The 72,089-nt window shown below is 41.3% G+C and overlaps 2 protein-coding genes, 2 long non-coding RNA genes and 1 other non-coding gene across 11 annotated transcripts; 3 read left to right on the top strand and 2 right to left on the bottom strand.

Annotated features, from left to right (window-relative positions):
* Positions 1-12,929: 12,929 nt before the first annotated feature.
* Positions 12,930-13,036, top strand: LOC131238151 (small nucleolar RNA R71). The gene has a single exon (XR_009167562.1). It is a non-coding gene; the product is annotated as a small nucleolar RNA R71 (small nucleolar RNA).
* A 10,250-nt stretch (positions 13,037-23,286) lies between these two features.
* On the top strand, positions 23,287-25,273 carry LOC131225902 (uncharacterized). 2 transcript variants are annotated; one of them, XR_009161611.1, is made up of 4 exons: positions 23,287-23,509; positions 23,631-23,671; positions 23,745-23,835; positions 25,011-25,273. It is a non-coding gene; the product is annotated as an uncharacterized LOC131225902 (long non-coding RNA). The 2 variants fall into 2 exon arrangements; XR_009161608.1 differs by lacking the exon at positions 25,011-25,273 and having other exon boundaries at positions 23,292-23,509; positions 23,745-24,010.
* A 10,148-nt stretch (positions 25,274-35,421) lies between these two features.
* On the bottom strand, positions 35,422-37,016 carry LOC131232263 (uncharacterized). Its single transcript, XR_009164831.1, has 2 exons — positions 36,885-37,016; positions 35,422-36,836 (listed from the first exon to the last, which is right to left on the bottom strand). It is a non-coding gene; the product is annotated as an uncharacterized LOC131232263 (long non-coding RNA).
* On the top strand, positions 35,678-52,921 carry LOC131232256 (stress enhanced protein 2, chloroplastic). The gene is made up of 2 exons (XM_058228489.1): positions 35,678-36,256; positions 52,389-52,921. Exons 1-2 carry the CDS (start codon positions 35,693-35,695, stop codon positions 52,656-52,658), a joined length of 834 nt encoding a protein of 277 aa, XP_058084472.1. The 5' UTR covers positions 35,678-35,692; the 3' UTR covers positions 52,659-52,921.
* A 1,113-nt stretch (positions 52,922-54,034) lies between these two features.
* Positions 54,035-65,012, bottom strand: LOC131232230 (uncharacterized). 6 transcript variants are annotated; one of them, XR_009164819.1, is made up of 11 exons: positions 64,778-65,008; positions 60,778-60,873; positions 60,521-60,599; positions 59,640-59,704; positions 58,452-58,528; positions 58,191-58,279; positions 57,075-57,204; positions 54,972-55,062; positions 54,703-54,768; positions 54,387-54,583; positions 54,035-54,356 (listed from the first exon to the last, which is right to left on the bottom strand). XR_009164819.1 is itself a non-coding variant. In XM_058228439.1 (10 exons), exons 1-10 carry the CDS (start codon positions 64,928-64,930, stop codon positions 54,464-54,466), a joined length of 966 nt encoding a protein of 321 aa, XP_058084422.1. In that variant the 5' UTR covers positions 64,931-65,007; the 3' UTR covers positions 54,035-54,463. The 6 variants fall into 6 exon arrangements, 5 of the variants coding, with proteins under 5 accessions (XP_058084422.1, XP_058084458.1, XP_058084434.1 ...); XM_058228439.1 differs by having other exon boundaries at positions 54,035-54,583; positions 64,778-65,007; XM_058228475.1 differs by having other exon boundaries at positions 54,035-54,583; positions 60,729-60,873; positions 64,778-64,917.
* Between the last annotated feature and the right edge of the window lie 7,077 nt (positions 65,013-72,089).

Here is a 72,089-nt window from a genome sequence, read left to right as displayed (position 1 = left end):
TGACCTGATCAACATATGTTTTATCCACACCGTCTATCCATTTTTAGGAAAGTTAGGGTAAAAAATAAAAAATATATTTTATACTACCCCCCCGCCTATCAGTCCAGGTTTATTCGGTGCGGTTCCGGTATTCGGGTCGAGTCGGCTCGGACAGAGGTTTATCCGGACCCAACCCGAAAAAAATCAGATCTGGAAAGGCCCGATCTTGGCTGTCGGTTTTGTTTGGAACGGGCCAGATCGGGTTGGATCCACCGGATCGGGTCACAAATGCACACCTCTACTTCTAGGATACGACGAGCCTGACGTGGGTCTGCGTTGCGTTCAGCAAACATAAAGGCCCATTAATGGAACTCTGTTACACAGTCTGACAGAAATACAAAAAAAGAAAAAAAATTCCAGAATGAAAGAAGAGAAGAAGAATATTTGGAACTTAGACCACTGTACTGGTCTGTCTCTACTAATCTTCAGCAGCTACTGGTTTAAATGAATGTTTTAGACCACACTTCTGGTCTAATTCTCAAGCAATAGTTCAGACGAACCTTACTATACTACTGGAATTACTGCTACATATGAGAAGAGTGGCTTAGGTTTAGTTCGTATGAGTTTGTTGGAGTGGGTTGAGAGATGGTTTGGAAACCCATCCAGGCCCTCCTTTTATAAGCTATGATGGCTGGGGGTTATGGTCCAGTGAATTAAATCCCATGACCGTTTTCTAGCTGTTGGAGAAAACTAACAGTTTTCTGACTATTGTGCATGGCCATTAATTTGCTGCATATTGACTGTTGTGAGACAACAGTTAGCCATTTTCTAGCCGTTGGGATAGCCATGCAGCAGTTTCTGCATAACTCCTGCAATCAAGTCCATAACTGTTACACATTTGTGCAACAACTATATTTCTAGCCTCTATATATTCAGAGGAACTCTCATAGCGACCCTCTACGACACTAGCGCCTTTACAGCCACACTGCCTTACATGCCCACGCTCTCGCACCGAGCCCGAGACCGAGCCTGAGCCTGAGACCAAGTCCGAGTCCGAGCCCGTGCCTGAGCCCGAGCTTGAGCGCGTGCACACGGGTGTTCCAGTGCGTAAGTTCCATTCTCATTTGTACCATGTGGGTAAGTATTATAATACTCTACCACTCTCATATAAAGTACTTTTTCTTCTTCTCTTTTTTCAATGTGGGACTATTCCCAAAAAGCCCATAAAACATTGTATTTCCAAATAACTTTATATATATTATATATTATTTAAAATATATTTTAATAAAATCAATATTTTTGCAACAACAAAGTGTCTAATGTTCTGCGAAAGGAGCCTAGATGAAGATGGATGAATGGATTAGATCTCACGTGCTTGTGCATGGGTAGATTGTGGGTAGCTCAACATGCATGAGTCTAATTTAAGTTTATATCTGAAATACATCGCGTCCATCGTACAATCGTACTGTTACTTAGTGATCCAAGCCATTGACATGACATAAAAATATCAATAATGGGAAAATCCAAAAACATCAGTCAGTGGCCAGAAAATGTTGTGTCCTCCAATATCCTTCATTTTCTATCTATTCTTGTTCTGATATCTTTAGTGGATTACAGTGGTAATGTCCACACATGTAGAGACACCAATTGAGACTAACTGCACCATGCAATTGCAGGGCATATTTGATGACCTTTTTCTTCACTCTAAAATCATAATCCCTATAAAGGTTCCAGTGGTACAGGGCAGATGTGGGACCCCCGTGGTGTATGTAACACATAAAAAACTTACCATTAGATTGCATATCATTAGCAAACACTCACAGCCTGAAAATCAATACGATCCAACACTCTGGTGAGCCACAACTCAGGGAGGAAGGTGGGAGGGGATGCCACCCTTAATTCTCAATAGGTCTCAAATGAGTTGTAGAATAGCTAGATATTTGTCCTAACCCTTTATCCATAGCAGACTAAGGGTTTGGATGGCTTGAATTTTGTGGAAACAACATTTATAGGCCCTCCAGACGAATCAAGGGTGGGCGTTCTCTCAACTTGTTTAATGTTTTGTGGCCCACCCAAGTTTTCATTTGGGCCTATGTTTGGGCCATGGATGTAAGGGTGAAGCATCCGATGGAAGGATTGAATGCTGTGAATATTACCTGTACTTTCTTGTGTTGAAAACAGATGTTTTAAATCTGGTTTCACAGCGTTGCTCGACCAGTCGAGGGGTTGGCTTGACTAGTTGAGGATCCCCTCGACCAGTCGAAGCCCGCTTGACTCGAAGTTCAGCAACGGTGTTTCTGAAAATCCTGAGGTCTTAGACCAGTCGAGAGACATGCTCGACCAGTCGAAGGTACCCTTCGACCAGTCGAAGCCCGGGCTTGACCAGTCAAAGGTTATGCAGATGCTGCATGGATTCTGCGCGAACTGCGTAAATTTGAGACGGTTTCAGAGATGTGCATAAGTGGAGTTTCCTAAACTATAAATAGGGGTCCTTAGGTAATGCTAATTAAGGCTTTCTAAAGTGATTCCAAGGGTTTTTAAAGGGGTTTTAGGGTTTCTAAAGGGTGTAGCAAGGGTGAGATTCGAGGTTGTTCAAATCGGGTAAGTCATTTCTCTTTGTAATTTCTATTTTCATAGTGAAATTCTGTCACTTTGTGCCATAGTTTTTTCCTGAAAGGGTTTTCCATGTTAAATTGCTGTGTTTTCTTGTGATTGCTTGGTTATCTTAGATTGCTATCCTAGATTTATATCTGTATGATTTCGCAACACAAATCCCAACATCTTGCACATCATGGTTTTGACATGAACAAGATGGCATGATGAGAAACACTATCCTCTCAAATAATATGGAATCCTCGAGAAGAAAGAACTAAATCAAGGAAATCTAACAATCGACAGTAAGTAAATCAAAGAAATTTAATAATCAGCATCATTAATACAATGGATACAAATCTTGATTGAGACTACAAACTCTTCAAACCATAACCATATGAACTTTCAACAAAATATTATTAAGAAATCACGCCAAACACCAATGTGGTCAAAATGAAACAAATGCAGAATATAAGAAAATTGATGAATGCGTAAAAATGATTGGTAATGTGCTTATGGAGAATAAACCAGCAGTAAATTCAAAGTCTAAAGTCATTCGTGGTCTAAAAGAAATTGCAGAACAACATAATAAAGAGAAATAATGCAATGCATCCAAAGCCACTATAACTGCTCCATAACTTGTGCTCCTAGTTGGACAAGGACGCATGGACAGTCCAAGTGCCAGAATGCATAACAACACCAATCAGGTGATCATATCCATTCAAAAGTTGACCTTCCTTTTTATAGCCATCCATTTTACAGGCCATGGATGGGATGGTAGGGTCCTTTAATGACACAGATTCTTTATAACCATGCGTGAAACATGATGGCATCCATCAAATAGATGGTTCAAACATGAAAGAGTATATCTTTGGCATGCTTTATTGGGTCAATGTGTCAATCGTCGAACCTTTGCAAGACATCTTTTGTTTCTAGTAATAATAAGAGCTCTAGTTGCTTTTATTGATGATTGCTCATGTTTTACTAGGATATATCCTATGGGAAGTAAAGATGAGGTTCCATCTATTGCATAAACAAAATGCTCCAGACCCATTTCAGGATAAATGTTTTCCAGTCTGGCAATGCTATAAAACAAGGTTAATTTCAGGTTGCACCAATTCTCAATGCTCCGAAATATGCCCAATCATATGAATGGTTGGTCATTGAAAATTGGCCCAAACCATATTAACAATTTGGATCCCTAAGTATGAGCAAATGGGCTGAGTAATGTGGTCAATTTAAATCACTTAAAATAGGCCAATTCTTATAAACAATTTGGATCGTGGTAGACTCACACGTTTCAACACAGAGGTCATGGGTTCGAGTACCTATTGTGGTGTGTGGGTGAGTTTGTGTAAAAAAACAGAAAGATTTGGATCCAGAAAATTGGCCCCATCATTAATAATTTGGATCACAGACTATGTGCCTAAGCAAATGAATATTTTCTGATTATTTAAAAGGAGCTCACTCATACGAATAGTTTAGATCAGATAAAATAGCCCGAGTGATGTTAATGGTTTTTAGAAACAAATATGATTTTTAGAACTAGTCACATACATGCAAGCCTTTCTCCATACATGAATGGTTTGGATCACTGAAAGTAGCCCTCCTACTTAAAATTGGTCAAGTCAATGAAACAAGTTTGATATTTTGAACAAGTCACACACATACTGGCCTTCCCCAGACATATGAATGGTTTAGATCACTGAAAAGTAGCCATTCGACTTAAAATTGGCCAAGTCATTAAAACAAGTTTGAATTTTATAACTAGTCACACAAATACGGGCCTTCACCCAGACATATGAATGGTTTGGATTACTGAAAGTAGCCCTCCGACTTAAAATCCGCTAAGTCATTAAAACAAGTTTGATTTTTTGAACTAGTCACACACATATGTGTTTCCCCCAGACATATGAATAGTTTGAATCACCGAAAAGTAGCCCTTCAACTTAAAATCGGGCAAGTAATTGAAACAAGTATGATTTTTAGAGCTAGTCACACATATACGGGCCTTCCCCAGACATATAAATGGTTTGGATAACTGAAAGTAGCCCTCCGACTTAAAATCGGCCAAGTTATTGAATCAGGTTTGATTTTTTGAACTAGTCACACACATACAAGCCTTCCCCCTTGACATATTAATGGTTTGGTGTTCACTCCCTAAGTATAGGGTTGGGAAGTAGTAATAAACTCGGTGAGACCGAGGTCGAATCCCAAGGGACTGATACCTGTCCGTTATCTGAAACTAAGTAGAATGAGAACCAGATTAAGATGAAATCTAAATCGAATGATTTTTGAGGAATAATAGTGAAATATTAAGCTAAAACTTAATAAATTTAGAGGAAGGAAACTAAGGATTCAGAGGATCCACTTGTAGAGATCAGGGAGATCTTATGCCTGCTTCAAAAATCATGGAACTTAAACTGAACTTCCTTTGATATAATTTTAAAGGGATGAACGGTATATGAATTAGAATGGATTCCATCACCAAACCATGCCCAAGATACAAAGTCAACAACAGAATTAAACTAATTACCAACCAATTAGATGATTATGAAGGTTAGGAAGGGTACCGCCATCCAACCATGCCCAGGAGACGATGGCGAACAACAGGGCTTCCTGACGCCATAATCAAAATAAGGAAAAAGAAATACTCAAAGTCATTGCAAACCCATTGTAATTTCAGTTACAACAGGCCATTAAAAACTACAAATATTCTCATAATAAAATTAAATAAAAAATCTCTTCAATCTAAACAAAAGGTACATGCATCAAGTTCTCCCATCACGCTACAAGCTTCACCTCTTAGCCCTAGCTAAGAGGTTCAGCCACACATAGACATAACGGGGCTTATCTCTTAGAAAAATAAAATAAAAACAAAAAAGGAAGAAAAAAAGTACAAACTTTGCTCTCTTTCTCTATCTATCCATGTTTAAGCCGAGACCTCCCTCCTCTGCCAAAGTCTTCTCTTTCTACCTTATAGGCAGCCGAGCGTACCTCCCTCCTCTTGCCAAAGGGAGACTCTTTTCTCCACGTCTGCGGTCAAGAACCTTCGCAGATAAGTCAGTACGGAACTCCATTTACGCAGCAAAAACATAACTGATTTGCGTCTTGGATTGAACATCACGGCCGCACATACGAGATCTTAGGCTTTCAGTCGTCTTGGATATGGACGGTCCCACTTTAAGAACATTTTGGATGGTCCAGATGGACGGACCAACCATTGCTATGATCGCAGAATGGCCCGGATTGGCAGGGCGCGCGCGAACTGCGTAAACAGAGCCCGAAACGACCGGCGCTGGACTCTCGGTGGGACCCACTCCTTACGATTTCCACGAAATCCACTTCGTCCATTAGACTCCTCTCGATTTTTCGGTCGGAATGGACTAGTTTTTGTCGAGTTTTGGTGTGGTCCACATGATTTTCCATATCGCTGTTCAACCTGCGTTTGAACGGTATTTTCCTGAGTATGTGAGCATAGATCAGGAAAAACCTCATGTGTACGGTCGGTTTGACCTTCTGAAACAAATGGACGGTCCAGATCATCCTGTTGGTGGCCCACACTAAGATGATGGACAGACAGCTCGTTCGTCTGTTGTAACAGAGGCAGACTCTGTTGTGGGCGGATTTTGCGGTCAAACGCAAGTTGGACTGCTTTGTTGACTCGGTGCAACGTGAGTGCACCGACAGTTTGCACTCTCACTCACGTGAACTGGGTCCCACCTTGATGTTTTCATGAAATCCGCTCCGTCCATCCATTCTATCATATCATTTAAACCATCAAGACTAACTTTGAAGCATATCCAGATAACAGGTGGGCCCCATATCACTGTTTTGGTGGCTAATCTGTCAGTTGGGCCACTTTCACAGTGATCCAGGAGCTGAAATTTGACGTGTACGGTTCATTTATGGTCCTCAGGGCACCTATGGAGTTTCCAGCCGATCAGATGGTGGGAACCCTATGATCTTGTATTCTGGACGTCTTTTAGGCTTGTTTAAGATGAGTGGCTGGAATTTCTCTGATCTCTGGCGTGTAAATCCTCGATCTTGGTCCCATGGAGTCCCATCGACTGCCTTGGTGATGCGAGCGAGTTAAATCCATATTTTTAGTGTCCTATCCAGTCCACACTCGTAGATTCACCTTGCATCACAACATGATTAAAAATAAAGCGTTAAACAGTATCATGCTCGTAAATCCAGCTAATAAATGGGGTCTAATATACAATATTTGACCCTCAACACAACCCCCAACCAGCATCTTGCGAGTCCCGAGCAAGGTATGCGAAAAAATAAGTTCAAGAATTATGAGCCAATTCTTGTGAAACCGAGTGATATTTTGAAAAACGATTCAGATACGAAAAATCTAAGATTCATGAATGTTGGGCATTGCCATCCCTTGGACTCGAGCGCACGATAACTTCATAGTCGAGTTCAAAGTATTAGTCCCTCAATTAGAACAATCCTAAATACTGTGTTCCACAGGTGTATAGTGTAATCTCGGCTTTTAACATTAATACGCAACTCTCTGTTTCATGATATCATTGGTAACCAGCAAGAGAGTCCATGATAACCAAAACTTGCCTCGAAGATCATCTTTTCATTCCTTCAGCTTTTGATTTTTTTTTTCATTAAAAGTAATACCAAAACAAATCCTCACCTATAGGGAGCAAACCTATGGTGAAGACTGCGTACTCAAACCTTTTTACGTATTATCCGTAGGGAATGAAATCCACACTTATAAGGAGCAAACCTATAGTGAAGAGTCCTTGCCTAACCTCTTTCAACGGTATCTTTTCCTTTCAATTGATCATGACGGGCAATTTTTCAAGATGGTTCCTTCCATGCTTACTGATCACCAAATTAACCCTTAAGTATCAAACTGAAATCTTAATGTGTAAGCGAAATGTGACATGTGAAATCATGACTCAATCAACGTCTAAAACCTCTAACCATGGACTAACAATTTAAATTTAACTGTGAAATCTAATAGATAATTGAATCCAAGAGTCATAAAGTACCAACATCATGCATCTTGAAATTCTAAGTGCCCTAGATGGCCATCAAAATCACTTCGAATTCATCAGAAATCCTAGAAATTTTTTTAAAAAATTTTCACAATTTTTGTTCAAGACCAAGAAAATGCTGATTAGGTCACCTAATCTCCCACCCCCAACTCAAAATCTACATTGTTCTCAATGTAAAAGATATGAGCATGCAATGCACTTGGGACAACGAAAAGTAAATACGAAGTGATGGGAAGATAGTACCTGGATGATGAATCGAGAGACACTTTCCAAGAGATCGCAGCATGGGCGTCGGTCAGCACGAGAGAGAAGACAACACAAAAATAACAAAAATAAAATCCTACCTATACCACTTTCGTAGGTGCTCTCGATTGCATTTAGCGTATGCAACAAGCCTTTAAACCCCTAGGTTGCCCCTAGTGGACGAGTTGTAGTCTTGTGAGGGATTGTAGTAATGTTACCCACAAACATTGAACTAACTAATGATAAAAATGAAATGAAATGAAGAGCTGGGTTGCCTCCCAGGAGCGCTAAGTTTACCATCTTCAGCCAAATAAATAAAGCAACTACCCTAGTCCTATGAAAGCGATAAACCTACCTATACCTCCATCAGACTAGGAGATCAATCCTGGTAAACAGGAGCAGTTAGGGGCATGAACATGTCCTCTGAATCAAATTTCTCGACAAATGGTTTCAATCGATGTCCATTGACTTTAAACTCCTTGCCATTGTCGGGATCTCTTATTTCAACGGCCCCATGAGGAAAAACAGTAACAATAATATAAGGGCCGGTCCAACGAGATCGAAGCTTACCCGGAAAGAGATGTAATCGAGAATTGTACAAAAGGACCTTCTGACCAGGCGTGAATGATTTTCATAAAATGTGTTGGTCATGAAATGCTTTCATCTTGTCCTTATAAATTCTCAAATTATCGTACGCATCATTCCGGATTTTCTCAAGTTCATTCAATTGAAGTTTGCGTAGCGAGCCAGCGTTGTCTAGATTGAAATTAAGATTTTTGATCGCCCAGTACGCTTTATGTTCCAGCTCCACAGGCAAGTGACAAGCTTTTCCATAGACAAGTCTAAAGGGAGACATTCCAATAGGGGTTTTAAAAGTAGTACGGTATGCCCATAAGGCATCGGTCAATCGGATTGACCAATCCTTACGATCAGGGTTAACTGTTTTCTCCAAAATATATTTAATTTCCCTATTAGAAATCTCAGCTTGCCCACTTGTCTGTGGGTGGTACGGGGTGCTCACCTTATGATAGATACCGTATTTCTTCATTATGCTCTCAAATGATTTATTACAAAAGTGTGAGCCCTCATCACTAATGATGGCTTGAGGCGTTCTGAATCGAGAAAGGATGTTTTCTTTTAGAAATTTAATGACCGTGCGATGGTCATTAGTTCGACACAGAATCGCTTCGACCCATTTAATGACATAATCCATGGTGAGCAAAATATACAGATTTCCAAACGATTAGGGGAATGGTCACATGAAATCGATGCCCCAGCAATCAAATGCTTCAATGATAAGGATGTGATTCAAAGGCATCATATTTCGACGGGACAATGCTCCCAATTTCTGACAATGCTCACAAGCTTTGTAAAACTCATGAGTGTCCCTAAACATAGTGGGCCAGTAAAAGCCACACTGCAGAATCTTGGCCGTGGTCTTTTTAGCAAAAAAGTGACCACCACAGGCCTGTGAGTGACAGAAGGAGATGATGCTCTGATGCTCATTGTCTGGTACACATCTCCTTAGGATTTGGTCTGGGCAATATTTAAATAAATAAGGATCATCCCAGAAAAAGTTGCGCACCTCGGTGAAGAATTTCTTCTTATCTTGCGCAGTCCATTGTGTCGGTATGGCACCTGTAGTAAGATAATTAGCAATATCAGTGAACCAAGGTGAATGGGAGACTCTGAACAGTTGTTCATCAGGAAACATGTCATTGATATGGGTCGTCTCAAGGGAATCAGAGGTATTAAGGCGAGAAAGGTGATCGGCCACAATGTTTTCTACTCCCTTTTTATTTTTAATTTCCAAATCAAATTCTTAAAGTAGAAGGATCCATCGTATTAGGCGGGGCTTAGAATCATTCTTAGAAAGAAGATATTTCAGTGCCGCATGATCTGTATAGATAATGATCTTGGATCCGATCAGGTAGGACCTAAATTTGTCCAAGGCGAACACTACGGCTAAGAGTTCTTTTCCCGTAGTTGAGTAGTTCACTTGGGCTGGATTTAAAGTCCTACTCGCGTAATGGATGACGTAGGGTCTCTTATCTTTTCTCTGGCCTAGAACCGCTCCAAGAGCATAATCAGAAGCGTCGCACATAAGCTCAAAAGAAAGGCTCCAGTCGGGTGGCTGCATGATAGGTGTAGTGGTTAATGTGCCCTTAAGCTTGGTGAAAGCTTCCTGGCATTACTCAGTCCACTCCTACGGAGCATCCTTTTGAAGAAGATTACATAAAGGATGAGAGAGGAGACTAAAGTCCTTTATGAATCGCTGAAAAATCCTGCGTGTCCTAAGAAGGATCGCACGTCTCTGATGTTCTTGGGTGGAGGTAGGTTAGAGATAAGATCGATTTTTGCCTTATCTACCTCGATTCCCTTGGACGAGATGATATGCCCAAGGACAATTCCCTTCTGAACCATGAAATGACACTTCTCCCAATTAAGTACCAAGTTCTTTTCTTCACATCTTTTCAGCACACATTTAAGACTTTTCAAGCACTTGCTGAAAGACGGACCGTAAACAGAGATATCGTCCATGAAGACCTCTAGATATTGCCCATTCCATATCAGAAAAGATACTAAGCATACATCACTGAAAGGTGGCAGGGGCATTACATAGTCCGAATGGCATCCTTCGGTAGGCAAAGGTGCCGTAGGGATATGTAAATGTGATCTTTTTCTGGTCTTCAGGAGCTATCTCTATTTGGTTGTAGCCCAAATACCCGTCAAGGAAACAGAAATAGGAATGACCAGCTAACCTTTCCAGGTCTGATCAATGAATGGTAAAGGAAAGTGGTCTTTCCTCGTGACGGTATTCAACTTCCTGTAGTCAATGCACATTCTCTAACCAATAGTGACTCTAGTTGGCACGAGTTCATTATTAGCATTAGCTACGATGGTGATTCCAGACTTCTTAGGGACCACTTGAGTTGGACTCACCCATTGACTATCAGATATAGGGTATATGATACCCACATCCAATATTTTAAGAACCTTGGCCTTAACCACTTCCTTCATGTTTGGATTTAGTTTACGTTGTGGTTGCCGAGCGGTTTTTGCATTATCCTCAAGATATATGCGGTGAGTACAAATCGAGGGATCGATTCCCTTGAGGTCCGCTGTCGTCCATCTCAAGGCTCCTTTATGCTCAATGAGAGTAGATATGAGCATACTCTCCTGTTCTTTCTCTAGGTGGGCAGATATTACCACCGGGTATGTCTCATCTTGACCTAAATAGGCATATTTCAAATCAAAGGGTAAAGATTTTAAGTCAAGCTTCGGCGGCTTGAGGTTAGACGGTAGAGGCACTACATCGGTTTATGACAATTCTTCAAATTGTGGCCTCCACCGATTAACTTCAAGTACCGGTGCAGTATCAAGCAAGGCGCACGTCTCCCTAATCATATCATCATTAAAATCATAGGAGTGGGCCAGACATGTCTCTAGATGGTCGGAGGATAAGGTCAGAGGTGTCGTATTTTCTACGAAAGAGTCAATCATGTTAATGTCGTGGAAATCATCATCATCCTCTAAGTTGCTGCCGTTATTGAAAAAGATGTTTGACTCTAATGTCAAATTTTCAAAAGACATAGTCATGACACCATTCCTGCAATTGATAATTGCATTTGACGTGGCAAGGAATAGACGACCAAGAATAATGGGAATCTGGGTGCTCATGTTATTGATGGGTTCGGTGTCCAGGATGATAAAATCTATACGGTAGTAAAATCTATCGACCTGGACTAACACATCCTCAATTATCCCTCTTTGTACACGAACAGAGCGATCAGTAAGTTGTAGTGTGGTCAGGGTGGGTTTTATCTCACCCAAATCTAAATGTTTGTATACCGAGTAGGGAATCAGATTTATGCTCGCTCCTAAGTCAAGAAGTTCGTGATCAATTCGATGGTTCCCGATTACACATGATACGGTTGGGCTATCGGAATCCTTGAATTTCTGTGGCACGTCTTGCTTCAGGATGGCACTCACTTTCTCAGTCAAGAAGATTTTCTTTTGAATACTTTGCCATTTTTTGGTCGTGCATAAGTCTTTCAGAAATTTGGCATATGAAGGGATCTGTTTCACGACATCAAGTAGAGGAATGTTAACTTTCACTTGTTTCAACACCTCCAGAATATCCTGAGAGTTAGAAAGACGTTTTGATGTAACCAACCGTTGGGGGAACGGAGCAACTGACTTCTCTAGAAGTTCCGGTTCTAATTTTTGTGGGGCATCACTAGATCCATCATTGTTGTCCTCTTCTGGTTCTTGAGGCTTTTCGGGCCTAACCAGAAGAGTTTTATCAATGATCTTTCCATTTCTAAGAGTGGTGATGGATTTATCGTGCCCCATCTGATTTGAAGAGCTGGGATTACTAATCTCGTACTGCGGTTTAGGATTAGGGAGAGGTTGTGTAGGAAGTATCCCCTTTTCTATAACCGTCATACGAGAATCTATCTTTTGCATAAAATCTGTAAATCCCCGCATTGCCTGAGCCAGCTCTTGTATGAAATTTTGAACCGGTTCCTCTTAAGGTTTCACTTGATTTGGATTTTGATTGAAGAAACCTTGAGGGGTAGCCGTTTGTCCATTCCTCCAACTAAAGTTTAGATGATTTTTTCAACCAGGATTGTACGTATTGGAGTTAGGTCCAGTAAAAGGTCTTTGATAGTTGTTTACGGCATTGGCTTGTTCATTCAACACTCCTCGAAAGGCAGGTATTGTTGGACAGTTTTCAGTTGTGTGAATGTTGCAATCACAGATGCCGCAAACAATTTCATTGACCTTATCCTTCTTTCCTTCCATGGCCTCAAATTTTCTTATGAGATTATTCACTTTATACTTTAGATCATCTTCTTCTTTTAGGAGATACATTCCGCCTTTCTCCTTAGATTGAGTTGGTCTAGACGTGGTGTTTGATTTTGGGTAATGTCCTAAGATTGTGTTTTTTTAGCCAGACTGTCGAGGTAGTCCCATACCTCGTCGACATCTTTATTAATGAACTCTCCATTACACATTGTCTCGACCATTTGGTGCATGGAAGATGTCAGTCCATTGTAGAAAAAATTTGTAATGCGCTACGTTTCAAATCCGTGTTGTGGGCATGAACTGACCAAATCTTTGAACCTTTCCCAACATTGGAAGAATATTTCATATTCCTTTTGGGCAAAGTTCATGATTGCTTTTCTGAGGTTAATCGTTTGATGATGTGGGAAGAATTTTTTTATGAATTCCCTCTGCATGTCGTTCCATGTGCGAATGGATCTAGGACGCAGTGAATGTAACCACGTCTTAGCCTTTTCTTTTAAGGAAAAAGGAAAGAGTTTCAGCCTGATTGTATTCCCAGATACATTAAGAAAATATAATGTAGCTATAATCTCATCGAACTCTTTCAAATGTAAATATGGACTTTCTGATTCAAGTCTATGGAATTTGGGAAGGAGTTAGATAACTCCTGGCTTGATGTCCACTTATCCTGTGTTTTCAGGAAAAATCATGCATGAGGGCGTACTCACTCCCGCCGGTTGTAGATAATCTCGTAAAGTACGAGGCGGGAGTGCTTGATGCACCTCATTCTCATCTTGGGTATCCTCCACCCTGGGTGGAAGTAGAGGAGGTTGGTCTTCAGCCATAACTTCAATTAACTCAGGAGATTTCGAGTGGTGTCTAGTCCTGCGATGGATAGTTAACCCCTCAACCAATCCTCCTTCAGTCAAGAGACGTCGAATATTGTCATGGGCCCACTTGGGCATGAAACACCTTAATCAAATTCGAAACCTAATCCTAAGAAAGGAAAAGAAAATCTAGAAAGAAAGAGAGAGTTGGAAAGAAATTACCAAATTGAAGCCCCTAAGTTAAAGACCTGCAAAAGAAAACAAACAAGTCAGTTTCTAAAGAGAATGTCTAGAATTAGAAAATCATTAAAAAGAAAGATAGAAGTAAAATAGTTTCAAAAAGAAGAAGATCCTAAACTAGAAAGTAAATTACTAAAAGAGAACTGAAAAATAGAAAGTAGAGAAAGAACTTACCGAATTAGAAATTTCTATCTTAAAGGCCTACAAAATAGGAAAGTTAGTTTTTAAACAAAAAGTCTACAAGTAGAAAATTTTTAAAAATAAAATAAGAAACAAAGTTAGAGTCTAAAAGAGTTTAAAATTAGAAACTTGCTAAAAAAGAATCCTAATCTAGAAATAGCAAGGAGGAAATTAAGAAAGAATTTACCAACCTACAAAACAAAAGAGTTGGGTTAGTTTCCAAAAAGGGAAAACTATCAAAAAAATAGAAAATAGAAAATTCTATAATTAAAAGAGAACTAGAATTAGAAAACTTCTAAAACTCAAACCCTAATTCTAAAAATAGAAAGAGTAGAGGATTTGGAAAAGAATTACCAAATTAAAAGTTAATGTCAAGGTCCTACAAAACAGGAAACAGATTAGTTTCTAGAAATCAGAAAAACTAAACCTAAAGTTAGAAAAATCCTAATTTTAAACTAATCCTAAAACTAGTTGATTTCAGAAAACGTAGCCGTCAATCCCCGGCATCGGCGCCAAAAACTTATTCACTCCCCAAGTATAGGGTCGTGATGCAGTAATAAACTCGGTGAGACCGAGGTCGAATCCCAAGGGACTGATACCTGTACGTTATCTGAAACTAAGTAGAATAAGAACCAGATTAAGATGAAATCTAAATCGAATGATTTTTGAGGAATAATAGTGAAATATTAAGCTAAAACTTAATAAATTTAGAGGAAGAAAACTAGGGATTCAGATGATCCACTTGTAGAGATCAGGGAGATCTTATGCCTGCTTCAAAAATCATGAAACTTAAACTGAACTTCCTCTGATATAATTTTAAAGGGATGAACGGTATATGAATTAGAATGGATTCCATCACCAAACCATGCCCAGGAGACAAAGTCAACAACAGAATTAAATTAATTACCAACCAATCAGATGATCATGAAGGTTAGGATGGGTACCGCCATCCAACCATGCCCAGGAAACGATGGCGAACAACAGGGCTTCCTGACGCCATAATCAAAATAAGGAAAAAGAAATACTCAAAGCCATTGCAAACCCATTGTAATTTCAGTCACAACAGGCCATTAAAAACTACAAATATTCTCATAATAAAATTAAATCAAAAATTCCTTCAATCTAAACAAAAGGTACATGCATCAAGTTCTCCCATCACGCTACAAGCTTTACCTCTTAGCCCTAGCTAAGAGGTTCAGCCACACATAGACATAACGGGGTTTATCTCTTAGAAAAATAAAGTAAAAACAAAAAGGAAGAAAAAAAGTACAAACTCTGCTCTCTTTCTCTGTCTATCCACGTTCAAGCCAAGACGTCCCTCCTCTGCCAAAGTCTTCTCTTTCTACCTTATAGGCAGCCGAGCGTACCTCCCTCCTCCTGCTAAAGGGAGACTCTTTTCTCCACGTCTGCGGTTAGGAACCTCCGCAGATAAGTCGGTGCGGAACTCCATTTACGCAGCAAAAACATAACTGATTTGCATCTTGGACTGAACATCACGGCCGCACATACGAGATCTGAGGCGTTCAGTCGTCTTGGATATGGACGGTCTCACTTTAAGAACATTTTGGACGGTCCAGATGGACGGACCGACCATTGCTATGATCGCAGAATGGCCCGGATTGGCCGGGCGCGCGCAGACTGCGTAAACAGAGCCCGAAATGACCGGCGCTGGACTCTCGGTGGGACCCACTCCTTACGATTTCCACGAAATCCACTTCGTCCATTAGACTCCTCTCGATTTTTCGGTCGGAATGGACTAGTTTTTGTCGAGTTTTGGTGTGGTCCACATGATTTTCCATATCGCCGTTCAACCTGCATTTGAATGGTATTTTCTTGAGTATGCGAGCATAGATCAGGAAAAACCTCATGTGTACGGTCGGTTTGACCTTCTGAAACAAATGGACGGTCCAGATCATCGTGTTGGTGGCCCATACTAAGATGACAGACGGACAGCTCGTTCGTCTGTTGTAACAGAGGCGGACTTTGTTGTGGGCGGATTTTGTGGTCAAACGCAAGTTGGACTACTTTGTTGACTCGGTGTAACGTGAGTGCACCGACAGTTTGCACTCTCACTCATGTGAACTGGGTCCCGCCTTGATGTTTTCATGAAATCCGCTCCGTCCATCCATTCTGTCATATCATTTAAACCGTCAAGACTAACTTTGAAGCATATCCAGATAACAGGTGGGCCCCATATCACTGTTTTGGTGGCTGATCTGTCAGTTGGGCCACTTTCACAGTGATCCAGGAGCTGAAATTTGACGTGTACGATTCATTTATAGTCCTCAGGGCACCTATGGAGTTTTCAGCCGATCAGATGGTGGGAACCCTATGATATTGCATTCTGGACGTCTTTTAGGCCTGTTTAAGATGAGTGGCTGGAATTTCTCTGATCTCTGGCGTGTAAATCCTCGATCTTGGTCCCATGGAGTCCCATCCACTGCCTTGGTGATGCGAGCGAGTTAAATCTATATTTTTAGTATCCTATCCAGTCCACGCTCGTAGATTCACCTTGCATCACAACATGATTAAAAATAAAGCGTTAAACAGTATCATGCTCGTAAATCCAGCTAATAAATGGGGTATAATATACAATATTCGACCCTCAACATTTGGATCATTGAAAAGTAGTCCTCTAACGTAAAATCATTCAATTCATTGAAATAAATATGATTTTTAGAACTAGTCATATACATACGGGCCGTCCCCAAGACATATGAATGGTTTAGATCACTGAAAGTAACCTTCTACCCTCAAATCGGACAAGTCAATTAAACAAAGATTTTTTGAACTAGTCACACACATACGGGCATTCCTCGAGACATATGATCAATGGTTTGGAGCAATGAAAAGTAGCCATTTGATTTAAAATCGACTAACTCATTGAAACAAGTATGATTTTTAGAACTAGTCACACACCTACGGGCCTTTCCCCATACATATGAATGGCTTGGATCACTAAAAGTAGCCCTTCGACTTGGAATCGGTCAAGTCATTAAAACAAGTATGATTTTTAGAACTAGTAACACACATATGGGCCTTCCCTCATACATATAAATGGTTTGGATCATTGAAAAGTAGTCCACCGACATAAAATCGTCCAATTCATTGAAACAAATATGATTTTTAGAACTAGTAACACACACACCGGCCTTCCCCTAGACATATGAATGGTTTGGATCACTGAAAAGTAGCCTTCCAACTTAAAATCAGACAAGTCATTGAAAGAAGTTTGATTTTTTGAACTAGTGACACACATGTGGGCCTTTCCCCAGGCATATGAATGGTTTGGACCAACAAAAAGTAGTCTTTCGACAAAAAATCATCCAATTCATTGAAACAAGTACGATTTTCAGTACTAGTCACACAAATACATGCATTCCCCAGACATATGAATGGTTTTGATCATAGAAAGTAGTCGTCCAACTTAAAATCGGCTAGGTCATTGAAACAAGTTTAATTTTTTGAACAAGTCATACACATACGGGCCTTCTCTCAGACATATGAATGGTTTGGATGACTGAAAAGTAGCCCGCCGATATAAAATCATCCAATTCCTTGAAACAAGTATGATTTTTTGAGCTAGTCACACACTTATGGGCCATCCCCCAGACATGAATGGTTTGGATCACCGAAAAATAGCCTTCTAATTTAAAATCGGTTAAGTCAATGAAACAAGTATCATTTTTATAATTAGTAACACATATTAGGGGTGCATACGGTTCGGTTCGGTCCGGTTTTGGGGTGAAATTGGAATCGAACTGTTCCCTACGGTTCTAGGATTTTTGGAACCGGAACCGGACTGTTTGCACCCTAGAACCGAACTAGAACCGGAATGTGAAAACTGGTTCGGTTCTGGATCGGTTTCACAGTTCTGGGCTTTTTAAACTCCAGCCCAATTATGGTGGGACCTAGGAAGTTTTTAATGGTGGGTGTTCAATGAGAACTGTTTCCTGTGGACGACGTGGATGTACAACACATACATTAAAGTGGGCCCCACAATGAGGGAAACACCCACTAACGTGTTACTCGGGTGCCACCTAATCCACTTCTTTATTGGGAATAAACGTCCCACCTTGATTTTAAAATAGGATCTTCCTACGTGAGAGCATCCATGAAGGGATCCCATTGTCTGATCACCAAACATGGGCCACACTCCTACAAACTTAAGGACCTAACTTCCGATGGAAAGGATCTTAGATTCTACAATCCTGTCTGTCCAATCTCTTGCCCTTTTTAGTTCAGTAAGGATCATTGCTACACTTCTCAACTGTCTATTTACAAGCCCCTGAACGAAGGAATAAGATGCCCATTTAGGAAATTGGGGACTGAGTGTATTGACTTGTCTCAAATTGTGGATTGAGTGTATTGACTTGTCTTATTGTAACACCCTGAAAATTGGGGGTCGTGCATACACTCGACTCCCAAGTTCCCGGGTATCACTTATTCTGTTTTTTTTTTTACTAATTTCTGTACAATCAGGTTTAAATACGTAGCATGAAATTTCTTGGAACATGAAATACAATCACAACTAGTCTACTAAAATGAAAGAAATCAATTATATACAAGTCCAAAGAATGTAAATGGGTCGCTCAAGGCGTTGCTCAACAAAATCACAAAAGAATGACAAGTCCAAAAAAATAGTGCGCTGAGTCCACCACTCAGCAATTCAAAATAGGTAGCAAAAGTCTATGATGAGCCGCCTATCAGCTGGAAGTAGGACAGCTCACCCTCCTCGTCAATGCGAGCACCGCTTGGCTCCTCGAACTAATCGTCACCTGCAGCTACTGAAGAGTCTAGTTGGTGTTTTAAAACATTATCCTAAAGTGAGAGTGAGTGATCAACTTAGTGGGTGCTATTAATCTTAAGTTACAACAGGCATCAATTAAATTATGGATTTAATCAAAGGCAATACATTCATAAAAACTAACTAATCTTGTTAAGGCATGTGTATGTATAATGATATGATGCATGCCCTCACAACAACACTCCCTCGAGCGACTCCATCTAACGATCGCGTATGACCAACACTCCCTCATTGCGACCTCGACTGCCGAGTCGCTACCTTAACTAGTGCGATGCATGAATAATGTTAACCGAGTATTTAATTAATTTCGTTCATTCAGCAGATTGAGAAAACCAGTATACCTCACGTATCAATGCCCTCAACTAGTTGCGAAGCCTAGGCCCCTCAACGTGCGAGGCCAGTGCTTTGCGATCCTTGATTCCGTCGGGTTTCCCATCCCCGACTTCAAGCACATGGGGAGTGCTAAGAAAAGAGATCGCTCGCGGTCACTACGGGGAGGCTCGTCACCCCAGCGTAGGCTGACAGCTTGGCCACAGTGTCCCATTCCACCATGTCCGGCTCACGAGTCAGTGGATCGGATCCAATTGGTTATCAATGGGCTACAACAGTTGTAGGGTGTTCCAGGTTCTATACTGTAGACACTGAAAATCGGCGCCCACGCTGATTTGAAATGTTATGGATTTGGTGGTGGGGGATTAGGCTGACTTGTGAATGTTGGAGTCGCCACTAGCCAATAAAACTCAGAATCCCACAGTCGGCTAGAACCTACGGAATATGTAAGGTTGGAGAAATTCAAAGACTTTCCTACCTTAGAGTGACTCCTGATCTGTGATCCGGGATTCCGGATAAGGGGCCTTAGTTACAAAGAGGGAAGGGGTTAGGCACCCTCTCTGCCCGTACAAATGTACGATCTCTACTTAGTGTGGTAAAACAATATCAATGGATGATGATGATGATGCTATGGTCATGATGAGACTAGTCATATGTGGATTTCTGATGTAGCAAGATCCGAAATTTAGGCAGGCCATAGAGCATACATCCAACAATGTGTCTAGAAGGCGGATGTCATGATGCTTATGCAAAGAGGTAAGAAAAAATGGACTAGATCACTAGGAATTTCTGATGTGACAGGATTCGATGTACGACAAGTCACAGAGCTTACGCTCACTAGAGATCTAGAGAAGCAGGGAGGTGGAGAATGGAGTAGATGTCATGATAAATACTTGTAAGATGATGGATCTTTGGCTTGATTCTTGAATAGGCTAAAACATAGACTGAACCATAATCAATTTAGGTTAGGCCTATGGATTGGATGGGTTGAGAGGAGGGCTAGGGGGTGGCTGGAAAAATCAGAACTTTAAGGGTTTGGGAGCTCCCTCCCTTTCCCTCACTCTCTTCTTCACTCACTCTCTTTCTCTCTCACTTTCTCTCTCTCTCTCTCTCTCTCACTCTCTTAGTTGTTGTGTTGTGGTGTCTGGAAATGAGAAGAGGAGAGGGCTATTTATAGCCTTCTCCAATGGTTGAATGGTAAATAGTAGGTTTGAGAGGGTTAAAAGCTGAGGTGGCAAGTGGTGGTTGGTGGAGAGGAGAGAGATGCCACATGGCATGCTCTCATTGGCTAATAAGGTTGGTAAAAGGGTAAATAAGCTCGGATTGAGGGGTAATTTCAGGAGAAAGTTGACTTTTGGACGTTGGGACAACTGTCCACATGAGGGCCGCGAGCGATGGCAGTTGAAGTACCGCAGGCGACAATAAGACTGCTGCCCGCAGTAGTCAGACTACCGCCTGAGCCTGGTTCGGGCCGGATTCACGCATGTGGGTTTCGTGTGGTGCTCTGGTTTGTCTGGTGGTCTCCATTTTGGGTTCCTGGGACTCAAAGTGGTGGATTTAGGTATGGTTAGAGGATTCTGGCTAGGGTATAGGGTATAGGCGAGGCTATATGTGTGCTGAACGGTTTGGATCAAGGTTTTGGGTCCGGGTTAGGTTTAGGCTGGGATTAGGGTTTGGTTTAAGGTGTGATCATGGTTCTTGGCCTATCGTAGCTTTTCCAAGATGTTAGCCTGGGTGGGGTGTTTATACAAACATATGTGAGCAAACAGGGTTAACAAACAAGGTTGGTCAGTAAATAGACTAGACCACACGAATTCAGGTGAGTCCATGACAGACGACATTGGGTACGAGCGACCCATATAGTCGAACTACTGCTGCCCATACACACCCGCCCAAATCCACGGGTTTAGTCTCAGGATAGTCCTACCAATGGGACCACCTACACTCTCCTCATGTTCTTAACCAACCCAAGGGTTTGATGGTAATCCACAACAAGCCAACAGTCAAGGTCATCAACTAACATAAGCAATACCATGTATCCATATTTCCTAACACACAATTCAAATTTTTTCTACAAAGTAAGCTAACAATATTATGAAACAAAGGTACATGTGTGATGTGTGGGTTAGTGAGGAAGCTAAGCATTTCATATATCTCATAGAACTAAATTACACAAGAGTTAATGAATCATACATGCCATAAGGTAACATCATATAAGAACCAAACAAGCCGTGAACATGCTATCATCTATTTATATTAAATCATGTGAGAGGCAATAAACATTCCCTAACTATTCTATGTAAATTGAGAGAATCAAGGGTAAGGTCTTTCCTAGGTTTCCTCTAAATTCTCCAAATACATCATCCAAGCAATCAAAATCATTAGATTCGTAATAAAATTGGTGCTAGGCCACCTAAGGATAACAGTCCACACCTATAAATCGTTGAAGACTTGAAAAATGACCTAGGAACGCCAAACTCGGTGTCGATTGGCCGGAATCCTAAGACAATGTACTTGTATGTTAGAATCCCATGTAAATTCACCCTCAACATGATGAATTTCTAAGAGATGAGGGTTTACCTACTCAATCGGTGGAGAGGGACTCTTCCAGTTGTAGGTGAAGGATTTGTTGAGGAAGAGGTGATGAGTTGCAAGAATCGGTCTCCTTTGGGCCCTACTAGAGCTATGACCTACTTCTCTCTTCTTCACTCTTCCTTCCTCTCTTCTTCCTTTCTTCTTTCTCCATTTTCTCTCTTCTCTCTTTCCTTTTTTCTAGGGCAAAATCGTATGGGGAGAGGGGTGCCCAAAAGAAGCTCCTTTTATAATGCCAGATTTGGTGCAAATGGCCCCAAGTGTTGGGTTTTTACTATACTAGCCCTATGAGAGGGTTTTTCTAGCCTTTAGGGCCCACTATGGGGTGTACAAGTTGATATATACCGTATGATAGTTAGACCTAATGATGATCTACGTATGGATACGTTCGGCCCGCCATTTGGATGTGTTAATCAACAGATATAATTGAAAGTCTATTTAACGATCACCGATGGTCAATCGGGGTCGCGACTATATGGATATGAGCAGGAAAATATCTTTACTCCATGTGTGAAGTTTGGTCGCAAACCGACGCTCCGAAACTCTCAACTTTGCATAAGAGTGGACGACCCAATTCACTTAAATTTCAGCTTCTTCCTTTAGAGTATTTGCATTTCTCTTGCACTCGTCCTTTGGCTCAAGTTGAGCAATTCTGGACTGTTCCTACGACTGACTCCCGCGATGGACGTCAAGCCTAGTAAGACAGACATTACTCTATAATTTTATAACTAGTGGCCCACCAACGAACGGTTTATAACTTGTTCGAAAAATCGGGGCATTTCTGGAATGAATTAGGTATTGAGATTTCTCGTGGGTGATGATTAGGGTTTGGATTAACTATGTGCATAGTGTGGCCTATTTATAACTAGTGAAAGTAGAGATCTAGTTATGATTACTCTAAATCGTCGGTTTTAGGCTAAAAGAGTAACAAGGTTGATTTGGTTTATTAGTCAAGATCCAGGCTTTATCTGATTCGGCTCCGATTAGATCTTTTAATTTAGTCATGATTGTCTTGATTAGTTAGCGATGGGTCGGTTAGATTTGAGTCCTATGTGAATAAATCATGGGGCTACACCTAATGTTCAAGTGATCGGGCGGATTCGTTGGCTTTCTAAGGTTGATTAATTTAACTTGTGCGGTTCTTTACTGGTTTCATCCCTGTATATACTAACATTGAGTGCTAATGGTCATTAAGTGATATTATAAGTTAGTTATACGAAAAAAAAATTCTAGAATTTTTTGAAAATCCAAAACAGTGAAAATTCAGGATGTTATACATATTGAAATTGTCTACACACATACCCCTCATCAGTAACAATACTCTTCTTTAAAGAAACAAATGATGATCAATTTTTCAAAAGTTCCAAAACTGTGGATTGAGTTCCACGGTTCGGATCTACGGTTCGTGTAACGGTTCGGTTCAACGGTTCGGTTTGGTTCTATAAGGCCCTAAATCGGAACCGATCTGTAATCAACGGTTTTGAAAAATTTGGAACCGGAACTAGACCGCTAGCATCCTATAACCGGACCGATCTAATGGTTCCGGTCCGGTTACACGGTTCCAATGGTTCGATGTGCACCCCTAACACATATGGCCTGAGAAAAATGAAAAGGTGCCCTCGGGACTAAAAACTTAAGTTTGGGGAGAAGAGGCTAAAGCCACAACCACTTTTTTGCCACGAGGTTATTAGCTCTAAAAACCCTAATATATCGCTAAAGCACGTGACATTGCTCTTGATTCAAAGACCACCGCCGTAAAAACCGTCGACGCCTTTAAAAAGGTGCTGTTTCACTGCCAAAAACACGAATTAAAATGGAGAAACTGGCGGAGGAGCTGAAGAAGAGACTTTCCAACCTAATAGAATTCATTAAAGGCTGCAAAAACTGCGATTCTCAAAACAAAGGTAAATGAACCCCGGAAAAGAAAAAAAGAAAAAAAAAACATCTAGTTTTCAAAAAAAAAAGTATTATTATTTTGTTTTTTTTGTTTTTTTGTTTTTTTTTCGTTTTTCTTGGTTTTTGTAGGGTATGAAGAAGGAGAAGAACCCGAGTTGAAATCTGCGCAGGTGATTATTTATTTATTTTTTCTTTTATGTTTTATGGGATTTGGCTTAAGATCTGTTATCCTACGCGTTAAAGGGTGCGCAGGATAGGGAGATTCGTGTAGCAGCTCTGAACGCTCCAAAGCGCCCGGGCGTATCGAAAGGCCCACCTCCTCAAATCAACTGAAGTAATTACACTAATTACTTTCCCATTTTTCTACTTCTAAACTCTCTCTCTCTCTCTCTCTCTCTCTCTCTCTCTCCCTCCTTAAGAATAAGAAAAATGCATGATTGGTCTTTTTCATGTATTCGTGGATCGTGTGATTTGTAATTTTGTATGTTTGATGGAGAAATGGAATGGAATAGCGTGATTGATGTGTTGAGAACTGATGACCTACAGGAAACCGTACTACAACTTGTGCTACCGTACCGTCTTTCCCGCCAACGTGCTCCTTGTTTAGAGAATCGGCACCGTGGAAGCGATATGCCCCACCATGATGATCATCGTTGTCTAAAGTCAGCCCGATCCGCTCACTACACTGGCCACATTGCCACCCATGTATGATGAGTCGGACAATCAGTTCATTCGGATAGTCTGATCAATCAATCTGAACTGTTCATTAAATCCAGAATCCTTCTCATGGGCTATTAAACAAGAATAGCACAGATCGCATGATCCAATTCATCCTTGATCTGGCTTTATTTTTTATATTCATCCTTCTTCCAAGCCGTGGATGGGATGGCTATGTTTGCAGTTCTTTTGATTACTTCGTTGAATTGGCTTATTTTTGTGTAAATGATCATGACCGTCCATATTGAAAGGCCATTAATCAAATGGTTACACACCAGCTTTCTTTCTTTTTTCTTTTTTCTTTTTTCTTTTTAACGCACATTCCCTCACATCCGCACACACCACAGTACGTACTTGAACCATGACCTTAGCCTTGAAACTCCTGTGAGTCTACTACTAAGCCATGGGTAGGACCCTTGTTTCGTTCGTATGAGGTAGTATCTGTAATTTTTCTTAGCTTTATTATTTTTTTTTTTATCGATTGTATCGTCTTCTTTATTAATTTAATAAAATCAGTACTTGCTTTTATATTTTTTAACTTCCGATAATTATTTTATCGATAAACGATACAAGCTATTAGTGTTATGATAAAAAGTCTTCACTTTCAAAATAAAAAGAATTTATTTGAAAGATTAACCATTCTCTTTCCAAACCAGGATCTTTCGTAATTGACAGTTGAGTGGTTAGGCTAATTTTCTTAGATCCAATCTTAATACAACTATTAACATTTGGGGTCTTCAGTTACAGGGTGTTCAATTTAAATTGAGTCATTTTCAACTTTCACACGTGCAGGACGTACAACACGTGTTGAATCCGGGCCAACAGCACACAGTGTGGCCGGATGTCCCCGGATTTGAGGGAAACACATCCAACTCGGGTCATCAGGACACTATTCATTTTCACGTGCATCAGCACCTGGGTTTCCCACTTTTACTGCCATCTAATCCGTTCATAAGGTAGAAGGGAAAACAAAAGTATAAGCCTGATGTAAAACTTCTGTGGGCCTCAAAATGATTCTAATGGTAGGTTTTTAATCTTTACTTCTTCTTGTGGTGTGCTCCAGTTGGGTTTTGGATCTGCCTAATTTTTAGGTTCTCATACTAAAATGAGCTTATGAAACTGATGGACGGATTGGATGTCACGAGGTCATCTCGGTGAACCCAACATAGCTTTCTGTGACCGGAACTCCCGGCAACACAACTCGCGTCCAGTATCTCCCGATTGTACACATAGACGCGTCCTTCGGCAAGAGTTCGTTTTCACTCTGTCGCGGCTTAAAATCCAGCGTGTAGCCGCCTATTGGGGCCATGCTGAGATTGTGGGATGATTTGAACCGTCCACATTCTCATTACTAGAACAAATAAACTATTATTGGATAATCACGCTTATAGGATAATCCTAACCTTTGATGTCTAGAGTTGAATGAGATCCATTGAGAATTTTCCTTTCTTGTTGCAAGTTCATCTGCAGCTATTGATGGTTGAAATCATCAGTTAATGTTGATTTTATTATGGATTCTTATGCCATATTTTCCAAGACATGAACGGTTCTGATCGTCGGAACACTCAAATGTGGGACCCAGTGGGTAGCGACACACAGTGGATTTTGGATCGCGACAGAGGCAAAACCAAACTCCACCCGCTAACAGATGCAGACTTCTTCTGTCTGCCTTGTGAGAATGTAATGCTACACTTTTAACAGCTTATACCAGAGAGTAGAAATGGTGTATCTATCACTAGAGCGGTGTAAACAATGTACTCCTTTTCGGTGAAACACGTGACTCGCAGTCGTGGGTATGGGATGGGTCCACGTCAACAAATAACCGGGTCCCACATCTTGAGTGCGTCACGTTTCATGATTTATGGCTACAAGTGGTTTCAATGATGGGACCTCATGATGGGAAATGATTTTCAAGGTTTTTTATACCGATTTTCTTGGCCCTAACAAAATAAAAACATGTGGGCCTTACCTTTGAGATTGGAAACGGATTGACTAGTGACCCTGCCACTAACCAATGGCTGATGGTCGCTGCTCTGTGGGCCCCACCATGATGTATGATTTTTATCCATTCCGTCCATCCATTCTTCCAGATTATTTTATGGTATGAACCCAAAAATGAGGTTGACCTAAATCTCAAGTGACCACACAGTGTTGACTGAACGCCTACCATTAAAAACTTTTTGGGGGCCACAAAAGTTTTGGATCAAGCTGATATTTGTTTTCTACCTTCACCCAGATCTGTATGACCTAATCAACATGATGGATGTCAAATAAAAATTACAGTGGGCCCTAGAAGGTTTTTAATGATGGAAATTCAATCACTACTATTTTCCCATGGTGTGGTCCCCCTGAGATTTTGATCTGCCTCGTTTTTCGTCTAAGGACTTAAAATTATCTGTTAAAATGGATGGACGGCATGGATAAAAGACATACATCATGGTGGGGTCCACATAGCAGTTGGCACCGACCACTAGCCACTTGGCTGGTGGCAGCGTCACTAGCCAAACCGCGTCCTTTGAGATTGGGCCAGACTATCCATGGGCCGGACTTACCAAATTAGTGGGATTAAAAACCGCAGTTGAACTGTATCGAGTATTATAAAAGGGAGATAATTTAATACTCGGGACGAGTGCGATGGATGGTAGGCAGGCAGTTTTTTATTTATTATTATTATTATTTTTACACAGGCAAACATACCCCCACACACTCCGCTTATGGGTGCTCGAACCCTTGACCAGGTGTCGAAACTCCAGAGAGTCTACCACCCCCAGCAAGAATAAGGACCCAGGCAGTTGGGTGAGATCATATCAATATCGGGCTCCGTATGTGGTGAAATTCCACTAGCGTGAGTGTGTGGGGGTGTGTGGGGGTGTGGAAAAAAAAAAAAAGTGATTACTAAGTGCCTGAGTATCATCCGTCACCCTCTTCTGTGTGGGGGTGTGTGTGCGTGTGTAAAAAAAAACCTGATTATCATCCGTCACCCTCTTCCAGAGTATCAAAGTTGTTTTCCCATGATAAAATACCTCACTAGGGAGAAGCATGATTTCCACAGGTGGGTGGGATCATATCAACAGTCCGGATCATCGATTCACGGTCCCACTGCTAGGATTTACAGTGTCACCCACAAACTATAGATCCTCTTGTAGAAGGGATTTTTATGAAATACCCCCTATTTCAAGTAATGTTTGTTAGCTTATTTTTAAAAATAACAAAAATACTTCCTAAAAAATGGTCATTTCTTTGCATGAATTGACGGAAGGATCGGTCCAAATCATTCGAGAGGAGGGAGAGAGAGAAAGATCTAAGGAGGGAGAACGGGGAAGAGGGACGGATAAATCTGAGAGGGAAAGAGAAGAGGGTGAGGGAGAGGGAGAGAGAAGAAGGTGAGGAAGAGATTTCGAAGTCTCTCCCTAACGGCGTTAGACGGAGGCCTTAACACGGAAACGGATTGGCTACTCCCGCTGCCACCATCCCCGTGGCTGGTGGTCGGTGCTTGTGGGCCCCACCATGATGTATGTGTTTCATCCATTTTTAAAGATCATTTTAGTTCTTTATCCCAAAAATGAGAAATAATCTTAGGTGGACCACACCACATGAAAACAATAGTTATTGGATATCCACCATTAAAATCCTACTAAGGCCTAATGTACTGTTTATCTGACATCCAAACTGTTGATTACATCATACAGGCCCAGATGAAGGGAAAAGCAAAAATCAGCTTGATCCAAAACTTTTATGCCCCCAAAATATTTTTTACGGTCGAAACTAATTCAACACTGTTTCCTGTAATGTGGTCCACTTGAGATTGAGATATACTTCATCTTTGGTCTTATAATTAAAATGATCTTTAAAAATATATGGACGGCATGGATGAAACAAATACATCATGGTGGGGTCCACAGAGCACCGACCATCAGCCATTGGCTGGTGTGAGGGGGAGTAGCCAATCCGTTCCCCTTTATAACACTTGCGACTCCAGACGGGTCTCTCCACTGATACGCAGCCACGTAGGGTTAACAGCTTAAGAAGCGGATTGCGTACTGAGTAACTCAGTACGGTAGGCGTACTGAGTAAACTCCGTGGGCCCCACTGTCATTCATGCATTATATCCACTCCGTTCATCTCTTTTAACACATAATTTTAGAGCTTTATACCAAAAATGGAATATATCCAAGCCTCAAATGGACCACACTACCGGAAATAGTGTTTATTGAACATCTGCCGTTGAAATATTCTTGGGGACAACAGAAGTTTTAGATCAAGCTGATATTTGTGCTTTCCTTTCATCCATGTCTTTCTGATATTATGAACAGGTTGGATGACAAATAAACATCACTGGGGGCCTTAGAAAATTTTCAACGATTGAAATCAATACTTCCACTTTTTCCAGTGGTATGGTCCACTTGTGGTTTGTATATGTATCAATTTTGGTTTAAACCCGTAAAATGATCTGGAAAAGCAAATGGACAGCATGGATAAACCACATGCATTTGCGGTGGGCCCAACTAAGTTTACTCAGTACTAAGATGTTGAAATCGGATTGCGTAGCTCTTATCGTACTGAGTAAACTCAGTTGGGCTCACTTTGAATGTATGTGGTTTATCTATGCCGTCCATCCATTGTTTCAGCCTATTTTACTAGTTTAGACAAAAATTTAAGCACATACAAAACTCAAGTGGGCCACACCACAGGAAACAGTGAGAATAATGACTTCCACCTTTGAAATTGTTCTAAGGCCTACAGTGATTTTTATTTGTCATCCAACCTGTTCATGAGATCACACAAATATTGATAAAGGGAAAACAGAAATAACAGCTTGATCCAAAACTTCTTTGGTCCCCAAAAATTTTTCAACAGTAGATTTTTAATTCACATTGTTTCCCGTGGTGAGGTCTACTTAGCTTTTTATATACTTAATTTTTGAACTCAAGCCTTATATTTATCTTTTAAAATGAATGAATGGAGTGCATAAAATACATAAATCATGGTGGACCCCATGGAGTTTACTCAGTACGCTTACAGTACTGAGTTACTCAGTATGCAATCCGCTTCCGTGGCTGTTACCCGGGTAACACCTAATCCGCCCCGTCTTGATAGTGGGCCTTGCCTACCGAGTGGACAGGATGGGAAACGGATTGGCTACTCCCCCTACGTACTCTGTGGGCCCACCATGATGTATGTGTTTCATCCATTCGGTTCATCCATTCTTAAAGATAATTTTAAGACTATATGCCAAAAATTATGGAGATAGAAATCCCTGGTGGACCACACCACAGGAAAAAAAAATAGTGATTGGATATCCACCATTTAAATCATTCTAATGCCCAATGTACTGTTTATTTGACATCCAATCTGTTAGCTAGGTCATACAGATCCAGATGAAGGGAAAAAACAAAGATCAGCTTGATCTAAAACTTTTATGGCCCGAAAAGTTTTTAATGGTTGAAGTTCATTCAACACAGTTTTCTATAATGTGGTCCACTTGAACTCCGGATATACCTAATTTTTGATTTAATATCATAAAATGACCGATAAAATTAGATGGAGCGCATGAATAAAACACATACGTTGGGGCCCACAGAGCACCCACCACTGGCCATTGGCCAGTGGCAGGGGGAGTAGCCAATCCGTTTCCGATAGGATGTCGTATGTGTGCGGCAACGTTGTACGATGTCATCTTGACCGCATGCGCATCTGTACGGACGATGCCCGCACAGTAGGGATCGCCTGAGGTGACAGAAGTTTTGTATCACGATGATAATTGTTCTTCGGTTTATCCGAGTGGTAATAATTCTATTTGGATGGCATATAAACATATAGTCACCTCAGGTTTCACCGGTGCATGTTTCCATCTCCAAAGTCTCTTTTGGTGCCGCGCTAAAGAGTTTTGTTTCTATCTCATTTTTAGATTCCTTTTCCTAATGTGGTCTGGAAAAACTGATGGACGGAGTGGATTTGTCACGGGAATCTCGGTGGAGCCACACAGCTTCTGAGAACAGGGGCATAGGAAAATCTCTGCCATTCACCGTGTACACATGTTAATGTACAGCAATTGTACACGTGTTACACAGGTACTTAAGGTGATTACAAACTTACAAAATAATCTGACCCATCACCAATGCACTGTCAGTATCAATGTCTCAACTTTTACTTATTTACATGAATATGCTCGGTGAGTAGCATATCTAATCTTGAAAAGAGTTTAAAAGTACTATATACATATATTAATTTTGCACCATTAGTTTGATGTGGATCCTCGAGGAAATAGAGAACCTCGTTCGGTGAGGTCGAGGAAACAACAAGTTTACTGAGGCTCTGACATGAAAGGTTCTCATGACGTCGATCAAATATATGTGAACCACTTGAAACGATTTAGATAGGCCTGGAAACGCCTAGTTTGGTGAGGCCCGGACTGACTTGTGAAATTGGATTGGTCCAGCCCTCATGCGTGCAGTTTAAGCATGCACTTGACCTACCAATTTTCAAATGTCCTTTAAAAAGAAAGTGGATTAGCTGCACCCAAGCCCGTGCGGCCCTTACCGTGGTGACCTTAATGTATTTATTCTATATTGTATGTATTTTATATCTATGCCGTTCAAAGGTAAGATACAAGTATAGGAAAGAACGGTGATTGAATGCTTTATCATTAAAAAGTTTTTAGGGCCCACCATAATGTTTTCTTTATGGTTGTTTGCCATCCAACTTATTGATAAGGTCATACAAACTTTGATTAAGTGGAAAACCAATATAATCTCCATTTCCATCCAATACTTTTGTGGCCCATTAATTAATGGCCGATCATCACTGTTTTCTAAGGCCCCGATTAGGTACTACCCTGCTTATTCGGAGCTCAGGATAGGCTGAGTCTCTGAGGACTGAGGGACACTGAGGGGTCACCATGATGTATGAATTTTATCCACCCTGTCCATCCATTTTTCAATGTCATTTTAAACTATTATACCGAAAATAAGGCAGATCTAAGGCTCAAATAGACCACACCACAGTAAGCAATGGTGCTAAGCACATCCATCATTGAAACCTTCTTAGTGTCCACTGTGTTTTTTTTTTTTTTATTTGCCAACAAACATGTTAGTATGGTCTTATATACCTGGATGATTTGTGCAAACAAATATCATCTTGATCCAAAACTCCTGTGGTCCTTAAGAATTTTACAATGGTAGGAATTTAATCTACACTAGTCCATTTGTGCCTTGGATCATAGCTATTTTTGGAGTCATAATTTAAAATGATATGAAAAAACGGAGGGAGAGTAGATAAAATTCATACATCAGCAGTCCTCTGATCCTCCACCTATCTCGAGTTCCAAAAAGGCAGGAGTAGTACCTAATCCGCGCCCTATTTTCTATGGTATGGTCCACTTGAGAACTGAATTTTCTTCATTTATTGACTAGATAAAAAATGGATGGAAGCCGTGGATGTACGATATGTTGATGCTAAAATCTGGTTCACCCTTTAGCGAGATCCAAGCCCTCAAACCGAGCCCTGTATCTTGCACAAGAAAAAGATAAAAGAGACCCTAGCTAGAACAGGGGACCCTCTGATGCCAAAGTCAGGATAGGAATCTAAGTTTAAGTTGTGTAGAGTAGGCTTAGGGTGTGAAATGTTGCGTACCTATTTTTGTCGATATGTTCCCTATTTATACCTTTCAACTGGAGTGAATGTGCCCACCATTCTTGGCACGATCTCTACCATTAAGCGAGAGCTATGCATGCATTGATGTCGGCCATTACCCGAAGATCGTGCATCGGATGATGCTACAGATGTGTTACTGGAGCTAATCCCTTAGCGTAATCTTCAGCCACTTTCTCATTCGAGCTGAGCTTTACTCACAATCGTCCAAGCTCATGAGCGAGCTGATTTTGGTTGGAGTCGACAGGTCAGATGTGTAATGGCTTTTTCGGGTTCCAGGTCGGTGTCAAAGTTCTACAAAAGAATTTGGAATTGTGTCGGTTCGGATGCATTGCTATCAATCCAAGGCTCTGCTCGTCGACTTCTCTAAGTCAACCTCTATCTGGTTCGGCTCAGATTTTCTCATAACAGGATACATACATCAAGGTAGGCCCCACGGTGAGGGCCACACCTAATCGGCTCTCTGTGAAGGATGAGATTTAGCGGATCCCGAGTTTGAGATCGGTGGATTCCTAAATGTGGGGCACCAAAATATTTATTTGCCATCCAATCCGATGATAAGTCACAAAGACATAGATTAAGGGACCAACCAAACATCAGATAGATCAAATTTTTTTAAAGAAGTTATTAAGAGTCAAGCACCGTTGTTTCCTGTAGTAGTGCTAACCTAAGGGCCTGTTTGGCCAGGTGGATTGGAAGGGATTGAATGGTATCAGGGTGGATGGCATGGATTTCTAGGAACTGATGGTGTTGTCAGTGGATTGTCTTGAGATCCATGGGATTGCTATCTCCAGTCTATTTGGCACGCCCTTCCAATCTCGGGATTAAACCTTCCCATCCCTTCCAATCCCTCGGACCAAACACGTCCCTGGCAAATTTGAACGGATTAGGGTGGATTGGAAGGGATTTAAAGGTAATGATGGTGTTGTCAGTGGATTGTCTTAAGACCCATGGGATTGGGATCAGATCACCGACTCTGTTTGGCATGCTTGGCCAATCCCAGGATTTAACTTCCAATCCCTTCCAATACCATCCAATCCCTTCCAATCCGACCGGCCAAATGAGCCCTAAAAGTCTTAGGGCCTGTTTGGGTAACCGGCTTAACACGTAATACGGTGGATGGGATTCGTCAATCCCTAATGTGACGGGCGAGAGCGTGTTTGGAAGGTCACCGTCTCTCCACGTAGTAAGACGGATTTCAGACATACTGGCATGTGCGATGGAGTCGGTCGGATTTCAACATCCCACTGAGATACACCTCTCTCATTCAATCCCTCGAGCCGCTCCCCTTGTCATCCCCAAAACGTCATCCGGACCCTGCGCCAACGGTATCAGCTTATCTTCTCACCTGACCCGTACGGACCGAAGACCTGCGTCCGTCTTCTTCCATCCCATCGGATGTAATTGCAGGAAATGGGTATAAATGGATTGGATGGTTTGGAGGGTGGAGAGAATGTTCGTGAGGAGATAGTCTTGAAGGAGAGGGTTTTGGGAGGAATAAAGGGAGGAGAGAAAGGACTGGAGCTGGGTTAGCTTGTTGCGGAGAAGTTGCCACCTTCCTTGGAAGTATTTAATGTAGAGAGTAGTAAGGAGGAGGAGAGGGAGGAGATGGTTGCAGATGAGATCGAGGGTGTCAGTGGCTTGGGTTGGAGGAGGTGGTGCGGGAGAAGGAGAAGGCATTTGGGTCAGAGCCAGGTGGCTCGAGAGAGGTCTAGCTAGGACACACCAAAGAGGAAGTGTTGGTGGTGGATCTAGAGCATGACAAGGAAGAAGAAGAAGAAGGAGAGAAGGCGATTGCTTGGATGGAAAGAAAAGGAATGGGGAACGAGGAAGAGAAAAAAAACATAGACGAAGGGAAAAAAACAAATATCAAATAGATCAAAAGCTTCTGTACCCCAGAAAAAAATATCTACACATAAGATCAATTGATATTGCTTCCTGTGGTGTGGTCCACTTGAACTTTGGGTGTGCTACAAGTTTTGGCTGAACACATAAAATTATTTACTAAAATGGATGGCCGGAGCGGATTAAACACACATCTCACCGTGGGTCCCACATACCAGTCGTATAGTGTGTAAATTGGCCGGGGGTAACGTCCGTTTCCGATATGCAATTGAATCCCACGAGGTATCCAAACAACCTATATCAGATAACTTGTGGGATGGTTGCAATCCCACAAAACCCAAAGAGGCCCCGGCTACGCATGGGATAAAGTAGTACACCATAAGCAACCGGCAATTTGCTACGTATCGTAAATGCATCCCTCTTCGTAATTCCATTCCATGTAATCCGCCGTATTTCACCTGTCCAAACAGGGTGGGCATTACCTGTGTTTTCTCGGCCTCACCGAGCACTGACACTCCTCGAGCTCCGAGTTGTACGAACGGTTCAAAGGAGATCAAAGTTAAATGGACCCCACAGTGTTGTATTTATTATATCTACACCATTCATCTATTTTTAGAGATCATTTTAGAGCATTATCCAAAATAAAATAAAATGAATCATATCTAAAGATCATTTGGACAACACCACAATTGGCAGTGGAGATAATGATTTTCATCTATAAAAAATTCGTAGGGCCCACCATAATGTTTACTTTCCATCCAATATGTTCATAAGGTCACAAAGACCTGAATGAAGAGTAAAAACAAATTTCATAGTGATCCAAAACTTCTATGACCCCAAAAATTTTAATGGTAGAGGTTCAATCCCCAACTGCTTTTTGCAGTGGGGTGCACTTGATAGTTATATCTGTCTTAGTTTTCTCCTTAAGACTAGCTCACCAAATGGATGGACAGTTTAGATATAACATATATTGGTCTGGCCCGTCAATACAGCAGCTATATAGCCGGTGTAAGGTACACCAGCCAATCCGCTTCCCAAAATAACAGTCATTTCTTAGAGCAGATTTCCTGCTAAATCTTTAGCAGTAAGTTCCTGTGCTGGATATACTAGGTGGGGCCACCGTGATATTTGTAAAAATCCATCCGATCATTTTATGACATGCTATCGAAAATGAGATAGATCCATAGCCAAAGTGGGCCATAACCTGGAAAAAGAGTTTACTACCCTTTATAACTTTCTCAGGCTCTACCTTATATTTATATTCCATCCAAACCGCTTATATGGTCATTCCCATTGTAATGAGATGAAAACTAGATGAAAACAAGAGAAATTTAGTCTGGTACAAAACTTTCGTGGCCATAAAAAAGTTTCAACGGTGGTCACTAAATTTCCACTTTTTCCTCTCTTGCAGCCGACTTGAATTTTGGATCCACTTCATTTTACGTCCCATGTTCTAAAATGAGCGAGCCAAACAGATGAACGGGTGGATTTCTCACAAACATTACGGTGGCCCCACCTAAGCATCCAGCCGTTCCTGCGGAAGCCTTACGCATGAAATTCCTGCGCTGGGATGGTAGGTGGGCCCATCGCGACGTTTCGTGAAAAATCCAGATCGCCATCTGTTTTTTCATTTCATTTTAAAACATAAAACCAAAAATCAGGTGGATCCATAAAGTCAAGACAGCCGTACCAGAGGAAAACTCGGGAATTTGCTGCCGTTAAAACCTTTCCCGGAATTTACGTTGATATTCATCTGCCATCTAAACTATTTACAAGGTCATTCCCACTATAGGAAGTGTAAACACATAAAACTTAGCTTGATATGAAATTTCGTGGCCACACGAATGTTTTGGTTACTAAACCCCACTGTTTCCTCTTATGCAGCACACTTAGTTTTGGATTCACTTGATCTTTGGTCACATACCCTAAAATAAGCTCTTAAAACGGATGGACGGTGTGGATTTCTCACAAACATCACGATGGCCCTAATGTTGCAGGCAGGCGAAGGCAGGAAATCCGCGTCCCTTTTCTCCAGTCCTGAAAACTACACCTGCGTCGGCCATTTGCGCCACGCCTCCGGGTGGGATCCACATTGCCACGTAATAATCTCCCACATTAGCGGGAGACGTGTACAATTCAACAACCGCGAGGACGCCAACAAAAGCAAACCCCAAGCTCCAATTACTCGCCCTTTTCCTCCCGTCCTACCTCGGCAATTCTTTCCTTCTTTCTTCCCGATGGCTGCCACAGCCGCGCGGGCGATCTTCTGCGAGTTGATTCAACAGAAATCGCCGCTCTCGAGGAGAGAGTCGGCGATTCCAAGACTCAAGGCAGCCGATTCTTCTTCATCCTCGTCCGAGAGCGCCAAAATCATCCTCCAGCCTCGCGTGTGTACTCTCAGGTCGTACGGGTCTGGCCGCGACGGTCTGATCAGGACGCGGCCCGATGCTGACGTGTCACCATTCTTCGCTTCGCTTTCGGACTACATCGAGAACTCGAAGAACAGCCAGGACTTCGAGACAATCTCCGGTCGCCTTGCCATGGTGCGCTTCCTTCCCCTTTATTGCTTTGCGTGGAATTTGCTAATTTGCGCAGGTGCGTTCCAAACCATTTGCAAGAGCAAACGACTCGAGTGGTAGATATAAAAATAATCCCATGCCTTACATCCTGTTTCCGTGCAGTGTCTACCGGCGCACGTTAGTTGCGTCCCTTGATCAAGAACGGCAAACCTGGGACACTTAGATGTGGACTGAGCTGATCATGAGGTGGGCCCTACCACGGAGGGTCCACAGCTCCAAAGTCACAATGATCAGACTATCCTAACCGTCCAGGTAGACAAGGAAGGACAAGTGAACAACAGTCTAGATTCAATGGGCAAAAGTCATTTGATCATTGTGGTTTTTGAGATACGTACTTTCTTACATAGGGCCCACCTTAACGAACGCTGGATCTCATCTACGTATGTGAATATCCTGTGGTCAAGGACTAAATATTCATACGATCTTGCTTATCTCAGATATAGACCGTTGAGCTGGTGGACCAACTATGGAAAAATGCTCCAAAAACTTTCGAGGTAGAAAGATCATAGCCGTACAATCTTTGGCTTTCTTTTCAAGATCGCTGCTGTGGTTTCCTTATTCCTTTTTTTCCTCGTTAGGCTTCTGTTAGAACGATTAGGATCTTCCAACCTCGGATATTTTTTGGGCCATTCCTCATCCACGATGGGGTTCATCCGATCAAAGGTCTGGATCGCTAAAAGATGTGCTGTGGCGCCTCATGCATGATCAATCAAGTGCGGGCCCCTACCAACCGTCAACCGCCGAGTGGCCTTTACAGGAGCGGATTCGGTGTAACACCGAGTTTGGCTGTGACCGTGGGGCCCACCTTGATGGATGAGTTGTATATCGACGCCGCCCATGTGTTTTACAAGCTCATTTTAGGAATGGGCCCGAAAATGAAGCAGGTCCAGATCTCAGGTGCACCACATCACAGGAACAGTGGTGATTGACTATTAAAAACTTGTTGAGCCGCAATAGTTTTGGTTGAATATGATACTTGTGTTTTCCCTGCATCTAAGTCCAACCTGACCCTGTAAACAGGTTGGCTCTAAGAAATTTTTAACGCTGGGCGTTTAATCACCACTGATTCCTGAGATGTGGTTCACCTGAGAATTGGATCTGCTTCATTTGGGCTCGTGCCCTAAAATGAGCTGGAAAACGGATGGATGGTGTGAATATAAGACCTGCATCATGGTGGACCACATGGTCATGGATCCACCAAGCTGGGAGGTTACCGGATCCGCCAAATCCGGTAGATACCCGGGCAGGGAAGAGTACGGTGATTCAAGATCGATAGTCGATTATTTTATAAAAATGAGTCAACTGATTATGGTTATTCGTATGGTACTCCGGTAGTGGATGATGCTTGATAGGCAGACCCTTGTAATTTATACACGTGGGATGCATTAATTCCAACTAAATCAATTATTACAAAACTTACTCTCCCGAAATCCCAAAATTATATTTGTTCAACTACCCTAGCCTTTGAGTACCGTTTGCACATATATATATATATATATATATATATATATATATATATATATATATATATATATATATATATTAACCGTCCAATAGAATCCGATACCAGGATAATGAAAAAAAATCTATAATTTTTATTTAGCGTACACCTAAAGAGGAAACCATAAATTGGACAACATAATTTGACTTTCTTATATGCAATTTATAATCCCTGAATGGCGAGTGCCTGCTTATAATCCGTCATACTCTACTGGAAGTATTAAAATTTTTAGAAATCGTATTAATGGGAAGCGGATTGAGTCGTGCTCCTGCCCAGGCCCAGGCGCCCAGAGAGCCCTGCCTGGAAAGATTATCGTCCGGGGCGGGACGCAATCGGCTTCCGCATCACTGTCGGTATCATGATTGGTGGCGTGCTATGCGTGGCGGATGGGACTGAGAAGAGTCTCTGTAACGTGACATTTCTACGAAGAATCTCAGGAGATATTTTATACGCCGGCCGTCTTTATTTATTTTTAAAATATATTTATTTAAACACACGCACACACACCACCACACACTCACGCTTTAGTGGGATTTCACCACGCGAACCCTTGATCAGGTGTTGAAACTCGAGTCTACCACCGGAGCAAGAGCAATGACCCATACTCCGGCTGTCTATCACCCTCGATTGGCAGGAACTTAAAATGGCACTCGGGCTAAACATTAACCCAAATTAAATCAGCTAAATTGTGGAACTCACTGTTGTTGAGTTACGGTCTAAAACTTATATCAGTCGCACAATCCAAACCTATGATTCAAGACCACTTTATATATATATATATATATATATATATATATATATATATATATATTCAAGACCAATTGTTTATTACATCTAAACTTTTATACATATATTTGGCGGTTTAGATTGAATAGAAGTATGCCACGTTTGTAATTTCAAAGTAATTTAGGGTCCGTTTGGGCAGTGGGATTAGAAGGGATTAGGTGGGATGGGATTCAAAAAACTTAATTATTACACATCGCGGGATTGTCCCCTGTTGCCATGGGATTAAATTAATGCCATGCTTTGTTGATAATATGGTGGTACATTGAATGGACCCACGATCATTTGAAATTACTGAGAATAACACACATGTGTTATATCTAAACCGTTCATTTGTTTTGAAACCTCATTTTATGTCATGGGCCTAAAAATGAGGTAGATCCAAAACTTATGTGGCCCCAAAGAAGTTTTCAACGGTAAGTATTTAATCCCCGTTGCTTTCTATGGTGGGGTCCACTGGAACTTTAGATTTACCTGCTTTTTTGGCCCATGATCTAAAATAATCTAGATAAATGGGTGGACGGTGTGGATATAGCCCACACATCATGGCGGGACCTACACAACTTCTCCAACATTGAGTGAAATTGGTACCGGACCCAATGCAATTCCATTTAATGTAATTCCAAACTTTTCCATTCTTCCCAAACATGGAGTGGAATTGGCACAGGACCAGATGAATCCCATCCCATCTAATCCCTTCTAATCCCACCGCCCAAACAGACCCTAATATAGTGCTTTCGTATCATCCATCACATTCTGCCCGGAGTATAGTTTTTGGTTGGGCGAGGGCTGCTTAAGTAGGGGAAACGTGTCAAAAATCTATTATACAGAACACGTGTAAGAAATCTCGGCCGTTTATTATCTAGTGCGCACTATGGAGATGCTATGTACCAACAACCACGGATTTGCAGATGTACGCTGAATTTGTCTCCTGCAAGTTTGACTTGAACCATGGGACGCGAAATGCCTGTGCCCCCAACCACGGGAAGTTCCTATGGTCGGAAGCTGTGGGGGCAACAGAGATGCCCGTGAAAAATTTACTTTCCCAAGCTCACCGCAGGGCGGGAGTCCAAAGATCAGACAAATCCAAAACTCAGGTGGGCCACACGGCAGGAAACAGTGGGAATGGAAATGTCCATAGTTGAAACCTGCCTGGAGCCGACTATGATGTTCAGATGCCATCCAAACCGTTCAAAAGTTTATTATCACTTGGGTGAACTGAAGGCAAAAATATCATCCTATCCTGATCCAAAACTTCTGTGGCAACCACAAAGTTTCAAATGGTTGCCGTTCAATCACTGCTGTTTCGTGTGGCGTGGTGCACCTGAATTTTGGATCTGCATGATTTTGTACTATTGTCCTATCGTGAGCTTGAGAAACGACGGACGGAGTGGATTCATTACGGGTATCTGTGGGCCCACATAGCTTTCGACCACAGGTAAATTCCATGGGAAACGGATTGGCTACTCCCCCTGCCACCAGCCAATAGCTGGTGGTCGATGCTCTGTGGGCCCCACCATGATGTATGTGTTTCATCCCTGCTGTCCATCTATTTTTCTAGATCATTTTATGATATGAGATGAAAAATTAGATATATCCCAATCTCAAGTGGACCACATTACAGGAAACAGTGTTGAATGAACATCGACCATTAAAATTTTTTGGGGTTAATAAAAGTTTTGGATCAAGCTGATCTTTGTTTTTTTTTTTTTTTTTTCCTTTCATCTAGGTCTTTATTACCTAATCAACAGATTGGATGTCAAATAAACAATACATTGAGCCTGTCAAATAAACAATACATTGGGCCTTAGGAGGATTTTAATGGCGGATATCAAATCACTATTGTTTTCCTGTGGTGCGGTCCACCTGAGATTTATATTTCTCTCATCTTTTGTACCAAGCCCTAAAATGACCTGTAAAAATGGATGAAACACATACATCATGGTGGAGCCCACAGAGCACCGACTAGCAGCCACGGGGCTGGTGGCAGGGGGAGTAGCCAATCCGTTCTCAATTCCTTGGCATGCCTACAGAGTACCGTGCTTGACGAATGGCCTGGATATTTGACACGCGCACGTACATCCACGCCCCTGGCACATCTTCCGCCACTGTAAATGAGTGGCCCCTCATCAAACCGCGATGCTTCTCGTTAAATCATGAGAAATGTTAAATAGCCCATTCGCTTATGTAGCGATCCAAAAGTTAATCTACCACGCACGTATGCATGCGGCATGCATGTGCTTGGTCCCAGAGGTTCATGTTGGAAATTATACAGATTAATGTATTTCTGTATAATGTGGAAACCGAAAATTGCAAAATAATCTGAAATCAGGACAGGCTGAAGCACGTCTGAAACGTTGTCCTTAAAGCGTTATTTACCCCTACTTAAGTGAATTGAGTATGCTGATAGGTTACAGGCAAACAACTTCTAGGATACGACGAGCTTGATGTGGGTCTGCGTTCAGCAAACACGAAGGCCCACCAAATGGAACTCAATTACATATTTTCTGGCAGTATTACAGTATAAAAGAAAAATCCCAAAAGAAGAAGAAAAGAAGAGAAAAAGTAGTTTCAACTTCTGCATAAGTCAGTTCAAATCTTCAGCCACTGGTTCAGTTGAACCGTCCTAGACCACACCGCTGGTCTGTTCTTCAAGCTAAGGTTTAAGCCTTGCTATATTATTGGAAACACTAGAATATATGAGTGGAGAAGGGCTAGCTATCTCAGTTCGTATGGGTTTGCTGGAGTGAGTTGAGATGGTTTGGAAACCCATCCAGGCCCTCCTTTTATAGGCTATGGTGGCTAGGGGGTTATGGTCCAAAGACTTAAATTTCATTAAGTTATTTCTAGCTGTTGGAAAACTAACCGTTTTTTTATTATTGTGCATGGGCCATTAATCTACTGCATGCTAACTGTTGTGAGGCAACAGTCAACTGTGTTTTATCTGTTGGGCTAGCCATGCAGCAGTTACAGCTGGACCCTGCACTAATAACTCAGCTGTTACAGATCTGCTGCAACAGCTCTATTTTCCAGCCCTCTATATATTCTGGAGGACTCTCATTCAGTCCTCTAGTCTCCCCTTCATCCAGTCATCTGCCATAGCTACTTAGTCGCACCGCGACTCACACACGTCTCGCTCCGGTTCGCTCAAGGTCGCGAAGGAGCGACCCTCTGCGACATGATGCAGACGTGCGAAGTTCAAAGTGCGCCACTAACGCCTCTACAGCCACATTGCCTCACATGCCCACGCTCTCACACCGAGCCCGTGCCCGTGCCCGAGCCCGAGCCCGAGTGCAAGCGCAAGAGCAAGCGCGGGTGTTCAGTGCGCAAGGTCCATAGTCCATGGACTTGGTAGATAAATATTATAATACTCCACATCCTTCATATAAACCACAAATTTTTCTCTTCCCTTTTCCATGTGGGACTATTCCCAAAAACCCACAGAAAGGTGTTTTTCAAAATAACTTTTTATATATTATATATTATTTTATTATTGAAATATATTTTATTAAAATCAATATTTTTTGCAACAATCCCCTACTTGATTTGATAAAATTATTTTCTCGGTTAAACAATACTGTAAGAATAATCAGCTTATATGCATAAAGAAAGATATCTTTCGATTTTAATCTTTCCTTAGTGTAAGTATCTCAAAACTTTGTCGAAATGACTGGTAGCCGCAGCTTTGAACCAATTATTCATAGATAACAGAATTGAAAATACCACACACATATTCATTATGTGTTTGTTAGAGTTCCCACAATCTTGCTCAGCACAATTAATGACTATGTGCTTATTCTAATTCGTGAATGATCTCGAGAGAAAACTCCTAACTCTCATAAAAGACGGCACCATCTGTACGTTCATTAGGTGAAATCCTTCTAGTGTCTCTGTTACTATAAGATACTTATCCTTATAGACTGGATTTCATTAAGAGTTCTAAGACTCAACCCTCTATCGTAACGCTCAACACTTATCTATTATGGATGAGGTTTTATAATTTAGTGCTGAAAACTTTTCACATATCAGTGACTTGTTCTTACCCATTAAACCCAAAATTAGAGATTTTCTTACATTAGATTGGGTTACCATCACCGGTGAAACTTTGGTTGAAGAGTTTCAACCCCATCCCTCTAGATGTAGCTTTTACTACCTCTCTCGGAAGAGGTTTAGTGAAAGGATTTGTCAGGTTATTACTTGATTTCATATAAGAAATAGCAATGATTCCATCTCGAATCAATTGTCTGATATAATCATGTCGAAGACTAATATATCTAGACTTACCATTATAAGTGCCGCTATAGGCTCTAGCTAATGTGGCTTCACTATCACAATATAGTGACACAGTCGATATAGGCTTTACACAGAAATGAATTTCTAATAGAAGATCCCTTAGCTACTCAGCCTCTTTGCCTGTTGCAGTCAGGGCTATAAATTCAGACTCCATAGTCGAATGCGTTATGTAAGTCTGTTTCTTGAATCTCCAAGATACAGCTGCACCTCCTAGGGTGAATACCCACCCTGTAATAGACTTATTGTCCCTTGCACTCGATATCCAGCTCGCATCGGTATATCCTTCCAATATGGTAGGAAACTCTGAATAAAATAGTCCTAAGTCTTTAGTTGCTTTTAAGTAACCAAGGACTCTACTTATTGCATTCCAGTGTTCAGTACTGGGGTTACTAGTAAACCTACTAAGTTTACTTACAGCATATGTGATATTAGGTTAGTGCATTACATAACATACGCAGGACTCCCTATAGCACTCGCATATTTTAATTGTGCAACTGTTCTTCCAGTATTTTCTTTTAGCTTGATATTTAGATCAAATGTGGTTTTTGCTTCCTTTATATTTAGATGGTTAAACTTGTTTAGTATCTTCTCAATATAATGAGATTGACATAAAGCATAACTCCCACAATATTTTTTTTAACTTTGATACCAAGAATGGTATCAACTTGTCTAAGATCCTTCATTTTAAATACGGAACATAGAAACCTCTTTGTTTCAGTCACACTTTCCATTTTATTACTTATTATTAACATGTCATCAACATATAAACAAATAATAACGATGTAATTACCATCTACTTTAGAATATATGCATTTGTCAGCTACATTATGCAAGAAACCATGAGATAGTATTTTGGAATCAAACTTCTCATGCCACTATTTTGGTGCTTGTTTTAATCCATACAAAGATTTGACTAATCTACATACTTTATTTTCATTTCCTAGTAGAACGAATCCTTCAGGTTATTCCATGTATACCTTTTCGTTGAGGTCACCATTCAGGAATGCGGTCTTTACATCTATTTGGTGGATGTGAAGATGATGTATGGAAGCTAGCGCAAATAATATCCTAATGGATGTTATCCTAGCTACAGGAGAGTATGTGTCAAAGTAATCTATCCTTTCTTTTTGTCTAAAACCCTTACCTACTAGTCGAGCTTTAAAGGTTTGGATAGTCCCATCAGTGTAATATTTCTTCCTAAATACCCACTTACAACCTATGGGTCTAGAACCTGGAGGTAAGTTAACTAGTTCTCACGTTTGATTTGATAGTATAGATTCCATTTCATCTTTTATAGCTTCTTTCCAAAAAGCTGAGTCTCTAGAGGATACGGTCTCTTTATATATTTTAGGATCATCTTCTATAGTCATTACTATAGGTATTTTTCTTATAACATTTTCTCTATCTCCTTCTACAAGATGAAAAATAACACGTTGTGAGTCTATATAGTCATCTCCTAGACTCTTCTCTATTCTTGTCCTTTGACTCCTATGAGGTTCAGTAGGAGCTTCCACTATCTATGGAACTGTGCTATCTGGTTCTCTATTAGGAGTTTGGATTTCATTATCCTTTGACTCCAACGATAGTGAGTTTTCAAAGAACTCAACGTCTTTTGATTCTATTTTTGAATTAGACTCCATGTCTAGAAGTCTATAAGCTTTACTATTTTGTGCATACCTTACGAAGATGCACTTAATAGCTCTTGGTCCTAACTTAGTTCTTTTTGGATCAGGGGTTCTGCAATATACAAGACACCTCCACACTTTTAGATATCCTAGGTTAGGTTTTGTATCTCTCCATGTTTCATATGGAGATATTTTATATTTTTTAGACGGAATTCTGTTTATTATATGGCACGCTGCAAGCAGTGCCTCACCTCATAGACTAAGTGGCAACTTTGCTCTTATCAGCATTGAGTTGACCATCTCTACTAATGTTCTATTCTTTCTTTCAGCTATTCCGTTTTGATGAGGTGTGTATAGCGTTGTATATTGATGTATCAATCCATGTTCTTCACAGAAGTTATCGAATTCATTGGAAAAGTATTCTCCTCCTCTATCGTTACGGAAAATTTTTATCTTCTTATTTAGTTGATTCTCTACTTCTGCTTTATATATTTTAAATATGTTTAATTCTTCATCTTTACTCTTTAATAGGTACACATACACATATCTAGAACAATCATCTATAAAGGTTATGAAATACCGTTTACCTCCACGAGTAAGAATGCCGTTTAACTCACAGATATCACTGTGCATAAGATTCAATACTTGAGACGATTTTTCAACACTTGAAAAAGGTTTCTTTGTCATTTTGGATCTTATATAAACTTTACATTTTTCGGTTTTATTATTTGTGTATGAGATTAAACCATTCTTAGCCATGAACTTTAAGGTACTATACCCTATATGGGCTAGTCTATCATGCCATAGTCTAACGGATTCAACCATATACGCAGAAGTGCTACTTTCATTTAGAGAAAACTTAACCATGCCGTTACAAGCATATTCCTTTCCAACAAAAATTTCATTTTTGGACAATCAGTTTACCTGACTCATACACCACCCGTATACCTGGTTTCCTAGAAGATCCCCAGAAACTAAGTTTCGCCTCGTATCTGGGACGTGCAGTACATTAGTTAGAATCAATTTCTTTCCAAAGGTGAATATGAGTTCGACAGTTCCTTTGCTGACGACCTTCGATCGGACTTCATTACCCATTTGGACTTCTTGACCATCGATCAATTCCTCATAAGATTTGAAGGCTGATTTATCGTAGCACACATGTACTATAGCGGCAGTATCATACCACCAACTTGGAACTTTGCCTTGGATGGTGTTTACCTCAGTGATCATAGCCACGATATCGCTTTCTACTACTGCACTTGTTTCTTTTTTAGATTTGTGATAGTGGCATACTCGAGCATAGTGCCCGGTTTTTCCACAGACATGGCATGGACCCTTGAACTTTTCGTTCTTCTTTTGGGTGTTCTTCTTGAATTTTCCTTTATTAGGTTTCAGGGAATCGTCCTTCTCAGGATGTTTATTATTAGTGTTTTCTACAGCATGTACCTTGGACGAGGTATTCCCGTTATCATTTTTTCTATTGCGATTATGGGATTCTTCCTCAATCCTGAGGTGTTTCTGGATTTGTTCAAGTGTGTAGTCCTCGATTTTATGCAACAACTTCTTTCTATAGTCTTTCCACATCGGTGGCAATTTGGCAATTATAGCCCTGACTTGGAGTGATCTAGGAAGATCGATTTTTATCGCTTTGATTTTGTTTACTATTAGCTGCAGTTCTTGGATTTGGGGCAGCAACGGTTTATTATCTACCATGCTGAAGTCAAAATACCTGGCGATGATAAACTTGTTGGTACCTTCTTCTTCAGCCTTTTATTTGAATTCCAGAGCGGCCCAGATCTCCTTTGCTGATGACGTCTGTTGGTACAGATCGTACAGGCGGTCGGAGAGAGTGTTCTGAAATGCTGTCCTTAAAGCGTTATTTGCCCCTACTCAAGTGAATTGAGTATGCTGATAGGTTACAAGCAAACAGCTTCTAGGATACGACGAGCCTGGTGTGGGTCTGTGTTCAGCAAACACGAAGGCCCACCAAATGGAACTCAATTACACACTTTCTGGCAGTATTACAGTATAAAAGAAAAATCCCAAAAGAAGAAGAAAAGAAGTGAAAAAGTATTTTCGACTTCTGCACAGGTCAGTTCAAATCTTCAGCCACTGGTTCAGTTGAACCGTCCTAGACCACACTGCTGGTCTGTTCTTCAAGCTAAGGTTTAAGCCTTACTATGTTGTTGGAAACACTAAAATATATGAGTGGAGAAGGGCTAGCTGTCTCAGTTCGTATGGGTTTACTGGAGTGGGTTGAGATGGTTTGGAAACCCATCCAGGCCCTCCTTTTATAGGTTATGGTGGCTAGGGGGTTATGATCCAGAGACTTAAATTTCATTAAGCCATTTATGGCTATTGGAAAACTAGCTGTTTTATGGCCGTTTTCTGACTGTTGTGCATGAGCCATTAATCTACTGCATCCTGACTGTTGTGAGACAATAGTCAGCCGTGTTCTAGCTGTTGGGCTAGCCATGCAGCAATTATAGCTGGACTTTGCACTAATGGCTCAGCTGTTACAGTTTCTGCTGCAACAGCTCTTTTCAGTCCCTCTATTTATACTAAGAGATTTCTCTTCCAGTCCTTTAGTCTCTCTGCTAACCAGCCACCCGCCATAGCTACTTGGTGTTGAGGGTCAAATATTGCATATCAGACCCCAGTTTTTGCCTGGATTTACAAACATAGTACTGTTTAACGGCCCGATTTAATCGTGTTTGTGATGCAGGGCATATTTATAAGCATGGATTGAAAAGGGAGCTCAAAGCATGGATTTAACGCTCTGATGACACTAAAGGCAAGGGACGGACTCCAGAGGACCAAGCTTGAAGAATTTACAAGCCAGAAATCAAAGAAATTTCAGCCAACAGGCCTAGAAGACGTAGAGAATGCAAGATCACAGGGTTCCCACCATTAGATCGGTTTGAAACTCCATACGTACCCTGAGGACCATAAATTAACCGTACACATAGAAATTCAGCCCTTGGATCCCTGTGTAAGTGTCCCAACAGACAGATCAGCCCATAAACCACTGATTTGGGGCCCATCTGATATTTGGACATGCCTCAGTTTAGGAATTAACCCCTTACACTATGAGGGAAGATGAATGTATGGTGTGGATTTCCCTAAATACATCGCAGTTGGTCTCATACGGGAGGCACGTGCGCATCATGCACGAAGTCTCGAGGAGCACCAAACCAAGGGAGTCGGTCAGCATACGATGACCCGACTCCCATTCAAAAAACGGAAACTTCCGTTTTCCGCTGTAGCGAAACCGGACGCACGTTCCCCGTGCAGATTAATTTGGGCTACCATCATGACTCACTTGGAAAATCCAATCCGTCCATCAGGGAGCCCGGACGAAACCGTCCTAGACTCGACCTATTTCATGTAAAGAAGTACTCCGAGGTGGACAAGATCTTAAGCCGAAAGAGGCCCTGTTTACTGTGATACAAACTGACGACGCCCGTTTGTGAAGTGATGTGGCCCACCAGCATTATGAATTGGACAGATCTAAACCGTTCATTGGACACAGATCTCACCTAAGTCTCGGAAACCCACTACTTGACAGTTATGGGACATCAGGAAACGACGTTCCATTCGACCCAATTCGAGTCCCGCACAAGGCTGATCTGGATCATCTTCCAGAATTTCATCTCAGTAAACCTTGCTGATTTGAACCATTCAAAACGGAGTGATGGAGCGTCCGATCTTACCCAAGAAGACCGGAAGAAAAGAGGAAACATAGGGAGTCGGTTCCGCTGTGTTAAACACGCTATAACCCGAGAAACATGTACGCAATGTTGTGCGTAATCAGTATGATCGGACCACCGATTTAGTGGGCCAGGGGTCAGTTAACGATGATCAGAGACGTTCAGAGAATAGACCCAATGTAGCCAAGGGTCGGTACCAATTTATCTCTAAAACAGAGGATCAATGAAGCAGATTAAAAGTCAACCAATGGGACCAAGAACAAGATTCAGAGGATGATCAAGGACGTCTATCTGATGGGCTAGTACCAAGGAAATCCGCCCCAATACTCTGATCGGATAGAGAAAGAGAACCATCCCTCTGTTTTCTAGATTGTGCAAGATCATTACGCACCTTATCGTTGCGCAACCGCAGTTACATAAAAGGATTGTTGCGTTCGGGCAGCCTATAAAACAGGCTTTGCCGACCACAACAAGGGGGAGGAAGGACGTGGTGATCTTGAGCCGCCGTGAAGAGGCAGCGTGGATGTGAGGACGTGAAGACAGGGAGAAGGGAGAGAAAACAGAAAAAAAGAAGAAAAAAAACTGTGGAGATTGCAAGAAAGAGGTGTCCTTTTTCTTTTCCTTTTATTGTATTCCTTTGATGTTTTTTTTTTTTCTCTTTTTGGTTCTAGCATGATCATGCTAGGCTAAACCTCTTAGCTAGGGCTAAGAGGTGAAGCCTGTAGCGAGATGGGAGATTATATTTTGTGCCTTTAATTTAAAATTCATAAATTGAATGTGATTTTAGTTGATTATTAAAGGAATATTTTTCTTAGTCTTTAATGGTTTGTTGTGACTGAAATTACAATGGGTTTGCAATGGCTTTGAGTATTTCTTTCCCCTTTTTATGTTATGAAGTCAGGAAGCCCTGTTGTTCATCATTGTTCCATGGGCATGGTAGGATGACAGTACCCTTCCTGATCTTCATACATTGTTGGTTGGTTGGTAATTAGTTTAATTCTGTTGTTTACTTTGTCTCCTGGGCATGGTTTGGTGATGGAATCCATTCTAATTCATATACCTTTCATCTCTTAAAAAATTATATCAGAGAAAGTTCAGTTTAAGTTCCATGATTTTTGAAGCAGGTATAAAGATCTCCCTGATCTTTACAAGTGGATCCTCTGAATCCCTAGTTTAGTATTCCTCTGAATTCCTTAAGTTTTCGATAATTATTTCACAATTATTCATTAAATTCTATTTGATTGAGATTACATCTTTTGCTAGTTCTAGATCTAGTTAGTTCCAGATCACGTACAAGTTTCAGTCCCTGTGGATTCGACCTCGGTCTTACCGAGTTTATTACTACATCACAACCCTACACTTGGGGAGTGAACACTTGGTCGCACCGCGACTCGCACACGTCTTGCTCCAGTTCGCTTAAGGTCGCGAAGGAGCGACCCTCTGCGATACGATGCGGACGTGCGAAGTGCAAAGTGCTCCACTAGGGTCTCTACAGCCACATCCCAAAAGAAGAAGAAAAGAAGAGAAAAAGTAGTTTCGACTTCTGCGCAGGTCAGTTCAAATCTTCAGCCACTGGTTCAGTTGAACCGTCCTAGACCACATCGCTGGTCTGTTCTTCAAGCTAAGGTTTAAGCCTTGCTATATTATTGGAAACACTAGAATATATGAGTGGAGAAGGGCTAGCTATCTCAGTTCGTATGGGTTTGCTGGAGTGAGTTGAGATGGTTTGGAAACCCATCCAGGCCCTCCTTCTATAGGTTATGGTGGCTAGGGGGTTATGGTCCAGATACTTAAATTTCATTAAGCCATTTCTGGCTGTTGGAAAACTAGTTGTTTTATGGTTGTTTTCTGACTGTTGTGCATGAGCCATTAATCTACTGCATGCTGATTGTTGTGAGACAACAGTCAACCGTGTTCTAGTTGTTGGGCTAGTCATGCAGCAGTTATAGCTGAACCTTTCACTAATGGCTCAACTGTTACAGTTTCTGCTGCAACAGCTCTTTTCAGTCCCTCTATTTATACTGAGAGATTTCTCTCCCAGTCCTTTAGTCTCTCTGTTAACCAGCCACCCGCCATAGCTACTTAGTCGTACACGTCTTGCTCCGTGTTCTAGCTGTTGGGCTAGCCTTGCAGCAGTTACAGCTGGACCCTGCACTAATGGATCAACTGTTACAGTTTCTGCTGCAACAACTCTTTTCAGTCCCTCTATTTATACTGAGAGATTTCTCTCTCAGTCCTTTAATCTCTCTGCTAACCAGCCACCCACCATAACTACTTAGTTGCACACGTCTCGCTTCGGTTCGCTCAAGGTCGCGAAGGAGCGACCCTCTACGACACGATGCGGACATGCGAAGTGCAAAGTGCCCCACTAGCGCCTCTACAGCCACATCCCAAAAGAAGAAGAAAAGAAGAGAAAAAGTAGTTTCGACTAATGCACAGGTCAATTCAAATCTTCAGCCACCGGTTCAGTTGAACCATCCTAGACCACACCGTTGGTCTGTTCTTCAAGCTAAGGTTTAAGCCTTGCTATGTTGCTGGAAACACTAGAATATATGAGTGGAGAAGGGCTGACTGTCTCAGTTCGTATGGATTTGCTGGAGTGAGTTGAGATGGTTTGGAAACCCATCCAGGCTCTCCTTTTATAGGTTATGGTGGCTGGGGTTGTTATGGTTCAGAAACTTAAATTTCATTAAGCCATTTTTGGCTGTTGGAAAACTAACCGTTTTATAGCCGTTTTCTAACTGTTGTGCATGAGCCATTAATCTGCTGCATGCTGACTGTTGTGAGATAATAGTCAGCCGTGTTCTAGCTGTTGGGCTAGCCATGCAACAGTTATAGCTGGACCTTGCACTAATAGCTCAGCTGTTACAATTTCTGCTGCAACAGCTCTTTTCAGTCCCTCTATTTATACTGAGAGATTTCTCTCCTAGTCCTTTAGTCTCTCTGCTAACCAGCCACCCACCATAGCTACTTAGTCGCACATGTCTCGCTCCGTGTTCTAGCTGTTGGGCTAGCCATGCAGCAGTTACAGCTGTACCCTGCACTAATGGCTCAGCTGTTACAGTTTCTGCTGCAACAGTTCTTTTCAATCCCTCTATTTATACTGAGAGATTTCTTTCCTAGTCATTTAGTCTCTCTGCTAACCAGCCACCCGACATAGCTACTTAGTCGCACACGTCTCGCTCCGGTTCGCTCAAGGTCGCGAAGGAGCGACCCTCTGCGACATGATGCGGACGTGTGAAGTGTGTCACTAGCGCCTCTACAACCACACTGCCTCACGTGCCCACGCCCTCGCACCGAGCCCGTGACCGAGACCAAGACCAAGCCCGAGCGCGGGTGTTCCAGTACGCAAGGTCCATAGTCCACGGACTAGGTAGGTAAATATTATAATACTCCACATCCTTCATATAAACCACATTTTTCTCTTCCCTTTTCCATGCGGGACTATTCCCAAAAACCCACAGAAAGATGTTTTTCAAAACAACTTTTTATATATTATATATTATTTTATTATTGAAACATATTTTATTAAAATCAATATTTTTTGCAACAGTTCATCAGGCGGGGTCCACTAAGAACATGAATGGCAATAAAATCAGTCTGATTTACTCTTCACGCGGGGGTAAACGTGCATGAAAAAATAATGGATGGTTGCTAAGAGAAAAAAGGGTGTTATTTCATACTCTGGCAGCGGCCTATGACGCTTGATAGGCAGGCCGTGAAACTGCACACGTGGCATGCATTGACTCAGATTAAATGAACTCTTGAACCCACTGTCGCTAAGCAATCCTAACCTCTTATTAGAAGATATTTATTAGTTGAAATAGGACCATTGGATATTTTTCATATTTAACTGTCCAAATGGAAATGCATAATCAAACGAGCGTGACTTTTGGTTCGTGATACATCCCACCTGGGACCCATAATTTGGACAATTTAATACGAATTTCCACGTGTGCAATTTCTAAGTGCCTGTGTATTATCCGTCACTCTGCCAGAGTATCATGGTTCTCAATCCATGTTCAATATATGAGTGGAGCACCCTAATTATTGGGCCAGGGCATGGTCACGGTGTGTCCACATGACCAATGGTGCGCACACCCCACCCCCCTCACATTAGCACGCTGGCCATGAATTGCTGCTGCTGCTCGAGCATTTCTTTTAAAATCTTCTATTTGGGGCAGGTTGTATTTGCAGGGGCAGTGACAGTGGAGGTGGTGACTGGAAACTCCTTGTTTAGGAAGATGGACTTACAGGCCATTGCAGAAGCGTCAGGCGTGTGTTTTGCAGCTGTCGTCTGTGCCGCTGCTTTTGCTTGGATATCAAGTGCCCGGACCCGTGTAGGCCGAATCTTCACTGTCCGTTGCAATACTTTTGTTGACTCCCTCGTAGACAATATTGTGGACGGCTTGTTCTATGAAAGCGAGCTCAGTGATTGGTCTGATGAAATATAAAGGACGGTCAGGACGTCACATCACTAGTAAAAAAGGTGAGCATGATGATGATGCGTATGCAAAATAGGCTAGTAAGGGACAGTGGCGGCCTTCTACATATATTTCCTAACAGCCAAGGAATCTCCATCTCGAGGCTCTTATACATGTAATCATCTGTGTATATGTTAGAAAACCTAATTAAGGGAGACATTGGTTTTGTGTCTCGCTGGCAGCTAGCTTGTTAAGGAGGCTTAAAGCACATCCAATAAAAAGGGAGGGAAAAAGGATGAACACGCGTGTGATGGGATATGCACGTTTCACGAGTGCCGAATGCCGGTTTCAATGCAATGGCAATTGGGATTATATACATCAATTACATAAATGGGTGGTTAACATGCCGAGTTTTGTCTTTCACAATAAGGAAATACCCTCTCCCTATGTTGCTTTTGTGTATTTCAACCAGAAATAACCTCATTTCTTAGTAATCCCATCTCACACACCTTTATAAATTGTGGGTGTTTTTTCCAGCTGCCTATGAACTCACGGCACGTGGAGGGTAAATGGGTAAAAATCACCATTTACACGTTTGACGGAAACGAGTTTTTCATCCGTGAAAAGTTGTTTGAAAAGGCTGGACTTAAATTTGTGGGCTCCACGGTACGGTTTGTGACATATCCATGCCATCCATCCATTTTACTGGAACATTTTAGTTCACGAGCCCAAAATGAGGCAGATCTGAAGCTCAAATGGCCTACAACGTAGGAAATCATGGTTTTAAAAGGTTTTTACGGTAGGCGTTCAACCCACTATTTCATGCGGTGTGGTCCACTTAAGCTTTGGATCTGCCTCAATTTTGGGTTTATACCCTAAAATCAGCCCGCAAAATGGATGGACGGTGTGGATAAGCCACATATATCACACTGGCCCCACATGAAATTCACACAATCCTCAGTTTTAGTTGTCCAAAAAGCAAGCAGTCATTGTCATCGTAGAAAAAAAGTGTGGAAATTACATTGATAATTAATTATCACTCATTTACATGTATTTACAAGAGGAAATTGAAAAACAAACATGCTTAGTGGGGCAGAGCTTGTCTGAGAGATAGTGAAATGGTCATGTTCAGCGCTGTACGCAGGGATTACTATGTTCAAGTTCAGAGATAAAGCAAGATTCAAGACTCTCCTATGTTCATCTGCAACCTAATTAATGACTGGCTGTCTAAATAATGAATGTGAACCACTGTTCCTTTCTTTAATTGGCAACAAAATTAGGAAACTAGGACAGAAATATCCAAATGCCCATCAAACTAGTTAACATATGCCCCGTCTTCAGCAAGGGTACGTAGCTAACTTATTTGCCTCTCTACTATGTGCATGATGAGAACTAACAAGAGAAAATACTAGAGATGTAATTATATTTACAATGAAAGAAAATGTCCAATGTTTGAATACAGTGAAGTCCACAAGATGACATTTCTAGATTCTCAATTCCAGTTGGTCCCACAAGAACACATCAAAACCATTGGATTTTGTACAGTGAGCCACCCACAATGGAGCCTACCAAATGTAAGCATGAAACTGCACCACATTTTGAATGTTGCATCTAATACAATCATAGATAACTGGTTTCTGAATATCGCATGATATTTACAAGATCCAAATGCTCAATTTACAGCACGTATGATCTTGCACATCAACAATCATGAGAGAGAGAGAGAGAGAGAGAGAGAGAGAGAGAGAGAGAGAGAGATAATAATTCGATGTTCTATCATACCATAATGGATGAGATGAATTCAATCTGCAGTTGATGGTGATTAAACAGGAGAACTAAGAAGCATTTTCAATTGCTTCAATGCATTTCAACACTGTAGCCTTGTTTGACATTGCCGACATGAGGGCTTCATGAGCAGCCTTGTTATTTTTCAAGAGAGATCCAGCGAACAGAACCTACATCCATTCTCCAAAATGTCAGTGTTTTAAAACCAACATGCAATGCATCAGGTGGAACCATAGAGGCATAGGTGCACAAGCACTAGCAGCTATGCTTTTGAGGATGAGGAACTCACAGCCCATCTAGTTAGATTCTGTTGTTGTTCTTTGCTAATCTTTGGCTTGCTCCTATTTATAAATCTCTGCACCAAAGATTGATTGATAGTTGAGACAATGTTTGCAGACAAAAACAATTTGCAGATTTGGCAGGAGGTGAAATGGGGTTTTAGTATGTTTGGATCTGAATATGGAGTGAACGAAAACAATGACCATAATAAATAAAAAGTAATAAAAATAAATAAATTTCTCTAAAGATTGATGTTATGCATGTGGTTTTTTTGTTTACCTGAAGTGAGAAAAGATCAGCTGACTGACCCACCACTTTATCATACTTCAAACCTTCAGCTGCCAGTCCAGCCATAGATACCACCGCCAACCTGCAAATGTAAAATTTAATTGAATATTAGAATTCTCCCAATGCTGGGAAGCTTGCTGCTCTCTCCATTGTTTACTTCCAATTAGTCATGAAGTTCAAAAACCAATCAGTCTCTCTCAATTTGGTCAAATTGGTCTATTTCCGAAAGAGATGTCTCTTCGACCAAGATAACATGGAAACTATCATCATGATCTTTACAGCCTTGTCCCAGCTATTTGGGGTCAGCTCCTAGCATGAATAAGAAAACTATCTGATAACAGGAAAGTAAAGGATCATGAGACGATCCTTCCAAAAGTTTCCACTGCTTATTGGAAAGCCTCAATGATCTCTGGTTAACTGTGATGACCTGTATGAAAAATCCACAAGCTGCTATAGAGAAATTCAAGAACCATTTTAGGAGGTGGTTTGGGTATGAGCAGATTGTCAGAGTCTGAAGAGGGCTTAAACTGCCAAAAAGGCTTGCATTATCCACCATTGACATGGCCCCTGCAAATATCTGATTAGTGAGAAGTAGATGAGAGGAGAAACAATCTGTTGATGGTTAATATTTTGTTCGTCTGAATACAACCACTTCCCTTCAAAGGCAATGCCAGAGGAGAGAATCCCTGATTTAGCTCATCCAGCTGGATTCGTATTGTAATATCTTCTATAAGTAATATTTTGCTAGTCTGAATACCACCACTTCCCTTCAAAGGCAATGCCAGAGGAGAGAATCCCTGATTTAGCTCATCCAGCTGGATTATTATTGTAATATCTTCTATAAGAAAATCAACTGATTGCATTATTAGCTCAAGGCGTGACCTACATTGTATCGTATTACCAAGAATTCTATAATTGGAATAAAAAGAGGACACCTGGGAAAGAATTCCTATATCCTAAATGAAATCGTAAGGGCATCGCAAGGCTAATCCCTTTACAAGATAGGAATTCCCAATGTTGTCAAAAAGATGGTGCAGACCATAATGGTATCAGGAGGTGCAACTGGGACCACCTTGGAGGTCCTTCATTGCCAGCTTCTGACAGTCAGCAGTTTGCATTGTGTGGGGCTCCTTGAACTCCATCAGATGGCCAAAGGGAGAGGCTCAACTCCCATTATGTTTCTTCCTAGAGCTTTAAAAAAACTAGGCGATTGCACTTGGTGGTCAACTAGGTCAGATTTCTCATACTACTGAAAAAATTTCCCAATTGCACTTGGTCTCAGTTGTCTATGTTAGTCTGAGATTGTGTCCTCCAATCATGACAAGAAATTTCTCCCGAAGGTAAGCAAAAGTGAAGAAAATGATATTTTGCTAGAAGTCATAAATCAGATCATTCATCCCAGCCTTCTAGACACAATTCAATGATCTGAAATTCTATAGGGAACTAGAATGGGAGTGCTTCAAACATATTGCAAGAAGAGAAAACACAAGCAGACCTTTTGATATGGTGAAAGATCATTGCCCATCTCATCATCATCATCACCTAAGCCTTATCCCAACTAATTGGGGTCAACTACATGAATCCTTTTCCACAATTCTACTCTATCAAGGGCCATAACTTCAGTTAGACCATAGATCATCAAGTCTTTTCTTACTAGTTTCACCCACGTCCTTTTGGACCTTCTCCTGTCCTTTTGTGTATTTTTCCTATTGATTTGACATTTCAGTAATGTAAAAGTATCATCATTATGATTTCACCATGCCTATCCAAACATGGGAATTGTCGGTCAAATTACATGTTTTCCAGGAGACAGGTATTATAATTTGTAATCATTGCATACATTATGGCCATAATTTCCAATCCAGACAGGCCTACAGCCTTCAACTTGTACCAACTCACTCCTAACTGGCATAGTTCTTGCTGTCCATTGCACAAAGCCAAATGCAACAAGAGAATGGAAATCCCAATTGTTAATTTTTATTTTATTTTATTTTTTATTATTAATGAGAAGCAAACATTGTCTCACTTTCTACAGAAATTTTGAAGGAATCAACGAATACAGATTTATAGTAGCTGAGGCTATGAACTTTCTACCTGTCCAATTCCTTCTCGTCGAGCTGCCCACTGTATATCAGCTTTTGTAGCCTCTCATCAACCAGATTGACATGTTCTTTACCAATGTCCAGTGAATAGTCCAGGATAGGCAGGCCAAGCAAATAGGCAACTGAGATTCAATGGGAACTTCATTTCATCAGCTCGTTGATTTATGCATCCAGAAGAAAGGAAAAGAAAAGAATGAAAAATATGATAAGAGAGATATACAGGAAAAATGGGACTTCTTCAAGATGAAAATTATTCAGAGAAACTGCACTGCAATTTCCATAAAGCTTTTAAAATTTCCCATTGCAGAATTTCCATAATTAGAATCCTGCCAAAGTAGCTAACAATAATTTGCTACGTTGCACCAATTCTCAATGTCCTTTATGATTCTTTAGTTGATGTAGGTCTGAAAGTAATATAAGAATAACATGGCACAAAACAAACAACGGACATCTGCAGAGTTGCATGATTGTGTTGAATCTATGCAATAAAATATGCATGGAGTCAACAATGAAACATTGATCAACGAATAAAAATAACACATGAAAATGAAAATACACCAAATTAAAAGAACAGCTGGTGCCTTTTGCACTTGAATCTTCATTAAGTGGAAACATGCCAAAGTTCTGGATGGAACTTCACTGATCTCAAGCCCCGAAGCAAGAACCTCATCTAACAAATGGACATATCACAGATGGTATTCAGGTTCAAGTCACATTCTTAAGTCAACATGTTAATAACCTTAGTACTTTATCCCATTTTTTCTAATTGCTCTAGAGAAGAAGCTTTAGAGGCAAGAACTTCTAAGGTTCTACACAAGGTGCCACTCTTACTAAAATAATACAAGGCATCACCAATAGCTCATGATAGCAGTTAAGCATTACATGTGCATATTCATGAACACCAACATTAGTGCATGGCCAACTGCAACACATCATAATAGAGGCCCAGTCTTGACAACAATCTGCTTAATTAAGCATGGCTAAAACACCAGGTCAAGGGTTTGTGTACCCATAGGTGGTGAAATCTCACTACGGCGTGAGTGTGTTGGGGTGTGTGTGAAAAGCATGGCTAAAACATGTAATACATAAACCCCAAGAGAAAATTTACCTAAAAAATGAGCTGCTTCATGCCTAGCAATTCTTTCTTGGTAATCAGGAAAGAATGACGAAAATCCACCAATTGCAGCCTGAAGAAGCCTATGGCAGAATAAGATTTACCTATCATAAGGATCTAAACCTTCTCACACTTCAATCAAAATTGAAAACTTTCAGCAAACAATCAAGAATATTGAATGAATTAATTGAGACTCTAAGAGTAAAATATAAATAGCGAAAACAGTCAAGTTGCCCAGGTTTGTGAAGAACTAACCCAGGAGAAATGCTCCCCACTGCCAAAACCACCAAAGATATGCTTCCAATTAAGTAAGGCACAAAGAAACCCCAGTCCTGCAATTAGTAGTTTTAGAGATAAAATATAGTTGATATAAAGCATCATTCAAAATTCCGTAGCATTCTAGCATTCAGCAAATGCATCTTACAAGAATAGCCCAAGCTTATATCGTGTACTGAGGAATGTTAGTTCAATCACGAAATAACTTTACCAGAAGAGCAAGGGAATAAGTGAATAAGGCAAAGCCCAACAGCAAACTGAATTAGAATACTCATCTTTCCTCGTTGCTAGCATTCAGATATTTCCAGTGTAAGCAGCTAAAAAGACATTAAAGTAGAAAAGGAATAGTTATACATATGAAGATTTTGCAGCATGGTTGATCATCTGTCAGCTAGTGATGAATCTTCATGGCATTGAATTTGAATAGGAATAGCTGGAGTGGAGTAGTAATGAGGAATTTTATTAAAGAGAGTGCCAAGATGGTGCACAAAAGATACAAACCTAAAAAGGAAAGGGGCACTCTTTCAACGGGAAAGGCCAGTGAAGTAAGTCGAGCATCAAAGATCCACAAACTCTACATGCCAATGAGTTGCTAAACATGTTTGACTCCCACAGCCACTTGTAGCACTTTTAGGTTCATATGGTGCCTGATTTACAGTATTCTGCATGCAGAGGTGCTGTTCACGATGCATCCAAGGACTGAGGGAGACTGGGGGATGCAACATGGCCGCATATCATGCTTCTAAGGGATTCTTCTCCGAGATGTTTTCAGCTGAGGCTGACAGTTCAATTTGCAAAGTAAACTCGATATTTACATATCAGGATTAATGAGAAAACATTTCAAGAATGCAATTCATTAATATCAGGCACCTCGCCTGCCTCCTTAGGATTCAAACAAAACAATTTTATTTTTTTTTGCCAAGAAGGACATTAGAGTGGGAAAAAAAGAGAAAAACAATAAAATTGCAAAGAGGACAGACAATTGGAAATAAAAAAAACCCTAACCCTTTGGCTTTAACAGGACAAAAGATGAAGAAAGTCCACAAGCATTCTTAATTCTAGCATATTCTATTAACATACAGAACAAATTTTGAGTCCAACACACTTCTTACAAAGTAATAATAGATGAAAGTTGTATAATGAATGAAAGAATATCATGATGGTTACCCCAGGAAGCTGGCCAGCCAACACACCAAGAAAACCGGTGGTGCCCACGACTGTGAAAAGAAAAGCTGCCTGCATCACTGAAAGATATCAAATTTATGGATGATAGTTTAAAAACAACCCCTGTGGAGGAGTGAAGCACACAGACCAGGTAACTCATCTAATGAAGACTTAGACATACAATTGATGCTATGATGCTACAGCTTCAATTATCACAGCAAGGAATATACGTTGTGAGCAGGAATGTAACTGGAAGAAGCAAATATTCTAAAACAATGTACAGTATATACAAATCATGGTTCAAAATATAAGCTGACACATTATATTTTAAAACTGGCATGATGCAATTTTTATTTTTATTTTTTTACGTATAACAGATCCATTCCATGATTAAATCAGTCAAAATTCATGATGCATTTAAAAAAAATAAAAAATGGATCGCCAATCCAAAATTAAATCAGTCAAAATTCACACCGAGACAGGTTACATGTAGCTCTTGTTGGCCGATATGTAACGGTTTCGAAGCCAGATGATAAGTGATCTGATAGTGATACTTGAACCTTGATTCCAAATAACATTGAGGTTTAGAATTGTGCACCAACAATTCAGGCAAAAGGGTCACAAAATTGAGGTTGCAGGTTTGGCCCCAGATCACCTCTCAGGAGAAAATCTAAAGGCTATTTATATTCCTTACTTTTCCATTTAGAGTCAGTGCTATGGGAAAGAAACTGAATTGGTGCCTTCCATACAAGGAAAGCCCAAAGGCGGGACTATTTAAGAACAATGCTCTTGCCACCAATCTGAGTATATTAGCAGACTAATGCAAATTTTAAAAATGATCAATAGGAGTTTATAACAGAGTCAACCAGGATAGTGAACAGCACTTATATCATTTCTAACACTGGGGATTGCAAGCTTCTCCGCATTTAAAATTCCAAGACTTGTCAGCTCCTTAAGCGATGTCTGTGCAATTTTTTTCATAGCTATTAAATATTTATTCCAGCCAGATATTAAACTGAAGAAACGAGTTTTGAATACAAAACAGATAGATGTGATTTGTTTATGTATGTGCGAGTTTGTGAATGTAGTTACTGTTTGAGTAGCACTTGCCCAAAACTTCACACTGTAATGCAGGACTGACCATACGGCGTGATACATATGGTTGAGAACTCCATTTTTTAGCCCAACCAACTTGGCTCAGCTGATTAAGTGTCTCTTTGACGGCATCACTATCTTTCTGCAACAAAACATTTTTGTCACACTAATGTTCTTCTGAGTATTGTCTTCCATAAACTTGCATCATATTTTCACAGGCTTACCTTGATAAAACAGCACTATATGTATGCATTAGAAAAAACCAGTAGGGGCAAGAACCATTCTCCAAATTACAGTTCTCAATTGGTCAAAAACATGCAGTAAAAATGACCAAAGAACAATGTAACCACTGAAAATGAATAGCAAGGTGAAGAGAATATACTATCACAGACAAATTCAGAAAAATAGTAACTAGTCAGCACAAGTAATTGCATTTCAATGTCAAATCCCATCAGACTTTGGGGGGTACATAGCTATTGTGCCCAGATACAACGTGTGTATTGCATGTGGACACAATATAAAAGCAGCTTTTACACTTGAGTATTAGGGACACTGCACACATAAGAACATAGTAGAGCACCCAATTCGGAGGGCCCGAATATGGCAAGAGTCTACTACAGTGTAGGGGAGCATTACCAACACATTTGCGGTACATTTGGCACACATGTGCATCAAGTTAGACCACGCCAATTGTGGATCCCATTGGTGACAGAGCATAGCACAAAAACCATACTGATCAAACAATCTTAACCATCCTATTTTGTCTGTTAAATTTGGACCATGGACCATTTTCTTTTTATCTGTTTGGTTGATGTCTGCCAATTGGACATTTAGGATTGTCTGATCACTGTGACTTTTGGGCTTTGCTCCAACCCATTGATGGTTAAATAAAGAAGGCCAGCGATTCACAAGAAAAATTCCTTATCTGGATAGGTGGGATCATCCAACTACCACAAAATTGTACCGTGGTACTACCACGGTGGGGCCCACTAGAAGAAAGTCCTGATCACTGTGAGTGGGTACCATGTACAGTAACAGAGCATAGCCCAAAAATCACACTGATCAAACAATCTTAACCATCCATTTTGCCCATCTAATTTGGATAATGGACCAATTTCTTTTTAGCCTTCTGTTTGGTGGCAACAATCAGTCATTGAGGAGCATATGATCACTGTGACTTTTGGGCTTTGCTCCATTCTGTGGATGGTTAAATTAAGAAGGCAGTAATTGACACTCTCCAACCGAAATCCCTTATCTGGACAGGCAGGATCATCCAACAGCTACAAAATTTGTACCATAGTACTGCCTGTGCATGTGTATATCCTGTACAGTTGTAGTGCTTATCCTTACAATTAGATTTTTCCTATTATGTAGTTGCACAATTGTTTATACAGCTACATCTCTGTATTCTACATTGTATTTGTACCCCATTTATCAATGAAATTGCATATGTTTCTAGCTTGGATTTGATCTAAGCAGTTGATTTCAGTCACCGCTGCCACAGTTGTTAATATTGCCGCAGCTGCTGCCATTGCAACCAATCCCCGTCCCTGAAACCCCATCTACACCCATCTCCGGTGCAACACACCATCCCTGTCCTGGCCCTATCCCCACCAGCTGCTGACCCTATCCAACTATTGCCCCCATGCCCGACATTGTCCAACGCTGTCACTGAGAATCCACGGTCCCGGTCTCTTGTTGCCATCTGACCAAAACCCGTCCAATGTTGTCGCTGCCATTCGTCAGTGGCCACAGTATTAGCTTGATGCTAAAAATGCATTTCTCAATGGAGATCTTCAGGAAAAAAAATCTATATGCAGATACCCCTTGGAGTATATGATCCTGAAAAACACGTGTTGACTCCGACGTGCCTTAGATGGTCTAAAGCAGGCGCCTTGTGCCTGGTTTGGTAAGTTCAGCTCCGCAGTTATGGCGATTGGATTCTGACAAAATTCTTACGACACAACTTTATTCATCTCCAACACTCCCAAAGGAAGGGTTGTTTTGTTACTTTATGTTGATGATATGATTATTTTTTGCGATGATACAACAACTATTCATCTAATTAAGCAACATCTTAATCAATTCTTTGAGATAAAAGATCTGAGATTTTACATTATTTTTTGGGTTTGGAAGTTGCATACTCCCAACGTGGCTATTTACTCTCTGAAATCAAGTATGCCACTGATCCTATTTCAAGAGCTCGATTAACAAGTGATACCAAGAGAGTCAACACTCCCACTGAATTGAATGTCAAGCTTGGTCCTACCAATGGCAAACTTCTTCCAGATACAACCTTTTATCGATAGCTTGTTGGTGGATTAATTTATCTCATTATCTCTAGGCCTGACATTGCCTATGTTGTTCACCTTGTCAATCAATTCTTGAGTGCGCCTTGATCTATTCATCTAGCAGCTGTCCTGCGTATTTTTTTAAAAAATATTTTTTATTACATTCGAGACACTCTTAATAAATCCTCTTTTTTCTCAGCGACTTCTTCTCTTGAGCCTTGAGCTCTAGGCATATTTGAATTCAGATTTTGCTAGCACTATCTCTGATTGGAAGTCAACTACATGCTTTTGTATTTTTCTTAGAAACTCTCTTCCCTCTTGGAAAATTAAAAAGCAACAATGAATTTTTCAATGTACTACCCAGGCAGAGTATTGTGCAATGGCTCAAACTACTGCTGAGATTGTTTGGTTGCGATGGTTGCTAACTTGGGTGTCCATCTTGCTACTCCTATGCCCTTGCACTATAATAATAATAGTGACATCTACAATGCTCACAATCCATAATTTCATGAGTGCACCAAGCATATTGAAGTGGATTGCCATTTTGTTCATCAAGGGTATTTGGATGGCATAATCTCTCTTCCTCATATAGCCTCTTCATAATAGCTTGCTGACCTATTTATAAAGTCATACAATGTCTCTCATTTCTTGCATCTAGCTCATCTCCAAACTCTCAATGGTTTTGCTTAAAATATCAAGTTTGAGGGTGAGTGTGTGTGTGAGTATATCCTGTACAGTTGTAGTGCTTATCCTTACCATTATATTTTTCCTATTATGTAGTTGTACAGCTGTTTATACAGCTACATCTCTGTATTCTACACTATATTTATACCCCATGTATCAATGGAATTGCATTATGTTCTCACCAAGTACTTGTTAAAGTCCCTTTACATACATTGATACACCATCCTCTAGTGGCTTGAACTTTTAGAGCAAATGTTTATTTGACATGGTATCAGAGTAGAATGTCAAGTGTTTGAATTCCGGAGCAACAAATATGCCTCCGTAATATATTCTCCCATGGAGTTCCACTCCCTCAATATACATTGATCCTTAATATATTCTCCCATGCGGGGCCAGGAAAACCTGCTGGGTTCAATGTATGGTGGAGGGCCCCGACAGCTAAAATTCTCTTCCAGACACTAAGTAAATGCTACTGAGACTGATTCTTTACTAATGATCTTGCAATTTAGTCTCATCTGAGCAGTTCTTACATATCATGAATAAAACAAAATCAACATCATTCCTATGTATGGTGGAGGGCCCCGACAGCTAAAATTCTCTTCCAGACACTAAGTAAATGCTACTGAGACTGATTCTTCACTAAAGGTCTTGCAATTTAGTCTCATCTGAGCAGTTCTTACATATCATGAATAAAACAAAATCAACGTCATTCCTATGTATGGTGGAGGGCCCCGACAGCTAAAATTCTCTTCCAGACACTTAAGTAAATGCTACTGAGACTGATTCTTCACTAAAGGTCTTGCAATTTAGTCTCATCTAAGCAGTTCTTACGTATCATGCATAAAACAAAATCAACATCATTTCTAAATTGCAGAAATTACCAATTCACTCTTTCATCACACGAAGAACTGAAACAAAACGAAATGTAAAAGAATAACAATCGAGATGATTTAGATTGCTTGAAAGAGATAGAGAAATCTACCCTAACTCCCCGCATCATAGATGAATCAGGCAGCGATGGGAAGTAAAAAAGCACGAAATCGAGAAGATTTGAGGGAATCAATGGCAAACCTTCGCAATGGCGGATTCCAGCGTCTTGAGATCGACGCCTGGAGCGGCGGAAGATGATCTGATCCGCCATTTTCTCTGACATTTGGAGCTTTTGATGAGATTTTCGAAGGCAAAAAGGTTACGGTTTGGGAGAGAGGTTGCGGAGATCGGCATCGCTGCTACCGCTGCGTTTTTCTCTTCTGCTTGTTCTTATGCCAGCCGTTGAAGTGAAGATAACGCTTTGGCGCGACGGAATTTATACGAGGCGGGGAATTCTCTGACTTGCGGTGAACCGTTTAGAAATAGATTGAAGTGGTGATTCGCCGTCACGTGCCAATCTACAATGGATGTACGAGATCCAGGCCATTTATCAGGTGGGCCCACTTCAAAATTTTTTTTTTTTTTGGAGAGATTAAGATGGTTCACTCGTTCCCATGGCGGCGCATGTGTGATTAATGGAGCGTTGGTCATTTTTATGCGTGTTACCTCTCTAATCTTTTCCGGTGTAAATCACCTTGGTACTTCGCCACAGGGAGAAGGCGATTCATGTCACACGTGCTACAGCAGAACCTTTTTTTTTTTACACACCCCCACACACTCACGCCATTGGAATTTCATGACCTATGGATACTCGAACACTTGACCGGGTGTTGAAAGAGAGTCTGCCACCCGAGCAAGAGTAAGGATCCATCATCGGTGAGAACTTACGCGAGATCTTAGTCCTCCATCAGTTGGGATCAACGGTGAATATTGGTTCACCCAACAAAGGTCATTCCATTTATCAAGTGTGCCAGATGGGTTTGAGAAAAATTTTGACGGCTGTAAAATAACCAAAAAAAAGAAGAGCAACAGCCGGTATCGGGCAAAAGTTCGTGGAATGTTAATGGGACCCACGCTCCGGCTCGTAAGAAACGGATTGGGAGTATCCGGTGCTCGTAAAGCACGGTAGACAAGACGGAAACGGATTGGCTACTCCCCCTGCCACACTGGCCCGGTGGCTAGTGGTCGGTGCTCTGTGGGCCCACCATGATGTATGTATTTTATCCGTGCTGTTCATCCAATTTTAAAGATCATTTTAGGGATTGATCCCAAAAATGAGAGGGATATAAATCTCATGTGGACCACACCACAGGAAAAAATTATTGGTTGGATATCCACCATTAAAATCCTCCTAAGGCCCACTGTACTGTTTATTTGACATCCAATCTATTGATTATCTCATAAAGACCTAGATGAAGGTAAAAAAACAAATATCAGCTTAATCCAAAACTTTTATGGCCCCAAAAAGTTTTTAATGGTCACCACGGTTTCCTGTCATGTGGTCCACTTGAGATCGGAACATACCTCATTTTTGGGTACATACCATAAAATTATATATATAAATATATGGACGGCATGGATGAAACACATTCATAATGGTGGGGCCCATAGAGCACCGACCACTAGCCATGGGCTCGTGGCAGGTGGAGTAGCCAATCCGTTTCCAAACCAGACACACCTACTCCACTTCGGAACGCGTCCTTTCCTATTAACATGCCATTTGCAGACAACATCCGAACCATGCAAGCGGTAGGGCCCACAATGAAGATCATCTATCATGCGGATCCTTTCATCAAGCGAGCCACACCTGAATTCTATCCGATGATTCCAACGGCGTGGGCCACCAGATGATCTGAACGGATCAGTATTTGTGCCTGGTGATACAGTGTTCGGCCTTACCATTTGATGTATGGTATGTTGTGCATGCACAACCGTCATTTGCAGGTAGTTAACATTGTGGTTTTGGGTCCGTAGAAGTGGAACCTCTGGTTCAGTGATCCATACGGTTGAAATGATGGGGCTCACCATGGACATCCCATGCACCAAAGGAGATCCTAGATATATATTATCCGTTCCTTTTTTTTCTTTCTTTCTTTCGTTTTTCATTCTCAATCAAAGAACTAGCCATGTAAATCACATGTGAAATTTTCTGTCGATACACTACTTATAAGTAAGCTACCGGTAAATACTTTACAATTAATAAGACTTCCGGCATCTAAACGACTCTTTTTTTTTTTTTTGGTTAGCATGTCAGCACACACCCATGTCAGTACACACAATCCATGTTAGCCAACCCGACTAGGGATCGCCACCCCTGCTAGGGATCGATACCAAGGCCTCAAGTGTTGAAACGATGTATCTCCACTCAGTCTGTGAGTTGAGCTATGGATCCTTGTGTTCCAAACGACTCTTAAATTATACCGCAGTCCAATGTGCAAGAGTCTAACATGCCTGCCGAGTCTACATGCAGAGCCCTTGTGTGGATACTGAAAATTGGTGCCCACGCTCTCGTGGCAAAATTGTTATGGTTATCGTTGTGTGATGTTGTGTTGGAGTCGCTACTAGCCGTTTAATCTCATAATCCCGCAGTTGGCTAAAACCCGTGGAATATGTAAGATTAGAGAAATCCGAAGACTCTCTTACCTTAGATGGACTCCTGGTCTGTAATTCGGGATTCTGAGTAAGGGATCTCAGTTACAAATAGGGAAGGCATTAGGCATCCTCTCTGCCCGTATAACTCGTACAGTCTTTACTTAGTGTGGTAAACAAATCTCAAGGGATGAATGATATGGTCGGATTAGAACTAGACACATGTAGATTTCTAATATGGAAAGATCTGAGATTTTGGCAAACTATAGAGCATACATCCAGCAATGTATTTAGAAAGTGGATATGATGATGCTTATGCCAAAATGAAGAAAAGTGGACTAGATTACTTAGAATTTCTGATGTGACCGGATCCGATGTACGGCAAGTCACAGAACATACGTTCACTAGACATCTAGAAGAACAAGGGGGTTGAGAAGGGAATAGATATCATGATGAATGTTTTGTATATAAAATGAAATGATCTTTGCCTTGCTCTTGAGATGGCTAGAACATGGAGTACAACATGCCTAATCCGGGCTAAATTAAAGGGTCGAGATGGTTGAGGTGAGACTAAGAAGTGTTTGGAAAATCAGGCCTTTGGGGCTTGGGAGCTCCTTCTTACCCTTACTCTCTTTCTCTCTTTCTTTCTCTCTCTCTCTCTCTTTCCCTCTCTTGGTTTGGTGTCTTGAAATACGAAGAGGAGAGGGCTATTTATAGCCTTCTCCAATGGCATTGCTGTAATTATTGAGTTTGAGAGGGTTAAGAGCTGATGTGGCAGTTTGTGAGTGGTTGAGGGAGGAACACCACGTGGCGCACTCGCATTGGCTCTTGGGGTTGGTAAAGTGGTAAATAGTGAAGGCTGGAGGGGTAATTCCATATGAAAGTTGACTTTTGGACACAGAGACAGCTATTGCTCGAAGGACACATTGTCACGCCCCAAACTCGGAAACCGGGCTTACAAAATTCTCGATCGCCGAATCTGACGCCGATAGCCTCCATTGAACCCCATTCTCACCTCCTAGCACCCATTTACCAGGTTCCAATCCTGTGATCCTACAAGGAGGATTTTTAATATCAATTCGATTCGTAATAAGCATAACTATAAGCATAACCTACGAACAATAACCATAAGAACACCATCATAAAATTCACTATGATAAAAAACTTTGAGTACAATGTGTATAAAAGAGAAATATAAGATAATGAAAATAACAGAAACTACAGAAGCTCGACTGCACACTCCAATTGTGGCAAAGCTACGGTTGCGTCCTAGCGTCACCTGCACGTATCAATCGTGCATAAGCTTATAGAAAGCTTAGAGGGTGGTGTAAGTGTGTGTGTAATATGAGCGTGCGCAGAATACAAGGTCAGAATAATGCGGAATCATGCTGATGAGTACATGAATGCAACCAACCGTACCAAGGCTATGCGGTGCAAAATATGAATGCTATCGGCCATATCAAAACCATGCGATACATGATATAACTCAAGCATACCAATCCTCATCCAAATCCACATACAGCTCATCAAATATCAGTACAGTTTTTATTCTGAATAATTACCGGGGTTTAGTACACTCCAAATGGCACTGCCCCTCTCCTAGCCGCACAGTCCAAGTGAGCGTAAGAAACCTCACTATCCACCTGACAAATAGCCTGCTAATACCTATCCAGCACGTCGATAACGGATCCATTCACGAGCTGGTCAAACTCAACCTAGTAATGCCCCCTACCCTCGGGTGAGTAAGGCCACACCCCTTTTTAACCGACCATGACACAGTGGGAGATGCGGCCTCCTAGTATTCGGCCCTCGTGCGCTCATATATCCACTCGGTCTTGATGTTGGAGTCATCCTCTAGCACCATCGGGTTTAGAAAATTTCACCCAGGGACATCTATGGCGCCTCGATGCTAGAAATAATATTTTTGGTATCCAATCCAGCCATCCACGATGTGTCTGTAGAGGCTATGGCCCTGATCTCACAAGAGCATACAATAATCATAATCACACAAATGCAAGTGTGTGAATCACCCTACCAGACATGCAACAATCTTGCGCGTACTATACGCTCATAAAGGGCAACTCCGCCTATCAGGGAGCCCATAACAATCTGCTCGAAGACATATGCTATGATCAGTCACTCCTCATATCAAGCATACATATGATGCGTATGAGCATGAATCATGGATCTATACTAAACATGTTATATGGTGATGGACTCTGTTCACAACGAAGATGGGCCTAGACGGCCTACACACTACAAGTATGGGCCTATCAATAGGCCCTAGGGAGAGTGACAATGCGGACATTTAACCAACATTATCCTTACAATGTGGATATTAAACCATCATTGCTCCCAAGGCACGGCCTGCCATAAACATCATTACATAAATCATGGTGGAATCATACATTGCAATGAGCCTTATGTACATCATGTTGGGCCTCGACCTAAGGGCTCCAAATACATCAAATGGGCCGCATCACATGGGCCTCATATATATCTAGGTGGGCCTCAACATCAGGCCACATATATCACATTGGGCCTAATCAAATGGGCCGAATCAACTGGGCTAAGTCGAATGGAATGAGCCGAGTTGAATATGCTGAGTTGAGTGGGCCGAGTCAAAAACATCAAATGGGCTGCATCACGTGGGCCTCATATATATCAAAGTGGGCCTCAACAACATACCTAAAAAGAGCCATATTATAGGATCATTTGGACCATACCCCAAGTAACAATGGAGATAATTTTCACTGTTTAAACAATTCACAGGGGCCCACCATAAGATTTATTTCCCACCCAATCTAATCCTAAGGTCTTAAGGACCTGGATTAAGAGGGAAAAACAAATATCATATTGGTCCAAACCTTGTAGTCCAAAGGTTTTAATGGTGGACGTTCAAACCCACTATTTCTTGAAATGTGGTCCACCTGATTCTAGATTTGTCTTATTTTTAGTTTCAAGCCTTAAAATGGGCTTTCAAAATGGTTGGACGGCTTGGATGCAACACATGCATCATGGTGGGTCCCATAAATAGACAGCATAGATAAAGCACATAGCTCATGGTGGGGACCCCACTGATGGAAGGTGTGGAGCACACACATCAGTGGGTCCCACGTGGGGCCCACCATAATGTTTATTTTTCACCTAATCTGTTGATAAGGTCACACGGACCCGGATGAAGTGGAAAAATAAATTTCATAATGATTCAAAACTTCTGTGAACCCAGAAAGGATTTCAATGGCAAATGTTCCATCCTCACTGTTTCATGTGAGGTGGGCCACCCGAGTTCCATGGACGGCTGATATTTGGGGCAGCCCACTGCTAAAAGAGGGCCCACTAAATGCACAGTGTTGATGTCAACAAACATCACGGTGGGGCCCACAGCTGGGACCCACTGTCCCTTGGCCATTCACGCCAAGCAGTGCAGGACGCTGCCTGCGCGTCCTCAGGCAGCAGTAGCGTCCGGCTGCATATATGTTTGATATATATATTTTTTTGTTTTTCTATAGCTTTTCTTAGGTGGGGCCCACATTAGGTGAATCCACTCCACTGGTTGGATTCTATGGCTCATGATGGACCAAACAAGTCTAATATCTAGTATGTTTTGGTTCAAGGTGGGTCCTAGTCGATTTTTAACAGTAAGGATCAATATTTTCTATGCTATGGCCAACCAGAAAATCAGATTAGGTTCATTTTTCGGCTCAACGCCTAAAATGAGCTTGAGAATGGAATGGACGGCGTGGATTTGATCCTTACATCAAGGTGGGTCCTGTATGAGCAGCCCCCCCCAAAAGCTCAAAAAAAAAATATATATTTTTAGCTTGTTAGTACACACCCATGTCAGTACACGCACTCCATGTTAGTCACACCTTGTCCAGCGTCCAGGGACGCTGGACGGCATGAATATAACACAAGCATTATGGTGGGTCCCATGGGTATGTGGTCCACGTTCCATCAAGGTGGGTCCCACATGAACGTGGCCCACCTGATTTGAATCAATCTGATACTTGTGTTTTTCCTTCATCTTAGCCATCCAATGAAGCCGCTGCAAGGTGGGCCTCACGATCGGACGGTTAAGATCGTCTTGCACCATGGTGGCCACAAGACATCACATAAAAGAAAGAGAGAGAGAGAGAGAGAGAGAGAGAGAGAGAGAGAGAGAGAGAGAGAGAGACGGTGATAGAGGGACCCCGCCACTATGGGCCCCTCATAGTTACATCATATACATCAAAATGGTCTCACCAACAAGTGGACCCTAAAATAAGAATCAACAGTGGATCACCCACCTCTTGCACTCCTCCTTGATCCCTTAGCCTCCTTAGCTCAAATGCTTAACTTTTGATGGTGGTTGATGGAGTTTTGATGGTGGGGATGAGAGATGAGAGAGTGGGCTACACTTGTTGATTTGGGAGAGCTTGGGAGGGCTTGGACATATGGAATTTTTTTGCTTGGGAGTGAGGAGATGGAATGAGAGAGAGAGGGAGGTGATGAGATGATATGGGATGGGTGTTATAAGGAGAGGTATGGGTTTGTTTGAAATTTTATAAAGAGGAATGATGAGGTGAGAGAGAGAGTTGACTTATGAAAAAGGAGGGATGGGTGTTTTACTTGGGGTATGACTTGTACTTGACATTGATTGATTGATTGATGGGACATGTTGTAGAGATTCTCTCGAAATTTGCAATGCGCAACGTTTCTTCGAAATAAACGCGGGCCCACATCTCCTGGCCTGGGTATCGGTTCGGTGCGTGAGTCGCGGTGTTGGAATTGCGACGATGGCACGGTCGCTAGGGTATAAGATTCGAGTCATGTCAACTCTGATATGCGGGACTCGACTTAGGATCGTGCGCAAACGTCGAATGCGGGTCGAAGGTTGCCAAAATTTGACCGGGAGGACCGCTGAAGCCTACAAAACGAACGG

This window comes from Magnolia sinica, chromosome 2 (assembly GCF_029962835.1).
Source record: "Magnolia sinica isolate HGM2019 chromosome 2, MsV1, whole genome shotgun sequence".
Lineage (NCBI taxonomy): Eukaryota > Viridiplantae > Streptophyta > Magnoliopsida > Magnoliales > Magnoliaceae > Magnolia > Magnolia sinica.
The sequence above is the reverse complement of the archived record's forward strand: the minus strand, read 5'-3'. Positions and strand labels throughout refer to the sequence as shown.

Bases quoted from the DNA above. Each gene is read 5' to 3' on its own strand.
- LOC131232230 (XM_058228439.1), bottom strand. From the start codon at position 64,930: ATGCCGATCTCCGCAACCTCTCTCCCAAACCGTAACCTTTTTGCCTTC. The intron at 60,600-60,777 runs GTCAGTCCTGCA...AAAATTGCACAG, and splicing joins CATATGTATCACGCCGTATG to ACATCGCTTAAGGAGCTGAC. The intron at 54,769-54,971 runs GTAAACAAAAAA...TCTTTGGTGCAG, and splicing joins CTGATCTTTTCTCACTTCAG to AGATTTATAAATAGGAGCAA.
- LOC131232256 (XM_058228489.1), top strand. From the start codon at position 35,693: ATGGCCCTAATGTTGCAGGCAGGCGAAGGCAGGAAATCCGCGTCCCTT. The intron at 36,257-52,388 runs GTGCGCTTCCTT...TATTTGGGGCAG, and splicing joins TCTCCGGTCGCCTTGCCATG to GTTGTATTTGCAGGGGCAGT.